The sequence below is a fragment of the Dysidea avara genome, chromosome 4, assembly GCF_963678975.1.
Source record: "Dysidea avara chromosome 4, odDysAvar1.4, whole genome shotgun sequence".
Lineage (NCBI taxonomy): Eukaryota > Metazoa > Porifera > Demospongiae > Dictyoceratida > Dysideidae > Dysidea > Dysidea avara.
Genome location: NC_089275.1, coordinates 7,259,399 through 7,331,487, shown reverse-complemented (window position 1 = coordinate 7,331,487; position 72,089 = coordinate 7,259,399). Strand labels below are relative to the sequence as shown.

Here is a 72,089-nt window from a genome sequence, read left to right as displayed (position 1 = left end):
ACAAATTTAAACACCTACTCAAATAGCAGAGAGTTGTATATAGGAAGTCAAATTGGGTGATGTATGGGTTGAGTTGGCCATCTTGTATAATCTGTTAGGAATGTGCACCACTATTATTTTTAGTGCTGCTGACCAACAACTTCCTTTTGCACAAAAATATTTTTATGTCCTGTGAGTGCCCGCAAATACAGTACCAGGAGCTTATCGAGTCCAGACTTGATAAGCTCCTGCTAGTACAGATGAAGCCTAATCCAAAGTCACTATAGGATAAGTAACTTCAACAGTGAAATTGCCTGGCTTCATGCCACTTTTACCTTTAAAAGAGGAAAATCTACTAACAACCCTCTGAAGGCTATATTAGAGCAGCTTAGAGCATGAGTTCCTTCAAGTAGGTGGGCATAATAATTGTGTAATCTCTATAGCTAGTTTAATTAAAATTTAATTATTTCCAAAGGTTGTCAGCATCTATCAAGCAACTTTCTCATTATAGCCCATCCCTCAATTTTGGAAATTATGTGTACACAATAAGCATAATAATTATTATACATAAAATTTAATGAACTTTCAATCATGGGTAGCTAATTGGCAATAATTTATACAGAATTTGAAGTGTTTACAGTTTCGCTTATTTCACACATAATCTCCCCTAACCAATACCCTAATACATAAGTTGGGAGGTATAGGACACATCAAACTCAGAAATTATTATCCAGCTGTACATAGATCTGGTCAACTGGAGAGCTGCTAATTAAGATGTGGTCTACCATACCATCAGATGTACTGTATACATTCATAACTGTATCACAAGACCTCCTTACCAACAGTGTGTCCTACAGTAGTAGTAAATTAGTAACAAGCCGGCTGGATTTCATTTGGAAAGTAGCCAAAGATACAACAGTCCATGATGCTATCATGAGTTCATGTACATGTCCTCCACAGAAATCACTTCTCTGGACTAAATACTAAATCAGAGGATTAAAGTTTTTAAATGTCAAATCACAAGTTTTTCTTATGTTGTAAAGCAACCAACCATTATACAGAAGCCAATTTAGTACAATAAGAAAGTGATGTAATCATAGCTCATCAACATATTGATGTACACACTCAGAAGCTGGGCAGATGAACACTACAAACTGTAAGGATGGTAAATATGTTATTCACTTCGTGCAATTTTGACTTGTACTGTTACTAGTACTTGTACAATTACTTTTGTAACTACACTTAAATGTGTGATTATCTATACTAGAGTGGAACCTCAATTATCCAAACACCAAATCGATGCTCAATTAAAGTATTCAAGTGTATGCTTTATTAGAGTAGTTGAGCAATACTCTGTATATAAATGTATGGAAGTTCGATTTTACATACTATTCGATTATATGAACATGCTTTTCCCCCAATTAGTTTGGATAATTGAGGTTCGTGTTTAACCAAGGGAAAATGGTAGATGGGCTTGGGAGTTTTTATTCAAACAATTGTACAAGAATGTATTTGACTGCATGATCTGAACCATATTTGATGACTGAAAACCATTGTTATTAAGTCAAAATCTTTTTTATGACAGATATAAATTACACCACTAGCACAGTTTTCAGTTCAAGAAGTTTACAATTCAGTCTGTAGTTAGCACTTTTCCAGCAACAGAGATATTCCTTGTCCCCCACCAATACATGCTGATCCTATAGATCTCTTCATATCCCTTCGACGCATCTCATGAACCAAGTGGGCTGTGATACGTGACCCACTTGCAGCAAGAGGATGACCTGGAAAAAAACAATCACTGAGTGATTTTATAAAACCTACCAAGCAAATGGAAAAATGCAATTTGACAGTATACACAGGAATTTGTTCTTCATGTAAGTATAAGAATACTGGTATAACATGGACACCTTTGGCACCAACAAGTATGTGCCAAGCTGTCTTGATTTCTAGCTCATTGTATAAGGGATACAGAGTTTATTTATTTGCTACTGTGTAGGACTTACAGAAGCAGGTTGTGTCCATGAGAACATGTTGACAGGGGTATGAGGGTAATACAAGTCTTTACAAGACCAAGAAAAATTTTTGCTATATAAATATATTTTAACTGTTCAAGTAAATTATTCTAATTAAAGTGGGTTCATCAAGATAAAATACTGTTTTTGTCACTTAAAACATCTATAGAGAAATGTATGATTTGAGAAGTAAGGTACACATAGAACTATATTTTAATAGAATGCACATCTCTCATCAAATGCTCTATAATTCAACAGTCACCATTGGCACTCGTATCATTACTGACTTTCTGCTGTGGGTTACAAATACAGTGGAACCATTGTACCCACTTTTTTTTTTGCTGTGATGTAGAGGTGGTTTTCCCCTTTTAGAGATAAAATGCAAAGAGCCAGATCTGTTACTAAAATCTTTTGTTCTTATGAGAGGAGGTTTATCCTTTTGTGTTCATATTTTGGAGTTTGTTACGAGAGGTTCCACTCCACTTGCTACACATGTATAACACAATACAGTGGTGTACACACATACCTAAAGCAATGGCACCACCATTGACATTAGTCTTCTCCATGTCTAGTCCCAACTCTTTAGCAACTGACAAAGATTGACCAGCAAAAGCTTCATTGACCTGTACAATCATGTCCATGTTATACTGAATACATATCATTGGACTACTTGCCTCGACTAAATCAATTTGGTCAAGGGACAGTCCTTGTTTCTCCAATAGCTGTTTGATCGCAGGAGCAGGACCAATACCCATAATTGAAGGGTCAACACCCACCACTGTGTAATCAACCAGTCTGGCCAATGGGGTGAGGTTGTGTTTGTTTATTGCCTCCTCATTGGCTAAAACTACAGCACCTGCACCATCACAAATACCCTAAGGAAAAATGTAAGTATAGGTATGTGTGTTATGCAATAAGTTATATAACATTCATTAATAATATTCTTATTTATTATCATAATGTGACATGTATGAGGTACCGTAAGCAGTGAACAAAACTGAGTTTTAGTGATCGCTAGTTTTCCACACAAATCACCTACATACTATATACAGCAGAAGCAGTCTTAAAGGACTCTCCATATAAAATCCATAAAGGACACTTTCCAAAGCCCATAGTACCTCTGAAAAAGGACCTAATAACAGTAAAATTTGTTGAAATCAGCTGGTACCAAATGCTAGCAGAAATTTTGTCCATGAAATTTCATACTGAAAGCATCTGTAGAGTTCCCACCGCGTGCAGCATAGCATAATGCAATCATAATTCAATAATATTTCTAAGGACTGAAAAGTAACCGTAAATTGTAATTACATTCCTTGTAAATAGCTACAGTCCCTTATATGTACATGAACATTTTGCATAAAATGTTAACAGAACAGTTAGATGTATAGTAGTATATATAGCAGAAATGAGCTGCCGTATAGCAGCTTCATACAGCAGGTTCTTGAACACTGCAAGGTTACATGATAGTACTCAAGTCACTCACTGATGCATTCCCAGCAGTCACTACACCATTTTCCTTGAAGACTGGCTTGAGCTGCTGCAGTTTCTCAAACGTTGCTTCACAAGGATGTTCATCAGCAACAAATGGCTCCTTCCCTTTCTTACCCTTCACCTCCATTGGTACCAGTTCCTCTTTAAAGTAGCCATTTTTGTGAGCTAATGGAAAGTAACCAATTCTAATAGGTACAAAATATTTCTAGAATGCAGTACTACTAGTAAGACCTTTTATCGATGTAGTTAAGCAAAATTTGTAAAACATGTAACTGTCTGTGTGATAGCTAAACAAAACGTAATTGCACATATTAAAGCACCACTGGTTCTTATAAACAATTTAAAGGTTGCATATGCTTTCAAAACTGCAGTGTCAATTTTAAATAATTATACAATATGTACTCCTTTAAATTTTTCTATGACAGCTCCATATGCTGAATGGTTTGTTGTTGGTAAGGGAGTGAGGAGTGAACAATGACAGTACTGAAACACAAATGAGTCAATGAATCATCAACACAGCATACAACACTTAATCATGGAATACAATGGTGCTAACCATTTGTCCAGTGTTGTTGGCTGGCTAACGCAAAGCGGTCACAGTCCTCCCGAGTGATACCATACTTGTCAGCAAGTTTTTCAGCAGTCAATGCCATCGGTAGTTTACAGTATGAGTCTGTGAGTGATGACCACAACGTGTCCTCCATCTTGAGTGAAAAAATAATACAATAATGCAGTACTACACTGGAGCCTCATCTTAGAGGACTCTCTGAGATAAAAAATGACAATCCAGGTAATTCTACTCACAATAGTAGGCAATAGCTAAACTGGCTGCTTCACAGTAAAAGTGACCAGTACTCACAATTTTGATTTACTCATTTGTTACAAAACTACTGGAGAGTGTACGTATTAAGGTATAGTTGAATCCTACCAAACTGTAGTACAATCTTAAAGCTTTTTATAAATTTATTTATTTGTGTATTCATAGACTCAATAATACTTATGAGGATTAGAAATGGAAGTCAGTGCATGTGGGATCTGTGTTTCGGTTATTTTTGGTACTTCTTACTACAAAACAGGACAATTCTACTGGATAAATTGTACAGTTGTGGCTACATAGTTAAAATACTCACTGGCAGAAAAGAGTACAATAATTGAGTCAGACCCACATTTTGGCTGACATGGTTAGGAAAATGTTTACAGCCAGTAGAAATGCTTTACCATCATTCAGAATTCCTACAGAACACCCTCAACATGTGTGACCTCTTAAAAGGTACATGTACGTACAAACAGTCTAAATTAGAACTTGAAATCTACACACAATGTGTGTATAACCATTCATAGCATATACAGTAGACCCTTTCCCTTGTTTATCCGAAATTATTTTATTAGAATATTTTGAGTACAAGTGTATGTTCTATTAGAGTATTTCAACAGAGCTCTGTATATAAATGTATGGGATTCAGTTATCCAAACTATTCACTTATCTGAACACTTTTACCGTTGCCTGAGACACATTGGGGTTCAGATAACTGAGGATCTACTGTATACTGTACATGATGTCAAGTCAAGACTTGTGAGGTTTACTGACACGAATGGGAGAAACTGTATAATTGGAAATTATCTCTTAAAGGATGTCTTAATAAACGAATACCAAACTATTTGGTAACATTTTGATTAATGCAAAGTGCTAGAATTCAGCTACATACATGGCCACTTTCTCTCTGAAATATATGCAAAATTAATGGTGGCTGTAATTTTACATGGCTGAACAGTCCATCTTGTAGAAATATAGCTGGTAACCAACACCATTTCCACTGTAAACACTTGTAATTTACTAGTAAACGAATATCCAAATGGTAAATTTGGTATTTAGATAAAATCTTAACAAACAAATATCCAAACGAATCAAATATTTGCTGCAGGCCTAGTTTATACAAATAAAACTTCAGAAAATGAATTTGACAAATTTGCTGAATTGTTTTGTCCTTGCCTCATGTAGTGATTTACTAATACACACACTCAGCATGTACGTAGTGTATAGAGTGCACAATTTAATTACCTTCAGGTCCACTCCCAAGGGGGATCCCCAGCGTGCATTCCTCACAGCATAGGGGGCTTGACTCATACTCTCCGTACCTCCAGTGAGCACTATGTTGGCTTCTCCTAGCTTGATCTCCTACAAATGAAACGGTTGAAAATTACTAACCAGTCAACAACAGCATGCGTCTGTACATATGTACGTATTGGTACATTTATGAACACAGTAAACTATATATTCTTATATATTCAAGCACCCAATATATCAGTCTGTGCTAATGATCAAGTAGTAGGCCCCAAACATACATAGCTAAGACCACCTTGTAATTGAAGCCATATTTTTAATCCCACAGGTGGTCCTATCAATGAGGTTTTGTCAGCACAACCACATGAAATGTGAGGTAGTCCTATTATTGGAAGTCAATATATATATATATATGTACCTTAGATATCTTTGGGGGCCTACTTGATGAGGTCACTACAGTGAGGTAGTCTTATTGTTAAAGTGGTGACCACAATTATTGGGGTTCGGGGATTTTTGTGAAGAGGGGTTTGTACAATATAACCATTGCAATGGAATTCATCGTTATACAGTATGGTAGTACTGTATAATTGTGATCATGAAGATTGGAACTTTCCATGAAAAATATTGACAATACTTTCATGACACCTTTAGTGAAAGTATAGGATGCTCATTTGTCATACAATTATAGCCCCATACTTCTGGTGCCATTTCTTCCTTTGATGTGATGTTATAAAAGTTCACTATTGTTGAATAAAAGTCAAATAAGTTGCAAGGAATTTTAGGGATCTCACAGGGATCCCTAAAAGGGGGATCTCATTACAATAAAAAGTGCTTACACAAGGTAACTTAGCTTGAAGTACAAATTTACTCCCTACTTTAGGGGTAGTTGGAAAAGGCGGATACGGTCAGACACGGACACGGACATTTTCAAAAAGCACTTTTACATTTATATATAACAGTTATTTTTCATACCTAACGCTGTTTTACGGCAGTCTTCATTTCCAGACCCAGGCGTTGATCTTGTCATAGCGCTTATCCATTTATAAGCACATGTGCGAAGGACTAGACCAGCACTCCACAGCATGCCAAAGACCATATAGTGCTGTACACATGCTCTAAAGTCTAATATAGAGTTATATAGTTGTAGAGATTAGCTTGTATGCCCCATGCAACTTAGCAGGCCAAATCCACAATCTTACGCCTTTTAGCATAAGGCGCAGGCGCTTATACCGAGTGTTGCGGGTTTCAAGGACCTGGCCTACGAGATTAGGTTGGGACATGCTAGATTAATCTCTGTGACTCTGAATTAGATTTCTAGAGCATGTATACAACACTACATGGCCTTTAGAGTGCTAGTCTATCCTTCGCACATGCGCCTATATGTGGATAAGCGCTATGACAAGATCAACGCCTGGGTCTGGAAGCGAAGACTGCTGTAAAAACAGTGTTAGGTATGAAAATTAACTGTTATATAAATATGTAAAAGTACTTTTTGAAAATGTCCGTGTCCGTGTCTGACCGTATCCGCCTTTTCCAACTACCCCTACTTTAGCCATACATGTTTATTGTTACAGTACGTATAATTATGAGGATTAACTTTGCACTTCAAGTGATAATCCCCTTGTTTACACACTTTTTATAGCAGTGATGGTAATGAGGTACTGAGCTTGTAAAATTCTTATCTTATATTTGTAAACTTGTGAATTTAAAAAGAGATTAGTTAGCTTGCATGAATACTACAATTCCCCATTGGATGGTTTCTTCAAACTTAATACAGCTACATACATCTGGCTCTACTGTACATCTGTCAGTGCTTGTCAATATTTGATATGTCAGCAAATACCTATATTATCCCAAATAGTGACAAATGACGTAAACTAGCAGTAAACTAGCAGTAAACTTACAGTAACACACTGAAAAGTGCAAAAATTGGAAGTGGGAAATTTTTTGATGATTTGGCAGTTTGATGAGTAAAATTTTGGTCAAATGCCTACTAATTGTAAAATTTTGATAGGAAAATTTTGACAATACTGCAATGCAAATTCATTAAAATTCCCCACCCCTACACTGTACAGTATTATGTATATAGCACCCCACATTACAACTGTATACAAGGAGTTTGTTTATACACACATTCCCAGGTTGTTGTAGTGTCATACTGTTATACATGTATGTTATCCGCACCTCCAGTTGTCCTGTTGGACTGGTATTGTCTACTACACAGCTACAAGTAATTGGAGACTTGGATAGTATACATCGTACTTCATTCCTTTGGCAAACGTGTAGAATTTCAACAAAGTATAATCCTCAATGTCTGTTATCTACATTTTACCGAAGCCAAACTTTTAAAATTCTGTACAGCTAATTAATCAGCTAAGAGGTTTCTCCAATCAAGCCATCCTACTGTGTACACATACCTCATGACAAATTAAATATTTTTATTATGTTGTTTACTGAGTTAGACATTTTATCTGACATTTGTTTGAGTAAGATCACTCTGTGTGTGTAGGATTAGGGTCCTCTTAATAATTTGTGATATTTTCACTACTCTCTGATCTAGTTCAAGTTTAATTTGATAACACACAAAAAGTTGTTGTGATCTGATTCCTGATGATGTGACAACACAGAGAGAATAAAAAAAAGGACTTGCTAACAGTCTGAGCAAAAATGCTGTCATTAATTGAAAGCCATCATGGAAATACAAAAAGCAGAAGAGTGTGAAAATTGGATTTTGGCTATTTTTAAAATTCAGTATTCAGCCTTTTATATGCATTTTCAACACTGGATATAGTGCTAGATATACTCTTTGTTCTGTTTACCTGACCATGGTTGCAAAGCTAGAGGCCACAAGAAACAGCGGACAGCCACTGTTTCATGCCACAATAACAAACTCATCTTTGGCATGTGACTTTTCTGGTTCTGACGAGTGTCTGCTTTTTCTTTTTTACATGGTCCATGCAAGAAAATCATAGCAAGACATTCGTATCGACAATTTCCTTAGAGGAGCATATGTACTTCAGACACCACAACACTATTTGAAGCATTTTACACTATTATAAGAGGGAGTAGATATCTGTAGCTGCATTTAACTGAAATACTAAATATAAAGCAGTCACAGCCACTTGTGTATATCATTCCCATCTGCACTACTGAACCTGAAAAATAAAGTAACAGCACCTCATCAGTGGTATCTCATAGCTGGCTTCTCAGTTTGTTTACAGTACTAAAGTGGCAAATGTGCTATAAGTAGAACATAGAAAGAATGTGTTAGACTATGAAATTTTGACCAAGTTTATTAGTGAGTCTGTTTCTAGCCCATTCTGTGTTTTAATGGTCTCTATGGTGACACACCACAAAATGTTGAATGTTAGACTAAATGCTAAGTTTTTCCCTACAATACCACAAATTTAAACCTCAGAGTCTACTTTCTAACCAACTAAATTGATAATTTATGCTCTTCCTGTAATCCTACATAAGGTAGACTACCCTGTTAACCAGGATGAACAAGTATGGAAATACATGTCATCAGTACTGAGCTTATAAAAAGGCACCAATTAAAATCATTGAAATGAGTTAGGTATTGTAGTTCCTTTTGAGAGATGAAGTTCACAGCATATTATGCCCTTTTAGTGACAGCCTTATTGGACCAAGTTGCCAATGCCAATCACGATCCTACAAAGTATGGAGTAGAACTAGATCATCCTGGAACCTCATGTGCTGATATATATGAGAAGAACCCGGCTAGTCACTACAAGTCTGGATTATATGTAATCAAAACAAACACAATACATGTTGTCCATTGTGATATGAGCTTAGAGTGTGGTAGTCACAAGGGAGGTTGGATGAGGATTGCTAACCTAGACACTAGAAAAGACAACTGTCCACCAGGATGGATCAAAAACAGTGAGTACAATTCTTTATGTACAGGAGGCTCAGCTGCTGACTGCTACTCTGCCCACTTCACAACTGATGGTACAAAGTTCAGCAGAGTGTGTGGGATGATGAAAGGTTACCAAAAGGGAAGCATGGATGCTTTTTACCCATACAGCTATGCTGCATTTGGTCCTCATGCTGATTATAGACCAGCGGTTCCAGTATCAACATCACTTGATGGTGTTTATGTTGAAGGAGTGTCCATCACATATGGTAACCCTCGCAAGCATATATGGACTTACGCTGTAGGATTGAGTGAAGATTATGATTATAGCCAACATAATAACCGATTTAACTGTCCTTGTGCCAAACACCCTGGAACTAGTCTTCCACCATATATTGGCAATGATTATTACTGTGAATCAGGAAATAGTGGGACTTATAATGTTCATACACTTTATTCTGGTGACCCATTGTGGGACGGGAAAAAGTGTCCCAGTGAAAACAACTGCTGCAACCGGCCGGGAATGCCGTGGTTCTTTCAACAGCTACCTGTAAAAGAGAGTGCCTCCAATATTGAAGTGAGGATTTGTAATGATGAAGGTTTCGCTAATGAAGGTGTAGCAATAGAACAGTTGCAGCTTTATATACAGTAACCAGCTAGTGGTTACTGTAACTGCCCATTATACTATTAGGTTGGTACAGTGTATCACGCTTAGAAATGTGAGTGTTATTTGTTTACTGTTGTACAGTGTATTGTTTTCAACATGCCATGTACATATAAATTTACTAATAAAGTGAGATGGATCACTGGACTGGATAATCAGTACTGGTATCAGTTATAACTATATGTGTTTCCAGGGGGGAAGCCAAGGGTGGGCATGGGTGGGAATTTGCCCAACCATCACAGTTTCTTGCCCAACCATCACAGTTTCTTGCCCAACCATCACAGTTTCTTGCCCAACCATCACAAACTTTTGCCCAACTGGACCATCACAAGTAGCTTCACGCGAGGATTCACAGAGCACACAAAATAACCCTACTTTAATACTGTAAAGCGTAAATGTGTACCTTATTTGTTGAACCATGACTTCAAAGAAGGGATCGAGATAGATGGTGTATCACGTGATCCATTACGCAGAAAATCCCTTGGGAAGTCAATATAATTACACTTCATGTAGATGCGCGTGCCATGCTCCTTGGCGCGGTTTAAATTCGAAATTTAAAATGGAGTCGAAGCGTTGTACACTATAGTCGTGGTACTGCATCTCTAAGTCACAGTGAGTGATAATCGTCAGTAGGGTTCAGTGTGGATGGTGCTGGCAGCAAAAGATTTCGTTTCAGTGGACTTGTCAAGTGTATTTTTTTGATAAGGAAAGTACCGTATAGTCTAACTTACTGCTGATGAAAGAAAACGGGAAAACGTACTCTTCTAGATAACAATAATGGTATATGCAAATGGAGCTGGAAATGGAGAAAAGATCAAGTCATTATAAAGTGTCACGTGCACAATTTGTACTGATTAATCAAGTTGTGGTTTACACCAGATTCATGCACAATGTACATTGGCTGCTATAAGTCTGGGACGAAGCATTCTTGGCATGCTGATATTTGTGATAAGACTCATTATAGTTCATAAATTAGCACCCCCGGCCTTCATTTGGGGCCGAGTGGGGTTTACTTGAAAAGGCATTACATATCGCTGTGGTGGTTGGTCTGTAAGCTATACTGCCAGTTGATTGTAGTAAATATGTGATGAGCTGTTTACACTGTTGGTTCTTGTAGGTTCAGCAGTTTGATGTCACGTGATGCTTGGCTACGACGATCGTCGGTGAATGCCTGCCCTACCGTGACAAGTTTAATAGAATAGCATATAGCTAGTAAATGTTTGCATGCATGCAAGCAGCATTTGTTTACACTATAGCATAGGTAGCTGTTGGCCTTGTGCGCATACACTTTTCATATTTTTCTTTGATAATGTCTCACATGAAAGTGAGCGTGTTTTAGTCTCATGTGGCCAGACCCACTCTTCACGTGGCGCTTATCGATTGATAATTATAAGCACCTAGCTGCGAGAGGGTCTTGTATAGTTCGAATAGTAAAGTTGTTCTGACACCCTCAGGGTGATAATGAAACACCTGGTTAACTTTCATCACGCCACGTCACATTGCGGGTTGTTAGTGAATTCCTTTCTCTGTTGACAGTTAAGCCAGCAGTCCGCAATATGACGTGGTGTGATGAAAGTTAACCAGATGTTTCATTACCACCCTGAAAAAGCTCAGGGTGTCAGAACAACTTTACTATTCAAACTATACCAGACCCTCTCGCAGCTAGACGCTTATAATTATCAATCGATAAGTGCCACGCGAAGAGTGGGTCTGGCCACGCGAGACTAAGCGTGTTTCTTGTGTGTGTAAAGTTGATGTTATGCCCAATCATCAAATATTGGCTGGCTACGTACGCCCCTGAGTGTTTCATTTATATTTGAGCTCTTGGCATAGTCTATTCGTACAACCAACTGATAATGATAAAAAAATAAATCGAAGCAGCATTTTATTTCATCTTTACTTTTACAGTCTATGGTCAAGTTGTATACAGGTTAAAACTTGTGGTCAAATCAATTGCTTTATTAGAATGCATCTTCAGATTTTGAGAAAATAACTGTAATACACACTTCAAACTATACGTAGAAACTTAAGTACGCCATCCTGTTTGTTAAAACATTATACCAGTGACTAAAGCAATCAAGTATCCAATAATTGTTTGAACCAAAGAAAAATTGCAATGTTTTTATTGTAGACTGAATCTATGAAACACAACAGGAGACAGGACATTGATAAATTTCTACAGGATTCCTTTGCAAGCCAACAGGAAGCCTGTAACTGCTATATTCACGGAACTCCAACTTGATCACAAATACAATAAGGCTATAGTTATACAAAACCTACAGTAAATAATTGTTTCCTACACCTGTACTCTAATTCATTGTTTTGTTGATGTCTTAGATTGGGTTGACACTTTATATAGACACAAGTAAAAGTCAGTGAAAGTAGTGATGTTTACTATACAATAGCTGATAGTTACAAACAGAGTTTTCAGTAACAACATTTGAAGCGGTCAACTAGTTGTATTGCACAATTGCTTGTTAATTGTAACATCTGCTGTTATAGAATTACAATTAAAGCAAATTACTACCTTCTATATAATTATGGACTAAGTGACACCTGTGAACTTGTTCCCAGGTGTACCTCTGTATACCAGTGTATACCAATGATTTTTTTGATGGGGAATTTTTTTTGCAGATTGCCACAATCTAAAATTTCAATAGAGGTGCACCAACATAAACATCGTCGGTACTGATATCGCAATATTGGTAAAAGTTGACTTTTTAGTAGATATTTCACTTAAAAGTACTATAATTGCTCAGCTTTCTGCATGTTTTACCTTGAGCAATTATTTACACTGCTGCAATGCCATTATTATGTCATACTTTATGGAATAAACTACCACCACAAACTGTCTTAAAGAGCACTCCTTAAAGTACAGCGCTACATAGCAGTTACCAATACTGTCCGATATAAAGTATTCTAATGCACGAATTGATATCGATAAATTACGGTACTTCACAGAACCCTTCTTTCAACTGCCCAACACTTTGTAAGGCTTTTATAATCAAGAAACAACACTACGTTATGCATACTTCATGTGAATATGACAAAGGACTTCATAAGAATGATGATAACTTCAGGCACCATGTTTTATTGGGTAATCACACATGGTAGTACAACATAGGGCTATGATGAGCATGACCAAGGTTCTTTTCATATATATCAGCACATGAGGTTTCAGGATGATCTAATTCAAATCCATACTTAGCAGGATTATGGTTAGTGTAGGCAACTTGATCCAATAAGGCTGTCAGTAAGATGGCATAGTATACTACAGACATCTTCATCTTTCAGAATTAGGCTGTGTACCTATATTGTGTACTGAATTGTATCTGCTTTCTTTTATAGTTGACGTTTACATCCATATTAGGTCATAAAGCTATACATCAATATTGACTTGCACTTAGTCAACATCAAAGGATAAAGTATTTATTAGGATTAATTATAGCAAGAACAAAAAATATAATAAAATTAATGTCAACAGTTTGGTTTATGTGTTTGTCTGAGTTAATGCATAGCCCTGACCCTTCATTGAAATTTCACAAATACCTGGTTAGACTAGTGACTCGCCTGTTTATTGATACATCACCATAGTCTAAAGGTACTTGGTTAAACTGCTGACTTGACTATAATTCATTGAACAACAAATACTTGGTTAGAGATTAGACTCCAGCACTAAATTTGTACACAACATTTTAACATTTTAGCTGCGAGGAAGATTTTATACCAAACTCCTGTGTACACATAATGTGTCGCTACAAATGCTACTATGAATGTGAGCTAACAATTGTGGCATTGTTTTACTAACTCACTTAGAAGGTCAGGTGCCTTTCCCTTAATCCAATAAATTTTTTAGTCTTTCTTTTGGCTAGCACTTCAACATCTAGTGCAAGGGGTGCTGGATACCCTGGGAAAAAACAACAAAGCATTTAGCCTAGCTAAGTCTACAAACTGGCTGTACAATACATTGATTCATAGTTTTTTTTGTAAAATATGTATGCAGCAACACAAATTGTGTACATATATTACTAATAAACAATTAATTCTCTGTAAAATGCATGTGCATAAAGTTCAGTGATAAGTAGCTGAAAGTGGTCTCAGATTCAATCTCAGAGTGATCCTTTTTCAAAAATTTCCTTGGGGGGGGCATGCCCCCAGACCCCCCTAGAAGGCTTGTGCTTCGCACACTAGGATAGTACACCTCTATCTTATGGCCATGCAATTTCAGAAATGGCCGAGATGGCAGGTATGAGGTCTCGCTCCCATGGAAACAATCTCACCCAACACTACTAGACCATTATGACCTTGCACCTAAGAGGTTAGGTGGGTTGTTGAAACATTTGAGACGTATGCCTGACATGCTATGTCAGTATGATGCAGTTATCAAGGATCGGTTAAACAGAGGAATTATTGAACCAGTGGACAAGCTGGAGGCACCTGTTCATCAGGTACACTATCTGCCCCATCATGCTGTCATTAGGAGTGATAAGGACACTACTAAACTTAGAGAGGTGTATGATGCCTCAGTGAGAACTGACGGTCCAGCACTGAACGATTGTCTGTATACAGGCCCTAAGTTTGGGTAGAAGATCATGGACATTATTGTATGGTTTCGGTCTCATCAAGTGGCTTTAGCTGCAGATATTGAAAAGGCGTTATTAATGATTTCAGTCTGCCCTAAGGATAGAGATGCCCTCTGTTTTCTGTGGGTGGATAATATCCATGAGAGAACACCTAAGGTCTTGACTTTCTGTTTTACCTGTGTTGTCTTTGGTGTATCTTCAAGTCCCTTCCTTTTCAATGCCACTATTAGACACTATCTTAAGAGATGCAATAACATCCACCCAGAATTTGTGCAGAAGTTTCTAAGGTCAGTGTATGTTGATGTAAGTTTTGGTGCTGATTGTGAGGATGACGCTTATGAACTATATTTGACATCCAAACGTATAATGGCAGAAGGAGGTTTTAATCTCAGGAAGTTTATCACAAGTTCAGCAGCCCTACAGCAGAAAATATATGAGAGCGAGAGGGATTCTCCAGCCAAGAAGCAAACCGAGGATGGACAAGAAGATAAGACTTACACTAAGCATCTTTTGGGGGGAAGGCTAGAGCAGCGAGATAATGAACAGAAAATCTTAGGAGTGCGATAGAAGTATGTCCAAGATGAGCTAATATTTGGCTTCAATGAACTAGCCATATTGATCAGCTGTTGGTGTGACAGCAAAGTTCTACGACCCACTTGGATTTGTGTCCCCTGTCATTGTTTAAGATTTTATTCCAAGAACACTGCAGTAGCAAGATAGGCTGGGATGAGCCACTGACAGGCCATTTACTGAAAAAATGAAGATCACAAGTGTCAGGGTTCCAAGGAGTTACAACGTCAATTCCCAAATGTTACTTCACACTATTGGATAAGGCCCCAAGTTGCTGCAGTCTTCAGGGGTTTTGTGATGCATCATCAGCAGTGTATGCAGCAGTGGTATATCTAAGTGTAGAGGGAAGTGCTGGCACCACCGTAAACTATATGGCATCAAAACATGTGTTGCTCCTACTAACAAGCTGTTGATCCCAAGACTTGCACTTCTGTCTTCTTTGTTGTTAGAAAATCCCATGTCCAGCATCTCTATGGTGTTGGTGACAGAGTTCCCATTGTAGGATCAGTGCTGCAACACTGACTCGAAAGTAGCACTTCATTGGATTAGAGAGACAACAAAGGAATGGAAGCCATTTGTTGAGAACAGAGCGAACGAAGTTGTACCATCAGTTGTGAAGTGTGCAAAGTAGCATCCAGCAGCTGAGCCTCCTGTACATAAAGAATTGTAACCACTGTTTTTGATCCATCCTGGTGGACATTTATCTCTGCTTGAATTAAGGTCAGCAATCCTCATCCAACCTCCCTGTGTGACTACCACACTCTAAGCTCATATCACAGTAGACAATGTGTTGCAGTTGTTTTTATTATGTATAAACTTGCTGTGACTTGCCATCAGAACAGCCCTATGGCTGGCCGGGCAGCCACTGTGGGAGCGTGCTCCTCTGAATGCTTTGTTACAGGCGGTGTTGAGTCAGCACAGATTGAATTATCAACTAGCTATTGCTAAAGTTTCTCTTGTGAATAGCAATAGATCAAAACTTACTCTCGAACTTTCCGTGTGCAGAACACTTTTATCACGTGACTTTCATTCCACTTTCTCCAGCCACTGCATCTCTACAGATTATAACCACGAAATGGCTATCTTATACTTAATATCGTACCTCCACTTCGCAAACATTACTTTCTTTTCTTCTCTTGGAAGGCGCCACTCGTGTAGTCAGTGTAGTGATCGCTTCTTCACAACATCGACAGTAACCCACAATCGATAATTTGGGTAAATACTAGGTGCAGTGCTCTAGCTTACGCATGCGCATCGAGTCGATGCTTCGACGGGATCGAGACTTCACGTAGTGATTAAATAGCTTCGGTAAGGAAAATTAACGATACGACAATAATAATAACTATAATATTACATGTTATAAAGACTAATAATAAAGAATTACAGTTGTAAAAAATTTGATCGGCACAAATGGCCGACCAACGGCTACATTGATCGGTCTACAGCATCACTTGGTCGGAAAATGGCCGAGGGCCGACCGTTATATTGTACTCTGATAACATTTTTGAGCAAGTTTACTAGTGAATGATGACACACTGAAATGTTGTGCCCATGCACATAACAAAGATCAATACACAAGACTAAATGCTAAAATTTCCCCTACAGTGCCACAAATGTAAACCTTGGAGTCTACTTTCTTCAACCAAATGCAATTAAACTGCATGGATTTATGCTCTTTTTAAAATCCAAATAAGGCAGCCTATCTTGCTTTGTTGACTAAATAAGGACTGATAAACAATTATGAACAAATATGGAAATGCATGTCATTAGAACTGAGCATATAAAAGACAGTCAAATCAATGACATATGGTAGGTATGGTAGGATGAAGAATTTCGCAGCATTTTATGTCCTTTTAGTGACAGCCCTACTGGATCAAGTTGCCAATGCCAATCACAATCCTACAAAGTATGGATTTGAACTAGATCATCCTGGAACCTCATGTGTTGATATATATGAGAAGAACCCAGCTAGTCATGGCAAGTCTAAATCATATGTAATCAAAACAAACGCAATACATGTTGTCTACTGTGATATGAGCTTAGAGTGTGGTAGTCACAAGGGAGGTTGGATGAGGATTGCTGATCTGGACACTAAAAGAGATAATTGTCCACCAGGATGGATCAAAAACAGTGAGTACAATTCTTTATGTACAGGAGGCTCAGCTGCTGACTGCTACTCTGCCCACTTCACAACTGATGGTACAAAGTTCAGCAGAGTGTGTGGGATGATGAAAGGGTACCAAAAGGGAAGCATGGATGGGTTTTACCCGTACGGCCATGCTGCATTTGATTATAAAGGTTACAAACCACCAGTCACTGTATCAACATCACTTGATGGTATCTATGTTGATGGGGTATCTATTACATATGGTCATCCTCGCAAGCATATATGGACTTATGTCATAGGAGTGAGTGAAGATTATGATTATAAAACAGACAACCATTTCAACTGTCCTTGTGCCAAGTATCCTGGAAATGATTACTACTGTGAATCAGGTAACGCTGGGGGGTGGGAGAATACACTCTATTCTGGTGACCCATTGTGGGATGGCAATAAATGTCCCCATGAAAACAACTGCTGCAACCGGCCAGGAATGCCGTGGTTCTTTCAACAGCTACCTGTAAAAGAGAGTGCCTCCAGTATTGAAGTGAGGATTTGTAATGATGAAGGTTTTGCTAATGAAGGTGTAGGAATAGAACAGTTGCAGCTTTATATACAGTAGCTACAGCGGCGGAGGAAGTAGTTGATATGAGGGGGGGCTGGGCTGACCCAGACTTATTTCTACAGTTTGGTAAGGTGAGACCAAAAAAAAAAAAAAAAAAAAAGGTCGCAACCACCTGACAAGAGCTTTCCACCTCACCAGCTACCATTTCTAGCTGATAAACTACATAAAAATCCTTTCATAGCTCGCTACACACTGACTACTTTATTAGAGTGACTGCTCTATTAGAGTATCTCGATCTTTATCACGGTTTTCAGCCCCACTCAAAGAAAGATCATTTCGGTGAGATATCATTCTGAGGGGGGGCTTTAGCCCCCTAGCCCCCCCCCCCCCCCCCCCTTTCCGCCGCCTATGAGTAGCTAGTAGTTAACTGAACAACAAAACCTTTGAGCTGCATGAGAAAATTTTGCATTATCTGACATCTGCTGTACACATTCATTTACACACACTTTTGAAACGTTTGATGGTATCAATTTGCATATCTATTTGTCCACACTTGACACAACATATACTAATACAGAGGTAAACTTTTGTGGATTAGATACTAACAAAGTTTAGCAGATACTGTAAAACCTCAAGGTCAACACTACCATATAGAGACAGTCTTAAAATAAAATGATTACATACTCACTAAAGTGCATGAGCACAAATTGCAATGCTGTGAAAGGTTTTAGAGTAGTCACACATGAATACAAGTCGAATATCATGAGTAATATCAAGAGTGAATCACAATTGGTATTACTGTATGCATGCACATACAGTCCTGTATATACTGTATACTAGCTATAAGATGTGATGTATTTTGGAAATTTCAAAAGTTACTATATATGACATACTAAAGCATGGTAATGCTATTGACCTTATTCCAAACACCATCTCATCAACTGTATTCATCATTTTAAAAATGGAACTTTCCTTAATTCATCTGGCAACTGCAGGGCATATAGCCAATCTCTCACAAGGAGGCTTAGATAACATATGCTCTTGTGTTTACAGGGAATGTACAAATGACTGAAACTATATTGACAAGTACACTTTACTACAGACCATCATACAATACAATAAGGAATCACCAAGGTTTGGGCTTTTCTGACAAAAATTAATACTACCGAAATACCAGCCTTACAATGCCTTCATGATGTCTTGGCAGTATTGGTGAGGTATAAACAAGCCCAAAAGTGTCTTCAGAACAGCCAAAAATGCTTCAGATAAGCTGCTACAGAATTTTTAATTTCTTTTTATTAAGCAGAATTTTCTACTGACTGACTAACTGCCTGATGCCTTTAGATAAGCGTAACTCATAAGGCTACAGGTTTGATTTCTTTGCTGTTAGATGTCGCTTCAGCCTGACTGGGTGCCTTTTGGAGTATCGCAGTACATACAATGTATGGATCATGAACCTACCTTTGTCCTCCTTTGTGCCTCACTTCTAGAGAAAGGTGTTGATTCGTTGTAGCACATATGGATTCCTGTCTGCTGACTATCACGTCTGTAAAGAAAATCATCTGTGTTTTCCGTAGTGATTAAAGAGGTGCTTCTCATACTCTTCTTTATGTGTAATGCTACGTAACTGGCTGAAAATGAAACATAATGGCACTTCACTTTTTAGTAATAATAATTGATGGTTGGAGCACATGTTCAGATGCAAAATTAATTGTATGGTATGTCAGGCATCATTCTTCCTTTTGATGTGGTATGCGTGGGTTCACCAGCCATAATTATGTGTAAACAGACAAGTAGAAAGAAAAATTAAGAATTTTAAGTTGGATTAGGGATCAAAGAGAAAAAGTAGTGAAACAAGGAAGGTTGCCTATACACTAGTAATTCCTAATTCAGTCATGGTTACAGACTGAAATATAGAGATTAAATATCCACTAGTTTATCTACAGGTGTAGGCAACTTCTCTTGTTTCTCTACTTTATCTACGTAGCTATATAGTCCCTTGCTTCATTACTTTTTTCTTTAATTTACTTGTTAATATTGAATTCACATGCATGGTGGATTACGTGTTTATCTTCAAGCTAATTACTTAAGGTAAGGCCTACACATTACTTGGTAAATAATAAACACTTCTGCAACTGTTTATACAGCAGCAAGTGCTGATCTTCAGGTTTTGAAAAATTTGTAGATAGCCTAGCCTGCTTTGTAGCTACATGTGTATAACTGACCGTGCATCTTGTGTTATTGAAAAACATAGTTTTGTGGTTAAAATAAAGTACCCCACAGAAGCCATAAACTGAAGGCCTTGGTGGTTTGTCGACAAGGGTGTGCCATTAAACACAAAATGCACCAAAGTACTTTAACAGCCATGAACAGGGTCTATCATCAATCCTAATGAACATCTTCTCTTTACTGTACCTAAGAATGTGTCAAATTAGCACAATTATAGTTTTTCTAATTTGTTTTATTTCTCCATGGTAACACATTTGCTTGTTTCGTGAGGGCAAAGGGAATTACATATCATGTGTGTAACTTATACATACAATGGTCACAGATGTTAAGTATCAAGTGTTTGGTGTTTATGGGACCTGTAAAGTCATAAGATTAAGAAGTAATGATAGTAAGAAGTGAAGTGAGTTAGGAAAATACTGACACAATTGTTAGCTCACTTTCCAAGAAATCATGTAGTATTTGTAGTAACATACTACATAGACTGTAATAGGAATTGGCATAAAATTCTTCCACATAGATAAAATGTTAAAATGTTGTGTACAAATTTAGAGCTATAGCCTAATCTCTAACCAGGTATTCGTTGCTTCAGTGAACAGTCAAGTCAATAGTTTAACCAAGTACCTTTAGACTATGGTGATGTATCAATAAACAGGCGAGTCAATAGTCTAACCAGGTATTTGTGAAATTTCAATGAAGGGTCAGGTCCATTAACTCAGTACACATACCAACCTGTTGATGGTAATTTTAATTCCTGCTATAATTAAACCTCACAAATATTTTATTCTATGATGTTGACTAGGTGCAAGTCAAAAAGTCAATATTGATGGACGTAAATGTCACCTATAAAAGAAAGCAGATACAATTCAATACACAATATAGGTACACAGCTTAATTCTGAAAGATCATCAGTGAAGATGTCCACAGTACACTATGCCATATCTTAATGACAGCTCTATTGGATCAAGTTGCCTATGCTAACCATAATCCTGCTAAGTATGGATTTGAATTAGATCATCCTGGAACCTCATGTGCTGATATATATGAGAAGAACCCAGCTAGTCATGGCAAGTCTAAGTCATATGTAATCAAAACAAACAAGGTACAGCTTGTCTACTGTGATATGAGCTTAGAGTGTGGTAGTCACAAGGGAGGTTGGATGAGGATTGCTGATCTGGACACTACAAGAGATAAATGTCCACCAGGATGGATCAAAAACAGTGGTTACAATTCTTTATGTACAGAAGGCTCAGCTGCTGACTGCTACTCTACACACTTCACAACTGATGGCACAAGTTTTAGTAGAGTATGTAGTATGATGAAAGGGTACCAAAAGGGAAGCATGGATGGACTTTACCCATATGGCCATGCTGCATTTGGCTACACAGATTACATACCACCAGTTCCTGTGTCAACATCACTTGATGGTATCTATGTTGATGGAGTGTCCATCACATATGGTCATCCTCGCAAGCATATATGGACTTATGCTGTAGGGTTCAGTGAAGATTATGATTATAGCATACAGAAAAACCGATTTAGCTGTCCTTGTGCCAAATTCCCTGGAACAACTCCTCCTCCATATATTGGTAATGATTATTACTGTGAATCAGGCAATACTGGGTACCATGATACCACCACACTTCATTCCAATGATCCATTGTGGGATGGCAAAAAATGTCCCAGTGAAAACAACTGCTGCAACCGACTGGGAATGCCGTGGTTCTTTCAACAGCTACCTGTAAAAGAGAGTGCCTCCAGTATTGAAGTGAGGATTTGCCATGATGAAGTTTTTGCTAATGAGGGTGTAGGAATAGAACAGTTACAGCTTTATATACAGTAGCTAGTAGTTAACTGAACACCAACACACTTGTACTACACATGCTTGCATTATTAGTCAACTGTTGTACACTACACACACACTTTTGACATGTTCACTGGTATCAACTTGTTTTCAAATTTTTGTTCCACTGTCTTCCAATTCTATCAAATCTTAGGGCTTTCAATTTGCATGACATCACTCAACATCAATTCTGTTGGGCATTAATCAACGTGAGACAATGTAAATAATCGTTTATTGTCACCGCCGATCATGCATTATCGGTTCCTGTGCATTTTTCAACATCAATTATTGGTACCTCAGCTGCATTTAGGCTTGCCAATCCTATCACGTATGCATGGTCACTGTGGTGGTACCCAAATAGGGTCTTAGCCATATGGTACGTACCAAGGAATCTAACAATATATACGTAATTACCAGCAATTACATGCAGCACACTTGCACAGTAAAGAACTTAATCACATAATGTAAACTAAAATTACAGAAGAAAAAAGGAAGCTATTAATACACAAAGTTAAAACACGTGGTTAGTAAGCAAATGTACAAGCAGGGTAGATAAAAACTGAATTGTTACACAATACCAAATGAGCAAAAATGTTGTTTTGCCACTTTGTAAATGCTGTGTACTTATCTTACGAACTCATTCTCCTCCATAATTACCATTTCAAGCATCATCTTAGTAGGATGAATTACACTCACAACAGACCCCATATCTGTCTCCCACAACTCCTTTGCTTCTTTAGAGTTTGAAGGCTACATCAATTTATTGAACTCTGACACATATTAATTTCTGTGCCATCAATGTTTTGAGAGTTGGTGTTTTTATATTTGCTCTTCTTTATATTGTCATTCTGTTGTGGTCTTTTAGCAGCAGGAATGGATATGAATTGGACAGAAGGGAGTGAGGTGGGAGATTTCTGTGACCTAAGTGACTGAGGATAAGCACAAGATGGGCTACTTAAAGCTCATAGCATCAAATATGATGCAAGGTAACATGCACTTCCAGCAATATTAATGCATGACAACAGTGTCATAGAAACTTGCTCCTGTTACATGATGAATGGTAACACACCTTTTTGACAACAATGTGTGGCAGTCTGTGTTGCCTACAAAGTAGCAGTTTCCATAAATGTAGAGCCTGTCTTTCTATCAGGTCGTAATTCTCCTTATCACTTTCAACACAGCAAAATGTTGCTCAGTGGGATGTCTGTTGTCCATCAAATTGATAAGTGTCTGAGAAATACAATCTCCTTTCCATAATAACAATTCTGGACAGCTTCCTGTAAACCAGCTGTTGGTTTTCTTATCTGTCTAAAAGATTTCCTTCCCTACTGTAACTACCCATCTTCTATGTGATATACTCACTTAGCTCCTATTTTTCAACTTGGTTTAAATGATTTAGAACCAGGTTAGCTCTATGGACTATACATTCTACACTGGCAGGTCTAGACCAAGTGACCAACATTATTTGAACTCACATGATGGACTACTTGTTTATCCTCAAGTGTAGAGGTATTTTTTTACAGCATTTGAAGTGGTCAACTAGTTACATCTGCTCTTACAGAATAATAACCAACTATACTTATTCACACATGTGATAATCTTATTCACATGTTTTCGCAATAGTCTAAATATATTCATCTGTTTTGGTGTGAGACTGTACCTCATTTGCAATAAACCAAAATGTTTATTACTTCTATATTATTCTTTTGTTCTTAGTGTGTGGTTGAATGGTTTAGTGTGTGTCTATAAATACAGTGTGTTTGTTGTACTTGTTCAGTATTTATGTTGCTGGTATTTCAAACTACGTCAACATCCTCTTGAAAGATGAAGATGCTTGCATTCATCATAGTAACAGTCCTACTGGATCAAGTTGTTAGTGATGACCCTACTACTAAGTATGGACTAGAACTAGATCATCCTGGAACCTCATGTGCTGATATATATGAGAAGAACCCAGTTAGTCACTGGATTATATGTAATCAAAACAAACAAGGTACAGCTTGTCTACTGTGATATGAGCTTAGAGTGTGGTAGTCACAAGGGAGGTTGGATGAGGATTGCTGACCTCAATTCAAGCAGAGATAGTTGTCCTACAGGATGGATCAAAATAGGTTACAATATTTTATGTACAGGAGGCTTAGCTGCCGGCTGCTACTCTGCACACTTCACAACTCTTGGTACAAGTTTTAGTAGAATATGTGGGATGATGAAAGGATATCAAAAGGGAAGCATGGATGGGTTTTACCCATACGACTATGCTGCATTTGGTCCTTATAGCACTTATAAACCAGCGGTCAATGTATCAACATCACTTGATGGCATTTATGTTGATGGAGTGTCCATCACATATGGCAACCCTCGCAAGCATATATGGACTTACGCAGTAGGACTGAGTGAAGATTACAATTACAGCGATCATAACTGTCCTTGTGCCAAGTACCCTGGACTAAATCATCCTCCATATATGGGCAACGACTATTACTGTGAATCAGGCAATGATGGGATACATGACAGTAATAATTTTCTTTATTCTAAGGATCCACTGTGGGACGGCAACAATTGTCCCAGTGAAAACAACTGCTGCAACCGGCCAGGAATGCCGTGGTTCTTTCAGCAGTTACCTGTAAAAGAGAGTGCCTCTAGTATTGAAGTGAGGATTTGCCATGATGAACATTTCGCTAATGAAGGTGTTATGATAGAACAGTTACAGCTTTATATACAGTAACCAGCTAGTGGTTACTGTGTACTAACCCATTATACCGTTCGTATGTAGGTTTATGCAGTGTATCTTGCTTAAGAATATCATTTGTTTACTGTTGTACAGTGTATTACTGTACACACTGCTTTCAATTTATCATGTACCTATAAATTATCAACCTACAGAGTGAGATGGATCAATGGACTGGATGGATTACCAGTACTGGTATCAGGACTTTTTCCCCTTTAAACTCACTTATGGCTGCAAATAATCAAGCTACTCGGTGGTGGGGGTGGGGGGGTATTGAGTACGTTGAACAAGTAATAAAACAAACATGTCATATCACAGGAACCTCTCTTAAAGGACCCTCTGAGTAAAGGACACTAACCTCTTGACCTCTCAAGATGCTATCCCACTATGGACCTGTGAGAAGGTTAAGTCTGTTAATACAGGTAGTCAGAAGTGTGTAACTAGAAAAAACATCCAAGACTAAGAGATAAAAGGAAAAAGTAGCGAAACAAGGGAATAGCAAAAAGTGGTAAAACAAGGAAGGTTTCCTATACCTGCAGATATACTAGCGGACATTTTTATCCCTAATTCAGTCATGGGTACAGACTAAAGTTTAGGGATTAAATGTCCACTAGTATATCTGCAAGTATAGGAAACTTTCCTTATTTCACCACTTTTTAGCTGTTCCCTTGTTTCACTACCTTTTTTTTATCCCTAATCCAACTTGACATTCCTAATTGTGACTTGCTGAGCGAAAGCCACTTGTTTGCATTTTTTGTCTGTCTAAAAACCAAATGGGCTGTTAAAGCTTCAGGTAAGTGCTTTAAAGAGTCTTTGAGATAGACAAGAAGAAGACCAAAAACAATCGATTTGTATAGTGCCTGTGTGAAAAAAAATTACAGGTGCTTATTTATCTGATCATAAATCTCAAGTGCAACAGGCTACAGAGTTGGGACTTGTGTCATTCTATTCACCATGAGCTGGGGAATTCATCAAAAGCATAGCCATGATATACACATGTGACTGTGACTGCTTTATTTGAGTATCTTGACTTGTCTTGAGTGAGCTACACAATATAATAAGGGTACGGTTTGCCATGTCTAAGTTTCCGCAGCAAAATCTCAGCTGATTGCTAAGGGTCATGATCACGGAATGATCAGATTGTTTAGGGGAATGTATGGACCATACAAAAGTTACATAAAAAGTGCAGCTACATACTACTCCACTTACAGTACCTTAAATGCTTCAAATAGTTTTATGGCATCTAAATACACTCTTCTGAGGAAAGTGTTGCTGAAGAAAATTAATGCTCAGGTATGATTTCTTGCATGAAGAAAAACTAAGATAAAAGCAAAGGCAAAGCAAAACACTCATCAGAACCATGTCACCATTGTTGAACCATGTCACCATTGTTGTTATGACGTGAAGTGATGGCCTAGTGCTGCTTCGTTTGGCCTCTAGTCTTGCGAATGTGGTCAGGAAGGTAGGCAAGACCAAAAATGGGGTCTTGGTGATTGGCTGTTAGCTATGACTATTTATTTTGTAGAAGTGATTTTTGTCACGTATGTATGTTTCCATGATGGCTTGTAATGGCAGCATTTTCGGCAGTGTCCATCCAAACAGTACTACTGTATCGTTTAATTTCTTTTTTACAAGTTGGCCTATACTCCTTGCAAAGAATCACCAAAGTTGTTTTGAGATAAAGGATAACTTCTACAGTGGTTTTTGTTTGTGTTCTATTAGAATTTTTGCAAAAAAAACCATGGGTGCTCCCTGTATGTTATAATTGTGGTTCATGATAATAATACACAAATACAAATAAGGTAAACATATTACAAAGCCAAATCCTGTCATGTGACAGCCACTTCAGCACAACACAAGTTATACATATGTCAATGTCCTCTTGAAAGATGACCAAAAAAGAAGCATGGATGGGTTTTACCCATACAGCTATGCTGCACTTGGTTACAAAGATTATACACCACCAGTTCCTGTATCAACATCACTTGATGGTATCTATATTGATGGAGTGTCCATTACATACGGTCATCCTCACAAGCATATATGGACTTATGCTGTAGGACTGAGTGAAGATTATGATTATAGTCGATATAAAAACCGATTTAACTGTCCTTGTGCCAAATTCCCTGGAACAACTCCTCCTCCATATATTGGTAATGACTACTACTGCAAGTCAAGGTACCATGATACTACTTCATTCCATTCCAATGACCCATTGTGGGACGGCAAAAAATGTCCCTGTGAAAACAACTGCTGCAACCGGCTGGGAATGCTGTGGTTCCTTCAACAGCTACCTTTAAAAGAGAGTGCCTCCAGTAATGAAGTGAGGATTTATAGCAATGAAGGTTTTGCTAATGAAGGAGTAACAATAGAACAGCAACAGCTTTATATACAGTAGCAAGTAGTTAACTGATCACCAACACACTTGTACTGCACACTTTCTTCTTACAACCCTGACTAGTTACCAAAAAAGAACAATGGATGCGTTTTACTTATATGGCCATGCTTCAACTATGTTCAACCCATTACACAGCATTACAAATGAAGAACAGTAAGAGAAGTGCCTCTGCAATCAATCCAGTCTCTATAAAAACTATGGACATTTCCCTGTTTACAAATTTAGGGAAGCATTCGAACTATCGTGAATCGACACCTTGGGCTGTCAATGGGACACAAAGGAGGACAAAGGTAAGCCCATGATGCATGCATTGTACATACTGTGGTATGCCAAAAGGTACCTGTTGCACTGAAGCGACATCAAACAGTGAAAAAATCAAGCCCGTATCCTCAGCCGTTATTGAGTTATACTTGTCTGAAGGCATCGGTCAGTCAGGCAGTCAGTCAGTAGAAAATTCCACTAATAAAAAATTTAATAGCAACTCTTTGGAAGCATTTTTGAATGCACTTTTGGGCTTGGTTATACCTAACCAATACTGCGAAGGTGCCATGAAGATATTGTGAAGTTGGTTTTGGGTGATATTTTTGGCCAGAAAAGTCCAAACCTTCATAATTCCTAATATACAGTACTACCGTTATTGTGTCATTGAAACAATGTTGGATATTGATGACAGCTAGACTAAGACCTCCTAATCATTTTGTTCTTTGATCTGCAACTAATCAAGCTTTGTATTGACTAGCAAAATAAATAACAGTAAACCATTTACATATGTTATCGTACTAGGGTGCTGACAGCATATCTGCCTATATATGTACATCAAAACACTACCACATGACAATTTTGACATAACCAACTGTCACTCCTCAGGTTCATACCACGATGCTGTTAGTACCTGTCTAGTAACACTGATATCACAAGCAAGTCACATGAGGACCCACATCTTACAAGTTTGCACACTGTTAATCTTATTCACATGATTTTGCATCACTCAACGATATTCATGTGTCTTTGTGTAAGACTTCATATACATATTTGTGCCTCCTTTGGGTTTTGTAATGAATACAAATGTGTTATTCTTGTACAATACCCTTTGTTCTAAGTCTGTGGTTTTATGTGTGTCTTTAAATACTACATGCTTGTTGTATCTGCTCAGACTGCTTTATGCTGTGCAAAAGTCCTCTTGAATGATGAAGATGCTTGCAGTATATTATGCTGTCTTAGTGACGGCCACCCTCTTGGTAAATACTATATAAACAAGGAATAAACAAACAGCGTATTCTACGTTCATAGAAAAGCACTGTAGTATTGTGTACAGAAGAAAGAAACATACTGAAAAAGCAAAACATGGCAAAGGAAAATCATGAATTAGACATGGTGAGTAAATTAGAAGACAATCAGTTAAGTCCAGCAACAGAAAATCAACAAGCAACTAAAGAACCATTAAAAGCAAAATTCACCAACTACTTGCATGACTCATCAACAGAAATAGCAAAAAGTGGTAAGACACTCATAGAGATAATGGTTTCTACTAATACATTTCCTTTTGGAAAGAGATGGAAGCGTCATTACAACATCCTCTTGATTATTTTTTACCTGTCCAACTTTGCGTATTCAACAGTAATGTACGCAATCAAACGTCAACATGTTACTTATAATGTGATGTGCATACTAATATCTTCTACTGGTCTCTTCATGAAAACAGTAGTACCAATTGTGTGCTACTCCATTACATACAGGAGGTATGTTAAGCAATACCAAAGTAAAGACACGCCCCTTCTGCCAATATCTAGTGATCATATAAAGCAGTACATTAACATTGAACAAGGCCACAACATGGAAGGATATCAAAATCAAAATATTTCATGAAGAAACATAGAAATATAGTTACTAAGTTTATAATTGGCTTAATTGGAGAAATCTTGATTCACTCATCCATGATTTGTGCTTTGTATGGATTTATTGATGAGAGAGGATGGAAGTTTAATAGAGCATTTGCTGAACTTGACTTTACATTGTTAATATACAACATAGTGACCGACATGATCTACACAAAGTTGATTTACATAGGGATGTTGTTGAAAACTGTTATACTTTTGTATAAAACCAGGATCAAAATGCTAATACTGATGATCAGAATTAAAATACCAACCAACGCAAATATATTACCCCATTGTCACTTGGAATAGTGTATGCTATTATATTGGTAGTAATGCACTGGATAACATTAGCCATCATTGGAGTTCGGATATACGCTGACAACTTTGCTATAAAAAGGAATGAATCTGGATATTTTAGGAATGAACTAGAGATCGGTAATTACAGATCTTCTTCTTTCACACGTTATATGATATTCTGTGGATTTTTCCTTCCTGTCGCTTCAACAATTCAGTACATGTTAAGCAATATGGGCTGGTTTACTCCTTTGTACAAAACAAAAAGGATTAACAAATCACAACCATCCATAAGCCCAGGTTCTTCAGTTAAAGACCGCTGTAAATATTATTGTTGTGGGTTAATTGTAAAGGAACCACTGGCTTACCTCTGGGCACCATTTCTAATATCGACATTCATTGGGTTTATGATTGGAGCTTTTTTGCCTGATTATAGTACAGAGGAATATGAGCTGATGACTTCTGTGAGAACCACAGCAACCTGTCTAGCAGCTGTCTGCATAGCTTTTTTTGTTCTAAGCAACTTTCAAACTATCATAGTGTCTATAGCAATAGTAGTGGGCTTGCTATTTACATTAGGGATCTTAATACCATTCTACTGTTTCTGGTTGATATACACCCTGTACAAATACCACATCAACCGACATTATGAAAAGATTGTGTAGATAGCACCGAGGTAAAGCATAAATAGTTGTGTATGTATTGTTGTATGGACTGAACTTGTTGACATACACATGCATAGTAGTTGCATCATGCTGACACACCATAGCTATGTACCTACTAGAGTAATTGTATTGTGTATTAAACATACAGTATATATCGCTTTTATGTGGGAATTTAAAGGTACTGCAAAGGGTTTAACTCACATCTTGATATAGCTATAATACAATGATACGTTATATCATGGGAACACGGTTTTGCTAATGGCTTTGATGCCCAACCAGTTCAAAGATATGGTACACTTTGACCAAGAGTTCACAACATTTGTATGTAGGATCTTGCTTTGGCTCATTATATCGACTGACATGTAGCATTACATTGTGGGATTCCATCTTCTTAGTCAAGCTGAGTGTAATCACAAAATTGCAAGGAGTTGATTGTTAATAAACTGTTTTCTATGGTGAATGATCACTAAATAATCATTTGGGCAATACATGAATGCATATACTTCTATGCATCACTTGTTAGCCATTGAACAGACCACGAAACACATGGAGCTTCAAATTTGGTGACTGCGGTCAGGTAGGTAGGCAGACCAAACATGGGACTATGAAAATAAATTCAATATCCAGTTGACTGTGAGTATTATCATGTTTTCATCTCTGAATTTGAACTGAAGCTAGATGCACAAAGACCATTCCATTTAATGATTTTCATCATGTATGATGTTTGTTTCTAATGGCAACATTTCAGTACTACCTGTTTGATACAGTTTCTTTTTCCACATACTCCTCACAAAGAAACACCAGAGTTGTTTTGAGATAAGGATACCTTCTGTGGTAGTTATATGTGTGTTCTATTATTGTGATTTTCCAAGTTCCTACAATGCAAAGTGTCACGCACTAATATTGTTTAATATGCATAGTTCATTAACCACACCTGTAACGTTCTGTGGCTGTTAAGTTGTATGCGTAGGTATGCTTAAAGTCTTGTGAGTCAGTAGTCATGACTAAAGAACAACTGCGCACACACATGCTTGTAAAGCGCATGATGCTTTGCATTGCAAGAACTTGGAAAACCACCACTGAATTTTTACAAAAAAAAACATGGGTGTTCACTGTTATGCCATTGTGGTTCATGATAGTAATACACAAATACAAATAAGGTAAACATATTACAAAACCACATCCTGTCATGTGACAGTCACTTCAGCACAACACAAGTTATACATATGTCAACGTCCTCTTGTAAGATGAAGATGTTGATAGTATTTTACACCATCATAGTAACAGTCCTACTGGATCAAGTTGTTAGTGATGACCCTACAACTTGTACTAAGTATGGACTAGAACTAGATCATCCTGGAACCTCATGTGATGATATATATGAGAAGAACCCAGCTAGTCACTACAAGTCTGGATTATATGTAATCAAAACAAACAATGTACAGCTTGTCTACTGTGATATGAGCTTAGAGTGTGGTAGTCACAAGGGAGGTTGGATGAGGATTGCTGACCTTAATTCAACCAGGGATAATTGTCCACCAGGATGGACTAAAAATCTCAACCACAATTCTTTATGTACAGGAGGCTCAGCTGCTGGCTGCTACTCTGCACACTTCACAACTCTTGGCAGCACAAGTTTTAGTAGAATATGTGGGATGATGAAAGGGTACCAAAAGGGAACCATGGATGCTTTTCAACCATACAGCTATGCTGCATTTGGTCCTTATAGCACTTATAAACCAGCAGTCAGTGTATCAACATCACTTGATGGTGTTTATGTTGAAGGAGTGTCCATCACATATGGTAAACCTTGCAAGCACATATGGACTTATGCTATAGGACTGAGTGAAGATTATAAATACAGCCATCATAACTGTCCTTGTGCCAAGTGTCCTGGACTAAATTCTCCTCCATATATTGGCAACAACTATTACTGCGAATCAAGCAATAGTAGGACATACAACAATAATAATTTTCTTTATTCTCAAAATCCATTGTGGGACGGCAACAATTGTCCCAGTGAAAACAACTGCTGTAACCGGCCAGGAATGCCGTGGTTCTTTCAGCAGCTACCTGTAAAAGAGAGTGCCTCCAGTATTGAAGTGAGGATTTGCCATGATGAAGGTTTTGCTAATGAAGGTAACATGATAGAACAGTTACAGTTTTATATACAGTAGCCAGCTGGTGGTTACTCAGTACTAACCCATTATACTGTTTGTATGTAGGTTTGTACAGTGTATATTTTTATTGTCATCACAGTGGAACATGCGGCCGAACTCAGGTTTGGCAGCCCCGAATTGAGAGGAGAACAACTTCACAACACTTTTAATGCTGATATTTTAAGGTGATTTTTCTCAGTCCATTCCGGTGTATTTTATCTAATCCAAAACAGCCAAGCTGTAAAAACAGTGTGCGGCCCTCAGAAAGGCTATGGTGAAAAAAGATGTGAAATCCAAGGTGGCGGCCAAGAAATGGCTGTGATGGTAGGTTAATGGTAAAAATTTTAATAATGACAATTCAGGTAAATTTTGTGAAGCGGCACAAAAATTCACCTGAATTGTCGTTATTAAAATTTTTACCATTAACCTACCATCACAGCCATTTCTTGGCCGCCACCTTGGATTTCACATCTTTTTTCACCATAGCCTTTCTGAGGGCCGCACACTGTTTTTACAGCTTGGCTGTTTTGGATTAGATTTCATTTCTTTTTGTATTTGTATACCCCAAAGCCGGCCTATGGCCAGCTTTGGGACTTTTTTAACCTATGTTTTTTTTCTTTACTACAGGAAGAAGAAAAGATGAAGTAGATGTACTTTAAATATTTTATCAGTAAATGTACAAATTATATATATAATACATATGGGACCGGATTTGCGAAAAGGGGCCTTCCATACACATCCAATTTGCCAACTTTGACAATTGATAACTTCAGAATGGAAAGAGCTATTGCCTTGAAATTTGGGCAGTGGTGATTTCTTTGCAGCTGAACTCTCCACATGATGATTTCTTTGTAGCTGAACTCTCTACAAGATAATTTCTTCTAGCTGATCTCTCTACAGGGAGATTTGTTTGTAGCTGAACTATCTACAAGGTAACTTCTTCTAGCTGATCTCTCTACAGGGTGATTTGTTCGTAGCTGAATTCTGTACAGGTGATTTGTTTGCAGCTGAGCTCTTTACAAAATGGTTTCTTTGTAGCTGAACTCTCTACAAAGTAACTTCTTCTAACTGATCTTTCTACAGCGTGATTTGTTTGTAGCTGAACTATCTACAATGTAATTTCTTCTAGCTGATCTCTCTACAGGGTGATTTGTTTGTAGCTGAATTCTGTACAGGTGATTTGTTTGCAGCTGAGCTCTTTACAGAATGGTTTCTTTGTAGCTGAACTCTCTACAAAGTAACTTCTTCTAACTGATCTTTCTACAGCGTGATTTGTTTGTAGCTGAACTATCTACAATGTAATTTCTTCTAGCTGATCTCTCTACAGGGTGATTTGTTTGTAGCTGAATTCTGTACAGGTGATTTGTTTGCAGCTGAGCTCTTTACAGAATGGTTTCTTTGTAGCTGAACTCTCTACAAAGTAACTTCTTCTAACTGATCTTTCTACAGCGTGATTTGTTTGTAGCTGAACTATCTACAAGGTAATTTCTTCTAGCTGATCTCTCTACAGGGTGATTTGTTTGTAGCTGAATTCTGTACAGGTGATTTGTTTGCAGCTGAGCTCTTTACAGAATGGTTTCTTTGTAGCTGAACTCTCTAAAAGGTAACTTCTTCTAACTGATCTCTCTATACAGGGCAATTTGTTTGTGGCAGAATTTTCTACAGGGTGATTTCTTTGCAGCTGAACTCTCTACATGGTGGTTTCTTTGTAGCTGAACTCTCTACAAGGTAACTTCTTCTAGCTGATCTCTCTACAGGGTGATTTGTTTGTAGCTGAACGATCTACAAGGTAACTTCTTCTAGCTGATCTCTCTACAGGGTGGTTTCTTTGTAGCTGAACTCTCTACAAGGTAACTTTTCTAGCTGATGTCTCTACAAGGTGGCTAGTTTGTAGCTGAACTCTCTACATGGTGGTTTCTTTGTAACTGAACTTTCTACAAGGTGACTTCTTCTAGCTGATTTTTCAATAGGGTGATTTGTTTGTAGCTTCACTCTCTACAAGGTAACTTCTTCTAGCTGATCTCTCTACAGGGAGATTTGTTTGTAGCTGAACTCTCTACAGGTGATTTGTTTGAAGCTGAACTTTCTAAATGATGGTTTCTTTGTAGCTGAACTCTCTACAAGTTAACTTCTTCTAGCTGATCTCTCTACAGGGTGATTTGTTTGTAGCTGAATTCTGTACAGGTGATTTGTTTGCAGCTGAGCTCTTTACAGAATGGTTTCTTTGTAGCTGAACTCTCTACAAGGTAACTTTTCTAGCTGATGTCTCTACAAGGTGGCTTGTTTGTAGCTGAACTCTCTACATGGTGGTTTCTTTGTAACTGAACTTTCTACAAGGTGACTTCTTCTAGCTGATTTTTCAATAGGGTGATTTGTTTGTAGCTTCACTCTCTACAAGGTAACTTCTTCTAGCTGATCTCTCTACAGGGAGATTTGTTTGTAGCTGAACTCTCTACAGGTGATTTGTTTGAAGCTGAACTTTCTAAATGATAGTTTCTTTGTAGCTGAACTCTCTACAAGTTAACTTCTTCTAGCTGATCTCTCATACAGGGTGATTTGTTTGCAGCTGAGCTCTTTACAGAATGGTTTCTTTGTAACTGAACTTTCTACAAGGTGACTTCTACAAGCTGATTTTTCAATAGGGTGATTTGTTTGTAGCTTCACTCTCTACAAGGTAATTTCTTCTAGCTGATCTCTCTACAGGGTGATTTGTTTGTAGCTGAATTCTGTACAGGTGATTTGTTTGCAGCTGAGCTCTTTACAGAATGGTTTCTTTGTAGCTGAACTCTCTACAAGGTAACTTCTTCTAACTGATCTTTCTACAGGGCAATTTGTTCGTGGCAGAATTTTATACAGGGTGATTTCTTTGCAGCTGAACTCTCTACATGGTGGTTTCTTTGTAGCTGAACTCTCTACAAGGTAACTTCTTCTAGCTGATCTCTATACAGGGTGATTTGTTTGTAGCTGAACTCTCTACAAGTTAACTTCTTCTAGCTGATCTCTCTACATGGTGATTTGTTTGTAGCTGAATTCTATATAGGTGATTTGTTTGCAGCTGAGCTCTTTAAATAATGGTTTCTTTGTAGCTGAACTCTCTCAAGGTAACTTCTTCTAGCTGATGTCTTTACAGGGTCACTAGTTTGTAGCTGAATTCTCTACATGGTGGTTTCTTTGTAACTGAACTCTCTACAAGGTAACTTTTTCTAGCTCATCTTTCTACAGGGTGATTTATTTGTAGCTGAATTCTTTACAGGTGATTTGTTTGCAGCTGAGCTCTTTAAAGAATGGTTTCTTTGTAGCTGAACTATCTACAAGGTAACTTCTTCTAGCTGAAGTCTCTACAAGGTCACTGGTTTGTAGCTGAGCTCTCTACATGGTGGTTTTTTTGTAACTGAACTCTCTACAAGGTGACCTCTTCTAGCTGATCTTTCTACAGGGTGATTTGTTTGAAGCTGAACTCTCTACAAGGTAACTTCTTCTAGCTGATCTCTCTACAGGGAGATTTGTTTGTAGCTGAACTCTCTACATGATGGTTTCTTTGTAGCTGAACTCTCTACAAGATAACTTCTAGCTAATCTCTCTACAGGGAGATTTGTTTGTAGCTGATCTTTCTACAGGGTGATTTGTTTGAAGCTGAACTCTCTACAAGGTAACTTCTTCTAGCTGATCTCTCTACAGGGAGATTTGTTTGTAGCTGAACTCTCTACATGATGGTTTCTTTGTAGCTGAACTATCAACAAGGTAACTTCTTCTAGCTGATCTCTCTACAGGGTGATTTGTTTGTAGCTGAGCTCTTTACAGAATGGTTTCTATGTAGCTGAACTCTTTACAAGGTAACTTCTTCTAGCTGATGTCTCTACAGGGTCACTAGTTTGTAAATGATTTCTCTACATGGTGGTTTCTTTGTAACTGAACTCTCTACGAGGTAACTTCTTCTAGCTGATCTTTCTATAGGGTGACTTGTTTGTAAACGAATTCTCTACATGGTGGTTTCTTTGTATCTGAACTCTCTACATTGTGGTTTCTTTGTAGCTGAACTCTACAAGGTGATTTCTTCTAGCTGAATTATCTCTTTCTATAGTTGCATGAATTCCCTACAAGGTAACTTCTTCTAGCTGATCTCTCTACAGGGTGAATTGTTTGTGGCTGATCTCTCTACAGGGTGGCTTGTTTGTAGCTGATCTCTATACAGGTTACTTGTTTCTAGCTGATCTCTTGAATTCTCTTCGGGTGACTGCTCTATTAGGATGACTGCTCTATTAGGATGACTGCTCTATTAGAGTATCTCGATCTCACACTTGCTACACTAAGTTGGATTTCGTGTTATAACTCCGTGGTTTTAAGTCTGATTCTTCTACACCATTGAAGAGCCTTTCTAAGATGATAACTCCATCTGTACAGCGATTTTCAAAGCATTACCCCAAGCGGTTTACCTGGTAGGCGTGGCAAGCAGTCGTTTTTTATTAGCTAATCTCGATTGCGTAATTGTTACACACTGTTGGTTTTTTCGTTGTATCTTCCTGGTTTTTAGCTCGATTTCTTTCAAACCACAAAAGGTTTGAGGTTCAATAGTTAACCTATTCACCCACCGATTTTCAGCTTCTTCCCATACGCGGTTTACCCTGTAGGCGTGACAACATATTGGTGTTAATTTTCGTGAATAATCGCTCATAACTCTTTGCCTGTTTATCGTATTCCAGCCAAAGTTGGTACCGAGATGCGCCTTTATATCCCCCTTCTGTGTGCCAAATTTCAAGGCAATCGGATATGGCGTGCGAGTTTTATAGCAGTTTTTGTAAGTGTGCGACAAGAAAAAGAAAAATAAGAAGAAGAAGAAGAAAAAAAAAACGAAGAAACTGAGCCAATTTTTGAAGTCGCATATCTCGGGAACGCGCGAAGCGATTTCGCTCAAATTTGGAATGTGGAGTGCTGCAGTTGGGGGGCATGTCCACAGCAAAAATCGTCTTGTTTCATCAAGGAAGCACAGAGCTACGGAGGTGCGAAAATTGCGTTTTCTTTCTTCCTGTCAATATACTCACGGGTGTTACGCGCCGGCTTCTTGGGCCGCACGACACACTACCGTGTGTCTTGATTCATGCCTGTGCATTGACGATCTGAGGCTAAGAATTGTCAACTCAGTTATCTCACTGTGACGAGTTTAATTAAATGCATTATACTGCATACAGTTGATGCATTATCTGTCTTTGAGCGAAAAGTCTTGCCCAATCTTGTGCACTCATAGATCCTACACACACAATGTCTATCTAGCTACTGGTATGATGTGCTAGACTCCTTATGGAGTCTCATACGCATGTTACATACTTATATTTATTATTTATTTTATTAATGTTTTACAGCACAAGTGCTGAAGGCCTGTAGGACACCTGGTCCATACTTTGATCTGTCCCACAACATGAATCAGTATTGCACCTTTGTATACATATATATCACTGAGAGATGCACTCAAGCAGCCTTTATAGCTACATCCTCCACCGGTATTCACCTGAGCTGCCCCACTTTATCCAAGCACTGTTTAGTAGCATCACGGCAACCAAATGAACTGAGATACCAAGTCACCCGTACTTCTTGTCCTGTATACTTTACATTTCTGGTTCCCTGCTTCACAGGCTTACTGTATAGCCTCTTTACAGGTCCCTAGAGGGATAGTTGACTAATTAGCTGTCTTTTCTGCTGAAAACTTTCTATTAGTGGTGGACCCCATCACTCGTGATTATTACTCTAATATAATGTTCAAGTGTTATAAAATCCTTTGCAGTTTGTTATTTTTACTAGTGCAAAAATAATTTTAAAATATGGGATAGATCACAGAAAACAAGAGCCAAACAAGCCATCATGTTAAACACACACAGATCTCTATTCAGACTCCATGGATGTGATAGAAACTATAAGGGGAAAATAATACCATTATCTGTAATTGAAGTTACTTTTTTATATTTCTGTTAGACTATTTCTTGGAGTTATCTGACCTATTGGATTCTGTTAAAGCATGTCCATACACCTACATACAATTGGCAGTATATAGTTGGAGAAACATTTGGAAATATTACAAATCTTACTATTAGAACAGTCACCCCATTTTGAATAACGAGTTTTATTGTAGATAGCAGTATACTCTTCAAATATACAGTGGTAGCAGCACCCTGGAAATTTCTGTATGCGAAGCATAACCAACACTCTTATTAACATGATAGCTATCAGTGTTATTGTTTCATTTCAGTTAAGTGTACTTTTAGTCCAGCGCCTAAGCCACAAAACTGTTCACTTTTTGATAAAAGCACCAAATTTCTTATGGGGTTTGTAGCATGTGTACTAAGTGATTTTAGAAGGAGAAGCATGTAAAAAGTCCTTTGGAACCCTATTTTTTGGACCTTGACAACTGCACTATTTGTTTACATGGAAAACAATCAAGTTTAAAGGCTGGATCTAGTATTAGACCAGTACAAAGCCTGCAGCTGTGACATGATGGCCCATTAAAATGCCACATGAAAAAAAATTGTTTTCTCAACCTGGCAGTAAACAAAATGACTGAAAATGCTATTTTCCAGGGGTTTTATTAAAGTTTTGCGTTTTCAATGCACGTAGTTCTGCAGTATCATGTACAAGGATCATCCTGATGTGTATTGTTTCTTTATCGAAGGTGTATAACAAAAGTTATTGAATGATGAAGCTTTAATTGGTTACAGGTGGGCATTAAATTATTGAAATCCCTCTGTATAAGCATAAATCAAGCAATTATCTCTGCAATGTTGATCAAATCTAATTAGTATTGTAGAGATACCTTGTTGTTTAGTATATACTTTGATATTCCAATGATTTTATGTTCATACACTTAGTAGCTTCAGAACGTATATGCACTTATAATTAGTCATCAATCAACACTCTGAATCACCGAATCATTTTAACAAAGCCATAGAACCTTACGGGTTCATTTTTCACTGGTGCAATTTTGACACTCTCCCTACCCCCATTGTACTCTGGTACTACAATGGGATGGAACACCCACACATATTTACATACATAACATCAATGGCTGTTTGAGGTGACAACTGATTCCTTGCAAGTTCTGCTGGCTGTGCATGAGAAAATTCTCTCCAATCATATCATTTGATGATAAGTTAAATTATTAGATCTTGTGGCTCAATTATGTTTATTCTGTTCTGAAGCAGTATAATGCTGCCTCTGAGGCTAAAAAGTATGCATCAAATTAGCTCTCAATAATGAGGTGTTCTTATTGATGAGATGTTGGAAAGTACGCCTGTAATATGGCCACTATGATGGAGTAGTCTTATAAAGTGATAGTCACTAAACAATATTTTTACTGTATTTAAGAAGAGCTAAACATTAATAATGTTATGACTTGTGAGATTGTTTTCTGTATGTTTCCCATAATAGGAATGTGTCAGATTCCCTGTGACCGTATGGTTTCTTATTAGTGATAGCCATTGAAAGTCACTAAACCTTGAACAACCAAGTTGGTCCCTTGTACTGGCTGAAGAGCTCCATGTCTGACCTGTCTCAATGGCATATCAGAGACGGGAACACTGATGAATTTTTAGACATAATGGAAGCTGGTAGGTTTTAAAAGATAACAAAGTCTGTAAAATACTCTGTATATTATAATTCAAGGATTTGACATTAACTTTACTGATGATGTGGGGCAAACACTCCTCAATTGAGTGTCAGCATTTGGCACAACTGAAATGGTTGAGTATCTTCTTGAGCAAGGAGCACACGTCAATAAGGACCAGTGATCATCTTTACACTATTTATTCTGCTTGCTTTGGCTAACCAAACATTGTGAAGGTACCGCTGAGTTAGCTATATATGAATGTGTGTGCATGATTTGCTGTTGTTTTAAGTTGTTGCTTCACTACAATGCCAATCCAAATTTGCGTGATGAAGATGGACCAACTGCTCTACAGAAGGCACAAGAGAGGGACAGCCAATGGCACCAACAAGTGGCTCATAATCCTTGGAAGAACTGCATTGTTTTCCCCTAAGTGCTAGGATGTAAACATGTTTTGTTTACCACCATATAGCGTATGCTACAGGCATACACACTACATTTAGCCCTTTATAATACTCTATGGATAATCATATTGTAGTGACTACTTTAGTGTACAGTGAACCTGTTAATGTAGGATATTCAGAATAGTTCTCTATGATCACCATTCTGAATATCCTGTATCAGAGACGTGTCGTGAATTTGGGAAATCTAAAATGTACTGGGATCACAAACAAGCAGATATTTGATAACCAAGAGGCATCCACACTTTGAGAATTATGTTGCACACTTTGTAATGCACCTACAAGACCCTTAAAAATTTAAACACCTAGTCAAATTGGGTGATGTATGGGTTGAGTTGGCCATCTTGTATAATCTGTTAGGAATGTGCGCCGCTATTATTATTAGTGCTGCTGACCAACAACTTCCTTTTGCAGAAAATATTTTTAATGTCCTGTTGAACCCATGTTGTGGAGTGGAAATTTGTTAATATACTTCCTGTGAGTGCCCACAAAATTAATATGTTACTAGCTAGTACAGTGAAGCCTAATCCAAAGTCACTATAGGATAAGTAACTTCAACAGTGAAATTGCCTGGCTTCATGCCACTTTTACCTCTAAAAGAGGGAAATCTGCAAACAACCCTCTGAAGGCTATAGAGCAGCTTAGAGCATGCAGTTCCTTGAAGTGGGTGGACATAATAATTGTGTAATCTCTATAGCTAGTTTAATTAAATTATTTCCAAAAGTTGTCAGCAACTATCAACTTTCTCATTATAGCCCATCCCTCAACCTTATCAATTTTGGAATTAATGTGTACACAATAAGCATATACATAAAATTTAATGAACTTTCAATCATGGGTAGCTTGGCAATAATTTGTACAGACTTTGAAGTGTTTTCAGTTTCTGGCTTATTTCACACATAATCTCCCCTAACCAATACCCTGCTATACAAGTTGGGAGGTATAGGACACATCAACCTCAGAAATTATTATCCAGCTGTACATAGATCTGGTCAACTGGAGAGCTGCTAATTAAGATGTGGTCTACCATACCATCAGATGTACTATATACATTCATAACTGAATCACAAGACCTCCTTACCAACAGTGTGTCCTACGGTAGTAGTAAATTAGTAACAAGCTAGCTGGATTTCATTTGGAAAGTAGCCAAAAATACAACAGTCCATGATGCTATCATGAGTTCATGTACATGTCCTCCACAGAAATCACTTCTCTGGACTAAATCAGAGGATTAAAGTTTTTAAATGTCAAATCACAGGTTTTTCTTATGTTGTAAAGCAGCCAACTATTATACAGAAACCAATTTAGTACAATAAGAAAGTGATGTAATCAATAGCTCATCAACATATTGATGTACACACTCAGAAGCTGGGCAGATGAACACTACAAACTGTAAGGATGGTAAATATGTTATTCACTTCACTTGTACTGTTACTAGTACTTGTACAATTACTTTTGTAATTACACTTAAATGTGTGATTATCTGTACTAGAGTGGAACCTCAATTATCCAAACACCAAATCGATGCTCAATTAAAGTATTCAAGTGTATGCTTTATTAGAGTAGTTGAGCAATGCTCTGTATATAAATGTATGGAAGTTTGATTTTACGTACTGTTCGATTATATGAACACGTTTTCCCCCAATTAGTTCAGATAATTGAGGTTCGTGTTTAACCAAGGGAAATGGTAGATGGGCTTGGGAGTTTTTATTCAAACAGTTGTACAAGAATGTGTTTAGCTGTATGATCTGAACCATATTAATTTTGATGACTGAAAACCATTTTTATTATTAATCAAAATCTTTTTTATGACAGATATAAATTACACCACTAGCACAGTTTTCAGTTCAAGAAGTTTACAATTCAGTTTGTAGTTAGCACTTCTCCAGTAACAGAGATATTCCTTGTCCTCCACCAATACATGCTGATCCTATAGATCTCTTCATATCCCTTCGACGCATCTCATGAACCAAGTGGGCTGTGATACGTGACCCACTTGCAGCAAGAGGATGACCTGGAAAAAACAAACGCTGTGAGTGATTTTATAAAACCTACCATGCAAATGGAAAAATGCAATTTGACAGTATACATAGGAATTTGTTCTTCATGTAAGCATAAGAATACTGGTATAACATGGACACCTTTGGCACCAACAAGTATGTGCCAAGCTGTCTTGATTTCTAGCTCATTGTATAAGGGATACAGAGTTTACTTATTTGCTACTGTGTAGGACTTACAGAAGCAGGTTGTGTCCACGAGAACATGTTGACAGGGGTATGAGGGTAATACAAGTCTTTACAAGACCAAAAAAAAATTTGCTATATAAATATATTTTAACTGTTCAAGTAAATTATTCTAATTAAAGTGGGTTCATCAAGATAAAACACTGTTTTTGTCACATAAAGTATCGAGAGAAATATATGATTTGAGAAGTAAGGTACACATAGAACTATTTTAATAGAATGCACATCTCTCATCAAATGCTCTATAATTCAACAGTAACCATTGGCACTCGTATCATTACTGACTTTCTGCCGTGGGTTACAAATACAGTGGAACCATTGTACCCACTTTTTTTTTTGCTGTGATGTAGAGGTGGTTTTCCCCTTTTAGAGATAAAATGCAAAGAGCCAGATCTGTTACTAAAATCTTTTATTCTTATGAGAGGAGGTTTATCCTTTTGTATTCATATTTTGGAGTTTGTTACGAGAGGTTCCACTCCACTTGCTACACATGTACAACACAATACAGTGGTGTACACACATACCTAAAGCAATGGCACCACCATTGACATTAGTCTTCTCCATGTCTAGTCCCAACTCTTTAGCAACTGACAAAGATTGACCAGCAAAAGCTTCATTGACCTGTACAATCATGTCCATGTTATACTGAATACATATCATTGGACTACTTGCCTCGACTAAATCAATTTGGTCAAGGGACAGTCCTTGTTTCTCCAATAGCTGTTTGATCGCAGGAGCAGGACCAATACCCATAATTGAAGGGTCAACACCCACCACTGTGTAATCAACCAGTCTGGCCAATGGGGTGAGGTTGTGTTTGTTTATTGCCTCCTCATTGGCTAAAACTACAGCACCTGCACCATCACAAATACCCTAAGGAAAAATGTAAGTATAGGTATGTGTGTTATGCAATAAGTTATATAACATTCATTAATAATATTCTTATTTATTATCATAATGTGACATGTATGAGGTACCGTAAGCAGTGAACAAAACTGAGTTTTAGTGATCGCTAGTTTTCCACACAAATCACCTACATACTATATACAGCAGAAGCAGTCTTAAAGGACTCTCCATATAAAATCCATAAAGGACACTTTCCAAAGCCCATAGTACCTCTGAAAAAGGACCTAATAACAGTAAAATTTGTTGAAATCAGCTGGTACCAAATGCTAGCAGAAATTTTGTCCATGAAATTTCATACTGAAAGCATCTGTAGAGTTCCCACCGCGTGCAGCATAGCATAATGCAATCATAATTCAATAATATTTCTAAGGACTGAAAAGTAACCGTAAATTGTAATTACATTCCTTGTAAATACAAATAGCTACAGTCCCTTATATGTACATGAACATTTTGCATAAAATGTTAACAGAACAGTTAGATGTACAGTAGTGTATATAGCAGAAATGAGCTGCCGTATAGCAGCTTCATACAGCAGGTTCTTGAACACTGCAAGGTTACATGAAAGTACTCAAGTCACTCACTGATGCATTCCCAGCAGTCACTACACCATTTTCCTTGAAGACTGGTTTGAGCTGCTGCAGTTTCTCAAACGATGCTTCACGAGGATGTTCATCAGCAACAAATGGCTCCTTCCCTTTCTTACCCTTCACCTCCATTGGTACCAGTTCCTCTTTAAAGTAGCCATTTTTGTGAGCTAATGGGAAGTAACCAATTCTAATAGGTCCAAAATATTTCTAGAATGCAGTACTATTAGTAAGACTTTTTACTGATGTAGTTAAGCAAAATTTGTAAAACATGTAACTGTCTGTGTGATAGCTAAACAAAACGTAATTGCACATATTAAAGCACTGGTTCTTATAAACAATTTAAAGGTTGCATATGCTTTCAAAACTGCAGTGTCAATTTTAAATAATTATACAATATGTACTCCTTTAAATTTTTCTATGACAGCTCCATATGCTGAATGGTTTGTTGTTGGTAAGGGAGTGAGGAGTGAGCAATGACAGTATTGAAACACAAATGAGTCAATGAATCATCAACGCAGTATACAACACTTAATCCTGTTAAATAAACTAATACAATGGTGCTGACCATTTGTCCAGCGTTGTTGACTGGCTAACGCAAAGCGGTCACAGTCCTCCCGAGTGATACCATACTTGTCAGCAAGTTTTTCAGCAGTCAATGCCATCGGTAGTTTACAGTATGAGTCTGTGAGTGATGACCACAACGTGTCCTCCATCTTGAGTGAAAAAATAATACAATAATGCAGTACTACACTGGAGCCTCATCTTAGAGGACTCTCTGAGATAAAAAATGACAATCCAGGTAATTCTGCTCACAATAGTAGGCAATAGCTAAACTGGCTGCTTCACAGTAAAATAAAGTGACCAGTACTCACAATTTTGACAAAACTACTGGAGAGTGTACCTTAATGGTATAGTTGAATCCTACCAAACTGTAGTGTAATCTTAAGGCTTTTTATAAATTTATTTATTTGTGTATTCATAGACTAAATAATACTTATGAGGATTAGAAATGGAAGTCAGTGCATGTGGTATCTGTGTTTCGGTTATTTTTGGTACTTCTTACTACAAAGCAAGACAATTCTACAGGATAAATTGTACAGTTGTGGCTACATAGTTAAAATACTCACTGGCAGAAAAGAGTACAATAATTGAGTTAGACCCACATTTTGGCTGACATGGTTATGAAAATGTTTACAGCCAGTAGAAATGCTTTACCATCATTCAGAATTCCTAGCCAGGAATACAGAACACCCTCAACATGTGTGACCTCTTAAAAGGTACATGTACGTACAACCAGTCTAAATTAGAACTTGAATTCTACACACAATGTGTGTATAACCATTCATAGCATATACAGTAGACCCTTCCCTTGTTTATCCTAAATTATTTTATTAGAATATTTTGAGTACAAGTGTATGTTTTATTAGAGTATTTCAACAGAGCTCTGTGTAAAAATGTATGGACTTCAGTTATCCAAACTATTCACTTATCTGAACACTTTTACCATTGCCTGAGACACAATGGGGTTCAGATAACCGAGGATCTACTATATACTGTACATGATGTCAAGTCAAGACTTGGGAGGTTTACTGACATGAATGGGAGAAATTGTAAAATTGGAAATTATCTCTTAAAAGATGTCTTAACAAATGAATACTGAACTATTTGGTAACATTTTGATTAGTGCAAAGTGTTAGAATTCAGCTACATACATGGCCACTTTCCCTCTGAAATATACACAAAATTAATGGTGGTTGTAATTTTACATGGCTAAACAGTCCATCTTGTAGAAATATAGCTGGTAACCAACACCATTTCCACTGTAAACACTTGTAATTTACTAGTAAACAAATATCCAAATGGTAAATTTGGTATCCAGATAAAATCTTAACAAACAAATATCCAAACGAATCAAATATTTGCTGTAGGCCTAGTTTACACAAATAAAACTTCAGAAAATGAATTTGACAAATTTGCTAAATAGTCTTGCCCATGAATACACACACAGCATATACGTAGTGTATAGTACTGCGATGTAATTACCTTCAGGTCCACTCTCAAGGGGGATCCCCAGCGTGCATTCCTCACAGCATAGGGGGCTTGACTCATACTCTCCGTACCTCCAGTGAGCACTATGTTAGCTTCTCCTAGCTTGATCTCCTACAAATGAAACAGTTGAAAATTACTAAACAACAGCACGTGTGTGTACATACGTACGTATTGGTACATTTATGAACACAGTGAACTATATAATTCTTATATATTCAAGCACCAAATATATCAGTGCTAATGATCAAGTAGTAGACCCCAAACATACATAGCTAAGACTACCTTGTAATTGAAGCCATATTTTTAATCCCACAGGTGGTCCTATCAATGAGGTTTTGTCAGCACAACTACATGAAATGTGAGGTGGTCCTATTAGTGGAAGTCAAGAAATATATACCTTAGACATCTTTGAGGGTCTACTTGACAAGGTCACTACAGTGAGGTAGTCTTATTATTAAAGTGGTAACCACAATTGTGACCCAATTTTGGAAAACCATCCTTTTTGGCACATTGGTCAATTTTCTCTTTTGTAGCTAAAATGAGGCACTGGGTGTTTATCTATCTTGTGTCAAAATTTCAACTTGATATTTTGAAGGGTTCCAGAGATATGGTCAATTTACTGTCTAATACATTACAAGTAACTTTTCATATTAATGCATTGAATTCTGTGAGTGATTAAGTGTGACAAATTGTGACAAATGACTTTGTTTACAAATAATTCTATTCCTACTGTATAAAGAGACTTCTGATAGTTAAATCAAGTGTTCCTGGTCCTTTTCTTCAATTAAATGCCATGTATCATTGTAGTTTTAACCATTCTAACACCTGAACAAATCACCCCATTTGTAAGTTAATTGTTGTCCCACGCATGGTGAAATCACTACATGGTCTGATAAAATCATCCATATCTCCTAGCAGAAGGAAGCTGTGGGTGTGAAATTTCACAGGAAGAAGGCTTAATAGTTGCCTTATCCAAATATGTAAAAAAATCTATTTAAAAAGTATTGCTGAAATTTTTTAATGAGTTTTCCTGCAAATTTTGCATGTGCCCAAAAGGATGTTTTTCCAAAATTGGGTCACAATTATTGACACATAAATTTTTATCAAATTAAAGAGGGGTTTGTACAATATAACCATGACAATGGAATTCATCATCTATGGTAGTACTGTATAAATGGGATCATGAAGATTTGAACTTTCCATGAAAAAATATTTACAATACCTTCATGGCACCTTGGCAGTATTGGTGAGGTATAACCAAGCCCCAAAAATGCCTTCAGTGCAACCTGAAATGCTTTGAATAAGTTGCTATGAAATTTAAATTTGTAGTGAAATATTCTGACTAGCTGACTGACTGATATCTGCATAACTTGATAACAACTATAATGCTACAGCCTTGACTTTTCACTTAACTTTTTACTGTTAGAGTTGTCACGTCACTGCCAAACAGGTGCCTTTGGCATGCTACTGTGTGCATACTACAAGTATCATGGAGTTATCATTGTTCTCCTCTGTGTCTCATTTCTTTTCACTGACAGTGCAAGGTATCAGTTCGCGGCTTTGCAGTAGCTACGCACCCATAACTTTGTGTTGAAAATCATTTGTAATGTTTACACCATGGTTTCATCTGTCCAAGAAAGCAGATTGGTTGTAGGTTAGCTTCATGTATCGTTCTCTGTGAGTAGGGTTGTAGAACATAGTCAAAAACTATGTAAAATATTTACATTGCTTGTTAGTAAATAGTATAGGGGTGCTCATTTATCATAATGATTATAGCCCCATAACTTTTATATTTTTATTTATTAAAAGGCTTTACTGAAAGCCTGTAGGACACCTGGTCCTACAGCCTGTACTTCTGGTACCATTCCTTCCTTTGATGCGATATTATAAAAGTTCACTATTTTTACAAAAAGTTAAACAAGTGTAAGGAATTTTAGGGATCTCATAGGGATCCCTAAAAGGGGATCTCATTACAATAAAAATGGCATAAACAAGCTTGAAGTACAAATTTAAATGTTTATTGCTACAGTAATTATCTACATACCTATGCCATAGTATAATTATGATGATTAAATTGGCACTTCAGGTGATAATCCCCTTGTTTAAGCACTTTTTAATGGTCCTACTAGCTTGTAAAATTATACTTGTAAACTTGTGAATTTAAAAGGAGATTAGTTAGCTAAGCAAATTTTATCTCTAGATCATTAAAGTGACATACCACAGTGGTAACTATGAATACTACAATTCCCCCATTGAGTGACTTCTTCAAACTTACATACATCTGACTCTACTGTACATCTGTCAGTGCTTGTCAATATTTAATATGTCAGCAAATACCTATATTACCCAAATAGTGACAAACTAGCAGTTAACTTACAGTAACACACTGAAAAACTGAAAAGTGCAAAAATTGGAAGTGGGAAATTTTTTGATGGTTTGGCAGTTTGATGAGTAAAATTTGCCTGCTAATTGAAAATTTTTGATAGGAAATGTTGACAACACTGCAATGCAAATTCATTAAAATTCTCCACCCCTACACTATACAGTATTACGTATGTAGCACCCCACATTACAACTGTATACAAGGTGTTTGTATATACACACATTCCCAGGTTGTTGTAGTGTCATATATATGTTGTCCACTACCTCCAACTGTCCTGTTGGACTGGTATTATCTACTACATAGCTACAAGTAATAAGGGACTTGGAGTACACCGTACTTCATTCCTTTGGCAAACGTGCAGCATTCAACAAACTATAATCCTCAATGTCTGTTATCTACATTTTAGTGAAGCCAAACTTTTAAAAGTCTAGTTAGGTACAGCTAATTAATTAGCTAAAATGTTTCTCCAATCAAGCCATCCTGCTGTGTACACATACCTCACGACAAATTAAATATTTTTATCATGTTGTTTGGTGAGTTGTTGCACTGTTCAAGGATGTGTCACAATGCACATAGCTATAAGATTTACTCAATATGGACGTGTTACTGCAGTACATTTATTTTTATTCATATAGATTGTTACATGCATTTTCCCACCTTAGAGGGTAACCTCCCTCATGTGCTTTCACGATAGATACTATAATTACATGTGCATGGAAATGGTAATACACAACAATACTGCAACTAATGCTAACTTTAGCATAATTACTAGCAAATTGTCTGTAGCTAAATTGCTTACATTGACCATAGAAATCTGCCAAAAATAGATTCCAAACAAGAATTAAGTTCAACATCAAGTTCCAAATCCTTTCATAACTTACTGAAAGACTCAAGTGGTACATTTCGAAACCAATTTCTTTGATCTAGTTTGTGTATGTATTTTAAGCCCTATAGATACAGAGGCAAAGGTGGCTCAAATTTTCTGGAGTGATAATGTGAACCTTTGGATTGTTTTTTGCAGTTAAAATTATGGTATATGAAATGGTTACTATAGGCAGTTTTGCGAGTCTTGGTCTTCAGTGGTGCATCCATTTAATAGCATTGGCACAAAATACTTGACATTCATTGGAACTGATTGTTGCTGGCAGTCTGCACCAAAGGAGCCATTAAATTCTGTAACATTAGAATTCAATATAAGCAAACATTACAATAATGCATATAATTATTATGCATAATAATTGGTGTATAATATTATGCAGACATAATAGCTACTGTTGCCATATCACTATTGCACATATAACTCCAGTTTTTCAATGGCAAGGTCTTCATTACTGTGATTTTCATTTTTACAGATACGAACTTCAAAATTCTCAGCTATACACACTGGTAGTTTCCTATAGAACCACGGCATCCCGATTTGAGCACAGCAGCCATTACGAATAGTGCAACCAGTGCCATCCCACAAAGGGTCTGATAGGTAGTATGGAACACCAGTAATTGCTCCCACAGCTCCGGACTCACAGTAGTAGTCGTTCCCGACAAAGGCAGGGGGTGAAGGGCCACGATGAAGTGCACATGGACAGTTACAACACCCATAGGCATAATCATCACTTGAACCAACAGCATAGGTCCACACATGTTTACGTGGTGATCCTAAAGTGATGGAAACTCCATCAACATACACACCATCAATGGATTGTATGTTTTTGTATCCATCTAGAGTTCCTTTTTGGTAACCCTTCGCTTGCCCACAGATGTGTTGATAGCCAACTCCCTTCACATAGAAATGTGCAGAAGCACACCCAACAACGTATCCTAAACATAGTCTCCTAGGAGTGGTGAACATGCGCCAAGTTCCTGGACAGCTATCATCTCTGTTCATGTCTACATCAACAACTTGCATCCATCCTCCTTCAATACCACCACACTTTAGCTTCATGTTACAAGTGACTTCAAACAGTCCTTCACTAGTCTTTATCCAGTATTGCCCAATGCTTCCCTTGCTAGTGGGATTACGCTGATATATCTCTTGACAAGAGGTAGCAGGCCAATCTTTGCTCTTACCGAACAAGTTGTATTCACTAGCTACAGCAGAAGTGAACAACAACAGGGACAGGGCAAGGTACTTCATGATCGCTTATAGAGGCTAGCAGTTTTGAATAGTCTACTTTGTTTGAATGTTAGGCAACATAGGCCACAAGTATATATAATTACCTCACTGTGTTTCCGCTTGAGGGTGTGGCTGGTTATACGGCGAGAGTTATAGAGGTTTGCGGAATGATTGGAACGAAATCGTAAAGCGACAACTCCATTTACTGTAGCTATACTTTGAAATGTGGCGCATTAGTTACGGTAGACTACGTCACCACAACATTGATAGGTCACGCGCTTCTGATGACTTCCTGTATTGCATACATAGATTTCGCAATCTCCTATGTAGTCTACAGAGGATTGGAGAAATAAATCAGGTTGTAAAGACCTAATTGCAACCACAACTATAAAAATGAATTACTAAATTTGGGGTAAACCGGCATACAGTAGCTAGCCAGTGTTGGTGGTAACGCGTTATATAAGTGTTGTAACGTTCAGTCTTGCAGTAGGTAAGCAGCACTCAAATACTTTAACAATAGCAATTACAACCATAACCAAAACTTATACAATACACCTGTCTCCAGTGTCTATCACCAGCCTATTTACACTTAGCTATATCTGCTGTCCAAGCTATATTACGCTATAATACATGTACTACACTATCCCCCTCTTTCAAGAAGACGTCTCGGCTTGAACTTAACTATGTGGTACAAAATCACTATAACGTGCAGGGGGTTGTCGGAGTCTCTCAGGATACCTTCTAGGTGGGGGTAAAGGTGACACAGCAGTCGATCGTTGTGTGTTCACTGTTTGTCCGTTATCATCATCATCATCATAATCAATGAGCTGCAAGTTAGTCCCAATACTTGGCATCCGTACTTGTTCATCATCTACTGACCCAGATGACTGCTCCACATTCTTCTGCTTTGTGTTAGTTACCTCGTTGGTATTGTCCTGCACACGGATGTTGCTAGGGCAAGGCTTCAGTCTGTCAAAGAGAACAACTTTGCGTTGCCTTTTCCCATCAACTTGCTTGATTCTGTATGTAGCCTCTGAGATCTGCTTGAGCACTTGGTAGGGTCCTGTCCAGGGATGGTGGAGTTTGCGATGTTGGCCTCTCTTCACAACTGATGAATGTAGCCACACAAGGTCCCCTCTCTGGTATGGGTCTCCATGTAACTTCTTATCATAATACTCCTTTTGGCGCATATGTTGTCTACCCATCTGTTCACGAGCCAAATCAAATGCTGAGGTCAGCTGTTTCTTCAACATGGCTGCATACTCATTAGGAGATTGAGATTCTGGTTTGCTGGTTCCAAACATTATGTCAACTGGCAAGCGTGCCTGCCTCCCAAGCATCAGGTAGAAAGGTGTAAATCCGGTAGAGGGGTGTATACTGGTATTATACGCCATGCATGCCTTGCGTATATGCTGCTCCCAGTTGAATGGGTGTTCCTTAGAGCATGTTGCCAACATGTCTAAAAGAGTTCGGTTGAACCTTTCAACAAGGCCATCACACTGCGGATGGTATGGGGTCGTCCTGGTTTTACGTATGTTCAACAGTTTGCAGACCTCGGTAAGCAGTTCTGATTCAAATTGACGGCCTTGGTCTGAATGTAACTGTTCAGGTACTGAGTATCTCAGAAATACTTCATCCACTAGTCTAATTGACACTGTCTGTGCCTCCTGGTTGGGGATAGGTAGAGCCTCCATCCACCCTGTAAAGTAGTCACCGACCACCATGACATATGAATTTCCACTGTTACTCTCAGGAAGAGGACCAAGAAGGTCTACTGTGTTGGATAACCAGCAGTTATGGTACCCAGTGGAGCACGTCGTCTTGGGGCTTGTGACTTTCTAGTAGCACACTCTGGACATGTTTGGCACCAGTCTCGCACAGCATTAAAGTGTCCTGGCCAATAGTATCTCTCTTTCAATTTATTAAGGGTCTTATCTTGGCCTAAGTGGCCTCCTCCTGTACCTTCATGTAATTCCTTCAAAATTACTTGTTGCAAGGACTGAAGAACAATCAATTGAAGCCAACTGTGGCTCTCTGATGGGGTGTGGTAGTGATGCCATAGTACTCCTTCTTGAACAACAAGTTGGTCCCACTGTTGGTGAAGCCTTCAGTAAGAGGGACATTGACTTCGAGCAAACTCAGCACTAGGCTTTTTGTCTGTTTCCTTTGCCTGTAGTATTCCACCAATACTTCCATCCAACAATTGTGCTTGACGTAGATCCTCAGCTGTGTGGTTATCTGTAAGATTGGCAGCTGACACTTGAAGCTCTTCGGGATTACCTTGCACAGGTGGTATCACAGGGTCTGTGGTGACATGTGATGATCTTCCACATTGACGACATGGAATTCTGGATAATGCGTCAGCATTATTGTGTCTCCTCCCTGGACGATGGATGATGGTAAACTGAAACTCCTGAAGTTTCTCTAGCCACCGAGCCAACTGTCCATCAGGCTCCTTGAAGTTTTGGATCCAGGTCAAAGCTCCATGGTCTGTACGGATCATAAAAGTATGTCCCAGTAAGTATTGCTTAAATTGCTGCAGAAAGGTCACAACTGACAGTAACTCCCTTCGTGTAACACAATAGTTTCTCTCAGCCTTACTGAGACATCTGCTGGCATACACAATCACTTGTTCATCACCATTCTCGTTGACCTGAGAGAGTACTGCCCCAATAGCTTGGTCACTAGCATCAGTGTCCACAATAAAAGGTCTGGACCAGTCAGGTAGAGCCAGGATGGGTGCTGATGTTAAAAGAGATTTTAAAGTATTAAAGCAACTCTGGCATTGGTCTGTCCATAAAAATGGTACCCCTTTCTCAGCAAGCTTGTGTAAGGGCTTAGCAACCGCAGCAAAGTCCTTGACAAATCTTCTATAATAATTAGCAAGCCCTAAGAACTGCTGGACTTCTTTCACTGATCTTGGAGTAGGCCATTCAGTTACTTTCGAAGTCTTGTCAGGATCAGGATAAATCGAGGGGTCCGACACATGCTGAAATCACGTACACCCACGGCTGAAATCAACTGAAATCACTGCATGAAATCAGAAATCATTGAACGAAATCAGAAATCACCGAACGAAACCAGAAATCACTGAAATCACACAATTGTCTTGAAATCACGGTGAAATCTCGACATGTCACCGAAATCTAACATGAAATCTTTATGAAAATAAAGTTCAGAGTTACTCAAGCATGGTTTTGCTACAGTAGCTGTCGCAATAGGCATCTAAACTACTTACTCTCGTTTTATCTGACGTAGCTACTCATGTAGTTCGATACTTGCTAATTTTGTTTTGTTGTGACGCTATGAGGTGATCTCCAGCTCATGAAACAGTGTTTCCGAGATTCAGCTCGCAATTCAGTCTTTGTGTGCAGGGCTAACTACTGCACCTGCTGCATGCATCCTGACTACATGAATTACTACTATCTCAGCTATACTATACCATGCAGGTGTGGCTGTCACCTTTACCATTATAATATAATATATAATTATCATGCCCGGTTGTTACTATCTAATTCAGCCCATGCATACATGAGTGGGTGTTATTATTATTAACACTTTACAGTGACTAGCACTGAAGGTTCTGACAGCAACTTGTTAGCTACTATTATGCTGGAAGTATACTGAGCTACAATATTTTTCCCTTAGCTTTCATACAACCTCGACTCATGTGATTTAGTTACTTTGAGAAATTCATAGCTAGCTCTGTATATGTAGCTACTGAACTGGCTACTCCATTTAATCTCACCTCATTGTTCATGTGTACATACTATGTGTGTGCATGTTGCTCCATTCTACCCAGCTGTTAAATGGGGACCTGGTGTCAACTGGAGAAGCGGCCCACCCAGCTGTATAACATCAAAGAGACTGATAGCTGCTTATTACCAGATTACTTGTGACATACTCATATAATAAGTATACATCTACTTGTACTGAATTCAGATAATTTACACATGCATGCTAAATATATATTTACACATGCATGCTAAATATACATTTACACATGTATGCTAAATATATATATACACATGTTAATATGGTATATATGAACTCTTGATACAGGTGTATGTGAATGACACAATTTCAAAAAAAAACAAAAAAAAAAATAATCAGCATTTTCTAGTTTTTGTTTCACAATCATTACAATACCACTTATCACCAACTAAAGAAACACTAATGTTTAAACATGTAGAATGGAACCAAGTTATCACAACAGATCATATCCTCGCCACCACTATCTGGTAATCTACATATACAATAAACATTACATTTCTCAACACAAGCAATCCTTGTGGCATACTTTCGGGTTTTTCTTGTTGGAAACAAACTTATATTTTTTTCTTTTAAGACTTTCTTAAATGTAGGCGTAGCTCTCCTTGATTATATACTATCGTCGTTGGGTCTTGCCCTAACAGCAAACTGGCAAGCATAGCTGTAGCATAAAGACCACAATACACAGAATTTGTCTGCCTTTGTACATTCATAACTGTGATGTTAAAATATTTGTCTTTTGACTGCACTAGTTGTGCAATAATTCTTTGAGTATCCTCACTAGGTGATGTAAACATTGAGTCATATAGGTAAACATCACATTTCACCACTTGTAACACTACCCAGTGTGATCTATCAGGAATGAACAGCATTTGCAAAGATTGCTCATAATCTTCCAAGTTCTTATTGAGTAACAAACTATTGTGAAACCCTCCAATGAGACGAAATTGCACCTTTAATTTGCTATGTTGTGAAATGCATTAATGTGGTTATCCTTTAGTTTACTTCCATTGAGTATCATGCAACCGCTTGTCTTTGCTAGTCGATATAATTCTACCACATTTTGTCCACTGGAGTTGTGTTTCAGCCTCCAATCTGTTGTCATCATTAACAAGTATTGGATTGTTTCTACTGTTAGTACATGTATCCTTTACTTCATCCCGGAAAATATTTTGGATGGTTAAAAGGGTGCTTGAATTAAAAGAGAACTCTTCTGATGTTATTAGTTTGATATTATCTGTATTTATTTGACTTATGGTATTCATTGTTGATCTAGGAGGATACTGGATAAAGGACTACAACTGGTCGCTTTTGTTTGTGTAGAATTAGCTTTAGTGATAGCCTTTGGTGGAAAAAAGTTATGTACTGTAATTTACTATCTCTGGACATCAATTTGTTTTTTCAGTACATTTTGGAACATGTTGACTGTAATTGGATAAAATTACACTTCCATCCAAATGTATGATTTTTTTACATAGCTTGCAGTAAATATACACACAGAGCAGGGGCGGATCTAGGATTTATAAAAGGGGGGGGGCTAACTCAAGGTACTAATCTCTTGGATAGAGGTAGCGAAGCACAAAATTTTGAAAAATAGATGCTAAAACACTGCAATTTGGAGACATTTCCACATAAAATTCATAACATTTTCTGCCTGTAGATATTTTATATACTGCCTTTAGATTATAGGTATGGCTCTCTGAAGCATTTTGCTAATGGAAAAGTTTGGGTAGGTACAGACAACCAAGTACATGATGCACCCCTCTCACAATTGCACAACACTGAATAGGTGCATGTTAGAATAATAATGTTGAAAGTGGAAAATTTTGAAATTTGAACAATACAAGACTGAATCTGAGAGCATTTTCAATGGAAATTGTGAACCTGAATTAAGTATTGTCATACATATTGACTACACAAGTAGATGAATGAAGCCCTTTAAACAGACCAATTCATTTCATTGCATGTATAGGTGCTGGCAGATTTGGAAAAATTCCATAACAGAACCAACTACATGTTTCCAGTGAATGTTCTATTAGAGTAGTTAGCTGACTGCTCTATTAGAGTATCTCGATCTTGTAAACCTCCAATGCTGATTCGGGTCCTTGTTGTATAAATTTTAGCATAAATCCACTGATAATACCTTGGAAAGACGTTTATAAGGTGGTTTTATGAGTATTTGTATTATTAGTGATCATATAATTATGCTAAGACAAAATTTCATTATAATACTCAGCATATTGATCAAGTAAAGCCTAAATATCAAAGGGGGGGCTTCAGCCCCCAAAGCCTCCCCCTGGATCCGCCCCTGCAGAATTGATGACTGGAACTAGTACTACCTTCCAAAGCCTCAGATTTGACCTCAAAATCTTTATTTTCTTTTAAATCCTTTTTTATTGAATGATGAGGATTTTTTTTGCCACTTGCAAATCTGCTGCTGTACCACTGCCACTGCTTTGGCCTCAGTTAGGAGATCATCAGGTTTTGTACTGCTATCCATCAAATTCATACTGAGTTTAGTCTTCTTCTGTTTAAAGAAGATTTATTACTCACCGACTGTTTGAGACTTAACCGCTTAGCCTTTTCCTCTTGATCTAGGCTCTTTCTAACTTAGTCCACAAAGTCAATAATCCTTTGTCGGTGACCTGGCAAAAACTTGAAGTGCCACGGTGTGTAACACCACATCGAAAGCGAGGGTCTTCAATGAATTCTGTTGAAAATGTATTGTTCAACTTCCTCCAAGGCATTTCCAGGGTTTCTACTAGTATCCATTCTGGAAATTACTTGCAATGTCATATCCAGTAGTCATAAAACTATCAGCAACATAATTGGGCAACTCCTTCAATGCAAGATGAGCTTCTTCTTTCGATACCACTACTAGCTCTTCAGTGTTAAGTTCGGTGTTACATTCACTTGAATTATCATCCATAGCTCTTTACTTCAAAGAACTGTATTAATAAATGGAAATTAAAAATGTAGTTAGTCATTAAGGCATTACTTAAGAAGAAACTGCATGTCAACATGTCATCAAACAATTTTGCATTGAGTGGATTTATGGCTCACAATAAGGTACCGTATCACACAACTTTCAGAGAACTTATAAAGCCATAGAATGATAATTAGATAATAAGTTAATCACTGTATACCTTCTGCATGCATACTTTGTCACTACAAGTAGTTGCTGTAATAGTATATGGTCTATATACCACTGGTAATTTATTTTGCCATGAATTTACAGTGATTGTACCTATGAAGCATTTATATAGGTTTGTTTCATAGGGATCATTATGAATTGACAATGAAATGAAGGATAAATGCCCCCATAAATTACCAATGGTACTTCTATGGTATATCAGTGAAAATAAAATTAATAAACTTCATAGATCACATGAATACACAATTGATTCATATTAGTAGAGAAACCATGGGTACTTTATAGGGTAAATTAGCTACTAGTGTAGTGGCATGGTCTGTAAAATAGAGCCTTGTTGTTTGATTGATCGAACCTAGCTCCCCTTCATGTTTCAACAGACAGTGCAAAAATGACTATCCCTTTGCTCATGGAGATTTTGCATTCAACAGAGTTAAGGTCAAGTTTCTGATATTTCTCTGTTTCATAGGCTTTTAGTAACCTTCTTTGCGAGTCCCCAGTGGGATGGTAGCTACATAGTAGCCAGCCACGAGAAGTCAGAATGTTTAAGTACTGCTTCAATCCAGGGTCCCAAGCTGTGTGGGTCCATAGGCATTTGCCTAGACTGCAAGCTGCTCATGGATCCTGGTCTAGCCTGCTTTGAATCAAGTTCGTGTCACGTTTCTGACTCCCTGCTACACATAATTTCAGTAGCTTTCTTTGTATGCAGGCTTCAATAGGGCACTTCTTTGTAAGCAGGTTTTAATAGGGTAGTGACTAATCAAGAAATTCAACACATTTACTGGTGCTAAAAACTATCGAAGTGTATATTTAGCCGGTACCGGTTTGCAAACACTAACGGCTATTGTGCCGGCACTAGTAGGTTGCCCCGAGCATTCAACTTTAGGGCACGCGTCTAGTAGGTAGCCCCGAGCATTCAACTTTAGGGGATGCAAAAAGTAGTTCCTTAGCGTTAGGGGTAGGCTAGGGTTCAGCTTTGGTTTCTTCTTCACTTCAGTCGGATGTTTATAACGTAGAAACTAAATAATATGACTAGCTGCAGCACCGGTGGTATAATCGTTACAAACATTGCTTATGAGTACGGATGCCCGGGTTCGAACCCTCGCTTAGACAACTTTTTTTTTCGCTTTCTTAGGTTTTTTGTACAAGTTTTTTTTAATACACGTAACATTCTAAGTATTATACCCTCCACTGCCGGAAAAACAGTGTAACCGGTACCGGCTCAGTATATAACCTCCCAAAAACTATTGTAAAGGTCAACCCTTTTTCATTTGTCTCTTGTTGAATTTCGAGACATTTATTTTCCCAATGTATTCCTCTCCGCACTCTTAATTACAGAAATTAATTGCTATTACAGTAGCTATAATGCATGCACAACGCGAGGCACAACATCTTCACACTTACCATTGGCACGGGGGCTGACCACTCCAAGAACTCCAACTCTATCAATGCCCTTACGGATACTAAAATCTCCTTTCTGGTAACTTCCCCAGCTTCTTTACATGCCAAGCTACCCGCGGATATCAACACTCACGTGACTGATTTAACAGAAAACGGTCGCGAAATCACGGAAATCAACTGTGAAATCAATTCCATACGTGAAATCACGAAGAAATCAGAAATCAACTTAGAAATCAGAAATCAACTTAGAAATCAGAAATAACTTGAAATCGTCCTTCGAAATCAGAAATCATATCGATCGTACGAAATCTCGTACGCTATTTTAGTAAGTGTCGGACCCCTCGGGATAAATTCACTTGGGAAGACTGGATTGTAGTCAGTAGTAATGGGACCTCTGTCTGTTGCCGGGTAGGCAGTTGTTTAGGCAAACATGATTCCAATTGCATGGTGATTTCCACTGCTTCAGCTACGGTCGTAGGGTGTGTTTGTTTTACTCCCACTGCTATTATAAATTTTCTTTTTTCCCCTCTGCAATCAATATTTGGAATTCCTTACCCCAACACGTGATTGATTTAACAGAGATTGACCAATTCAAGCGCAGCCTAGCTGGACTAGTAACTGTTTAATAATTTATCAATGTGTATATATGGTCTTGTGTATAGTAAATATTGTATAAGTATATAAGTTTGTTTTTCTTTTGTAATTGACAGTAGCAATTGTACCCTTTTTTGTGCACCATACTCTTTTGAGGTCTGCACAACAATCAATAATAATAATAATAACGGTGATTTCAGCTGGTCCAAGTAGTGACGGAGTGCAAGATGCTCCTGCGCATTCGCTTGAAAGTCAGGATAAGCTCTTTGTACTAGCAATCGAATATCATCGCCATAACCAGCCCAACTTTCCGTGCCACTTTTTAGTCGACCGACAAATTCTCGTTTGTACAATTCCCTTTTGCTGGGGTGTTCGAAGCGATTACGAAGTGCCGCTTTTGTCAGTTCATAGGATGCCTTGGTCACGTGCGATAATTGCCTGAATGTGACTGCAGCTCTGTCAACCAATTTAACGCGCATCCACATTAGTTTTTCATTATCGCTCCACCCATGTATCGCTGAAATACTTTCAAAATGGCTCACCCAGCTGTCCCAGTCTTCCATTCCAGTAAAGTTCTGTGGCAGTACTGTGACTCCATCGTCCAATGCTAGGTTCCGTGAGGTGTACATTTCTGTTCCTTCCGATTGTAGTCCCAACTCTCCTCCGGTCCTCTGTCCGGTCTCGGTCAACTCAAGCGTTAGAGATATCGTCAATCCTGCAAGAAGGGGACAGAGAACAACGCGTCCAATACATTCAGGCGGATGACCTTATCGGGTACCGTTAATATATCCACGATACCACGGTTTGTTGGTTCAGACGAGTAGTAATCCTGCCGACTACGCCAGTGTTGTAACGTTCAGTCTTGCAGTAGGTAAGCAGCACTCAAATACTTTAACAACAGCAATTACAACCATAACCAAAACTTATACAATACACGTGTCTCCAGTTCTATCACCAGCCTATTTACACTTAGCTATATCTGCTGTCCAAGCTATATTACGCTATAATTCATGTACTACATAAGTACATTTTTTTTAAATTTAATTTTAAATTTTTTTATATACGTATATAGCTAGGTTATTAAAAATATAAATAATTATACAACCAAGTAGTAAGAATAATACGAAATGCGGTTAAAATTACGTCATTAATAATGAATGAATAAATAAATAAATAATAAATAACGTTTGAGAAAACTACGAGGCCTAGAGACATGAACTAAGCGGGGATAGATTCGCCTGTGAATGAAGGTACAACCATATAATAAGTACGCCTGTTCGTGCTGATGACTTTACTGTACGTGTAATTCTATATAACGCCCGGCACCACGCCCTTGTTTAATTGCAGATAAGAGATTGCTCGAACGAGAAGATTAGTAAACGTTCGCGGAGAGGCCAGACGCCACTTTACTGGTAAGCAACAACATTACAAGTATGTTTAAATGTTTGTAACTGTGTATTTTGTGTGCAGGATATGCGCTCCAGGCGTCATGCAGTGAACGACCAGCTGATGACCAGTTGGGGTACCAGTAGTCTCGCGTGGCCAGACCGCTTTTTTCCGTATATTGGGTGGCCGGACCGCTTTTTTCCGAATATTGGGTGGGGAAAAAAAGGGTCTGGTGCAACTCCAATAACAGTTTACTTCTGAGCCGTCCCCAGGCGCTGGGGACGCTAATTGGATAACTTTGGCCGCAAAAGAGGAGCGAAAGACGTATAGCATTGCCAATGGTGACGTTGCGACATTCTAGCCGGCTTGTTTGTTTGTCTTCGACAGAGCTAGTTGGCTTCTCCAAACTGGAAGTGATGAACTTTAACGACGCTTTAAAACAGACATCGAACCAAATTAAGATACATTTAAAAGAGAAACAAATCGAAGCCATCTCAAGTTTTTGTTCCGGTCACAACGTATTCGTTTCACTGCCAACTGGATACGGCAAATCCCTTACTATACGTAGGGACCCGCCGATTATGCTCATAATTTTACCTATTATGCTATGCTGCACTGCTCAAAAATTTGCCTATTATGCTTAAATATATGCTCAATACTTACCTATTGTGCTCAAATTATGCTCAATTATTTATGCTTCAGTTCCCACGCTCTAGTAATAATTTCCAATTTATGGATAAATAATAAGTGGCTGAAGCACAAACTTACTTGTCAAAATGTATATCACAGAAAAGATCGATATACTCTAATAGAACAGTCAGTTATATGATTGTTCTATTAGAGTTACTGACTGTTCTATTAGAGTATATCGATCTTTTTTGTGATGATAAGCTAATCTGGCGTAGCCGACACGCGCGCGTAGCGCGAGGGTCGGCTACGCCAGACTAATGATAAGCAAGAATTCATACTATTACACAAATATTCTACCTATTATGCTAGCATTATGCTCAATGCTTTCAGACACCTATTATGCTCATAATTATGTCAGCATAATCGGCGGGTCCCTAAGTCTATACGCCATGCTGCCTTCGATATTTGATAAGATGAGAGGTACAGTGGTTACTATCGGATTTCGGCTATATCCCTGATCATAGGAAAAACTGGCAACATAATTGTATGCATAAGCCCATTGAATGCTATCATGACAGAGCAGCAGGCCAAGTTTACGGCAGCTGGTATACGAGCTGAGTATGTTGGTGAGAGTCAGAAGGATACAACAGCATGGAGAAGGGTGGTTAATGGAGAAATGCAACTACTGTACATAAGCCCAGAAAACATTATTTGTAATCCGCACTATCGACATATGTTGAGAACAACAAAGTACAAAGAGAATTTGGTAGGAATAGTTGTCGATGAGGCACATTGCATTAAAACATGGTATGCATGGTCATAATTGTCAAATCGTTTCATATTTACTCGGGGGAGATGACTTCAGAACAGCATATGCTTCTCTTGGTGAACTTCGCAGTATTATACCTGGCAATGTGAATATAATGGCACTCACAGCCACTGCCACACTTAGTACCTTTGAAATTGTTAAAGAGAGATTGTCCCTGCAGGAACCAATTGTCATTGGAGTGTCTCCAAACAGGCCTAACATAAATCTTTCAGTGTTACCAACCAAGACACTTGACTCTGTAGTCGACATCATTAGTGAAGGATTAGAAAAGGACAGGCTTTCTTATCCCAAAACTGTGGTGTTTTGTCGGAGTTGTCAAGACTGTCCTAAGCTGTATGATGCTATCATTAAAAAGCTGGGAAGGGCTAAGACTGAACCACCAGGGTATCCCAATCTCTGAGAGTATCGATTGGTTACTATGTATACCAGAGCATCTAAGTCATCAATGAAAGAATTGGTCATGCAGATATTCAGAAGTGATAAATCAATTCTTCATGTGCTGATTGCTACAACAGCATTCAGCATGGGAATAGATATTCCTGATATACATCAAATATACCATTGGGGAGTTCCAAGTGATGTGGAACAATATCTTCAAGAGATTGGAAGAGCTGGCAGGGATGGGAAGAGTTCTTATACAGTTTTAATTACAAGCAAAGGTTATAATGTTCAACAGAAGATGAAATCTCACAGTGAGAACAAAGATAGTAGTAGACAAAAAAACTATTTGAATCTTTTATTATGTATGAACATGAAGAGGCTAAAAAATGTGCATGCTGTGACATATGTGCTTTGTCTTGTGACTGTGAAAAATGTCCTGGATTGATGTAACAATAATTCATATTTTCTGTGTGCATATTTAATTGTTTACATTTGGTATGTTTTAATCCTGTCTTGTATCCATATCTTCAAGTGATTTGAAGGACATTGCTGTAAAATTACATTGAAATTTGGGAATGACCGATGTTTGCGTTTGGCTTTAACATCGAAAACTTCCATTTCTATTAATACCTCTTCCACGATCTCAACATCTTTCATGAAGTTAGGTGGGTTGTGCTTATTGGCCTCTCCTTCAATGTCATTTTGCTCCTCAAAGTTATCACAAATATAATGTAGCACACCAATTGACTGAGCTGCACGACTGATAGCATTACTTGGATATAGAGAGTTGCCCAGTTTGGTGATTGCATTGGAATGTAAACCACGGATGAGTCCCTTTAGCCGCTTATTCAAATGTTCTAAATGTAGATCACAAGATATATTAGTACCACTTCTACCTTTAGTGTTTATAAATCTACTCCACTAAAGCTGTGTTGCTTTGCGTTCAGATAGAAGGCAGTGATATTGTGATAACATTGTTATTACTTCTTTGCAATAATTCCGGTGGCCTTTGACTCGAAATATGACTAACAAAAACTTCCAGTAGTCAATCACACGGTCACCATCACCTTCACTGACTGCATCATTAAATGCATGCCAGAACAGCAGAAGTGTGATCAGTTGGGTAGCATATAGGTGTATCTTGTCATCCCTGGGAATTATTTTGATGGGTCATAGAAAGTGTAATTTTCTAATATGGCTTTAGCCAAATCCATCACATCATCATACTTCTGTTTAGCCAATATCATTTTTGCAGCAGAAGTAACATGAGCATGTAGTATAATGGTCAGGAAGTCCTCACACCCTTTCATATTGGCTTCAGGGTCAAGCGATGCTCCACAATTTAACAATACCTTCAACTGGGCTAAAGTTCCCTTTTCAGCTGATGAAGTTTTCTTGTAGAAGTGCTTCCAAATGGCCTATGAAAACCAAGGTACAAATGTAATACAGTGTATGATAATCAGAGACAATTATAATTTTTTTCAAATCCCAGTGAAAATGTCAGGCAACCTAAAGCATTTACCTGACATTGATATGCTACTGTTTTACACAATTTGTCATAATAGGGAAATCTTTACAATACATTGACAGAATAGAATGACTCAACCTAAAATAATACTACAATCATTGTTGTCAAATTGTGTTTGCTATTATTGACAATACTTCACTATAAAAACTCTACAACTTTCTTCTATTTTGATCTGACATTTTGTCAGGCAGGTTCCATTATGGTCGGCCATACATGATATTTGCCTGATAAATGGCCTATGTCAGGCAGTAATAATTGACTCTGATGATAATTGAATTAATACACATAAAACATCATTACCTTAAGAATGCATTGTTTTGCATGCCAATCTTCACACACTGGCAAAAGTCCCTCTAAACGATCTCTCCTTGAGCATATATTGGAATGATGATCTGATCGTATGGCTACACTTCCTCTGGCTCATGCTACTGTTAGCTGATCACCCCCAAACAATATCTGATGGAACATTTCCTCATCTATCTCAATAGCATGGCCATCCTCAAACAAATCGTACCACTATTTCACATCTCTAGCTGGAACATAATCATGCAGTTTTCCCATGATGTCGCACATTTCATCAAGCTTATTCTCATTCCATTGCAGTACTCCAAGGGGCACCTATTACAGAAATAAAAATCTGTGCTAGCTACAAAATTGCATACCACTTCTGACTCTTGAGACATTTCCCTTGAGTATTTGCTGTGTATGTGCCATTCCAGATCTTTAGCTTGACTTGAGTAAATCTTGAAATGTTTGACTAAGATTCTATATACAGGGGATGTATAAATATTAAGTTTTCTATCCAGTGGAGCCTGTCTAAGCAGCCAACAGCATAGAAAGGCCACCTCTCTACCAACTTGAATTTATAATGAAGTGAGTACTGTATTTACTTGGTTAAACACTGCAGCATTTATTACCTTAGTTCCAAAAATTGATGCAGTGAGTATTAAATTTTGAATTTGACCACTGCTTGATGCTAAAAAAATTATGTTATTTTCAAAATCAATCTGTGCACTACTCAAGTGCGGCTACAGTACTATTAAAGGTGCTGTGTTTAACCAAGCAAATATGGTAATCGATCTGCCTAAGGCAACCATTTACTTATTATGGAATAAAATTAGTTCTAGTGACTAGTTTTCTTGTGTTCACGTAACCTACCTAGACAAAAGCACGATGACTTCTTTATTCAATTGATTTACATCAGCTTTATTGATCAACAGTTTGGATACATCAACAGTAGCAGGAGTAGGTTTAAAGTCTGATAATGATGACAGATCTACACGATCCTTTACCGCATAGAAATGAAACGCATGCATGGAAATGGTCTTCTTATCATGGCGATGGAAAGATCTACGGAAATTCTTATCAATATTATCTCCAACTAGTTTAAAACCACACCAATTAGTGGTTTCTGATGAAGATGTGGGCTGAGCAAATTCAGGTTGAGCATCAACCATGGAAGATTGAATGACTTGTGTTACAGGAACATCAGAAGTAGATAAGTTGCTAGTTGACATTTGTAGGACTGTAGAGGATAACTCTTGTATTGTAGTGGACAACTCACTCATAGTTGGCAATTCATTAGCACTTGGTTCAAAAGGGGCATTAGCAGAAATGTTAACTAGTGTGTCAGATAATTCCTTGATTGCAGCAGAGAGTTCTTCCACAGTAGGTAGTTGAGACGGATCAGTATGTACAGTGTCAGATACCATATCATTTTGCTCATCCGAACTCTCTTCTTCATTAAAACTTTCTTCATTCCTGTCTTCATCAAACAATAGACTAATTTGACTTGTACTTGGTGTGGATATACCAGTAGTACTGAATGGACTAAAAGATGGTGAATCAGGACTGTCACTTTCTGAAGAATAACCAACTAAATGATTATACTGATTCGGATCCTACATGAGATAATATTTACAGTACTACAAATTTGATAGGTATTTGTGTTATACAGACCTGTGATTCTTCTATCTGTATACAATCTATTAAATTGTTCCTCCACAACTTTGGTAGACTATCAAAATCCTTCACAAGACTATCAATCATATAAAGAGTACCTCTGTGTGACTGACACAGCATCAAAGGATGTAAGCAGTTATATATCTACAACAAGAGGGCAGGAATTGAAGTGTATGATACTGTAACAATATTATTAAAATACACCAAGTTTTTAATTTTCACCGCTTCAGCCAGTTTTCATTATTATTCACTACAGAGAAACCAGGGTGGTGTCTATTCACTAGACTGACTGAATTTTACTTTTTCTAAGACTAATTTAGCATGTAAAATGTGTACGAGTTTCTTTAATCAAGCATTTTCAAATTCCATTAAAATATATATAGCTAATAGTGATTAGGACTGAACCCACGAAAACTGGACATGTGAACACGAATTATACATGTAATAGTTATACCATGGCTGCGAGGGATTTTGCTGATATATACACCCAAAGCCCGAGGGCCGCAGGCCCGAGGGCTGCGGGTGTATATGTCAGCAAAATCCCAAGCAGCCATGGTACAAGTGATATATATCACTTGGGGCGTACTCACCTAATAGGTGAAAGAACTAATGAGAACTCATCCCATTTGTTTTATACAGTAGCATCTGAAGATCGATTGTGGTTTTAATAGCGTGGACTAATAGCCATCAAAACGTTGTCCATACGTTAAAACGTCATTAATACGTTACTATGCTTCAACACACAATGTTAGAAAACTTGCGATTGTGGGATGGAGTTTATATTGTTATCATTTTTGTACTAAGTTAAGCCAACTAACTTCACTATTGGGACAGTAAGTAAGTTATTATATTAAGTTAAGTACTTAGAACTGTAAGTTACTAACCTATTTCAACGTAGCAGTAGTAGCTTTGCTGTTCCATGGTCTGTTCAAAGACTGATATGCGGTGCATGGGTAGAAATACGCATCCACAATCGCCCAAACAATTATTTTGTGCCTTCATTATCCTTTAGTAACAACCAACTACTCTATCTTAGCCTATGTACTAAGCTTAGCAACCTCTACAAAACCGAGTCCCACAATACAAAGCTCTATGTCGTTCAATATAACGAGTCAAAGCGCATCGATTCTTTGAACTGGCTGGGTATCAAAGTCATTGGCAAACCGCTTTCCCATGATATTGCCCGGGACATATGCGAGTTAAACACCGAGCGGCGCCTTTGAACGCCCACGCTAAAGTGGTATATAACAGGTCATACTTTATTACTTGAATACATTATCTGCATTATGTAACTTGCATTAAAATTCCATTTAGCTAGCCATTTAATAAGAACGGAAACTTGTATGATCATAACATAAGTTATGAATCATGTAGGTTTGTAAAGTAGGCAAAGTTGAGTGCCCACATGCATGCCCTGTTTTCATATCCCCAATCACATATTATGGATTTCCGTGACTATACAATAGTCACCATATAGAAATTAAGTTGTACAAGTTTAACTGAAGTTTAACTTGGGTATTTGTAGTTATAGGGTGATGGTTGTTAACTAGTTGCTAGGGGTACAAATATGCATGCTATGCATTAGACCCATGGGAAGGTGTCAACAAACAACAAATAATGCAATAACTGAGTAGGGCATAGAACCAGTTAGGCAGGCCTGCACAATAGTGAAAGCAGCTCAGTTGTGTTTACCCACCCAATCCAACCTCCACTAGCATAGTGCTTAGTAGGAGAAAGCAAGTTAAGAGATTCAGTTTATGGTATGTAGGTTAGTAAAACCCTGATCTCTACTTTGAGAATAACTCATACAAGCTTGAAGTCACATGGTCCTATGGATTACCAAAGGTCTATTGTTAACATTCCACAGTCTACTTTCCCACTTCCAGTACATACTCCACAGAAACTTGACAGTAAAAACTCTTGTCAAAATTAATGCTGAAAATTGCATACATGATTCTGAAACTAACCAAAATTTAAAGCATGCTTATGTTGTATATTACCTGCTTGTGTACTCCATTTGCATAGAACAAAGAAGACGTAACCTTTTGCAGTAACCCCATTCTTTGATGCCTCTTTTTCAAGAGCATGGAAATAATGGTACAGACTAGATGCTGGTTGTTCCCTGGAGTGATGGCAGTTAAAAGTGATACGAATGTTGGTAAATGTTGCTGCATCTCATCCCACATTTTACTCCATGAAAATGTTTTGATAGCTTCAGGAGTACCTCTTAGAATTGATTCGTGCTGGTCAGAGCATATACTATTGAATTCACTTTTTATGATACAACTCAATGACTTTATGATTTTTCCACTATGTAACTTCACAATTGTTTTGCTAAAAGCAGTGTAATTCCTCCAAGTAATACGTTTCACTGCAGTAATTCTGTTAGGAGTCAAATTATAACGTTTGTCTCCAATGATTACCTATAAAACATATGAACATACTTACCCCCTATACTAGCATAACAAATGTGTGTCTCACAAGCATATTAAATACATGTATATACTTGCATTGAAAATCAGTTGATTAAAGCACTTAGCTATACTGTGGTGTGCTAAGAAATGCACGTACCAAATAGTAAACTTCATGTGATTCTATATTTAAGTATGTCTAGTCTGACACTGATTGATGATTGGTCAATAGAATGCATCAAGCAACCAGAAACTATACCATTGTAAGATACATTTATTACATACCGAAACTGATGGTGAATGAAGTACTCTTTTTGGTTGAGGTTTACGTCTTTTAGCCAGCTGAGGAGTGTGTGGTTCTGATGGTTGTGGACGTTTACAAGAGATGTTGTCATTAGTAAATCTTTGTAAGTATCTCAACACTATCTGTTTAAAATGCATGACTTCTTTATCAGCCTGAACTAGTTTATTCAATGTCTGCATGTATGCACTCATAACAAAGAATTGAATCGTCATTAAACTCTGAATGTCACGGTTGCAGAATTGTAGAAGGCATTCCTGGAGCTTCTTTACTAGCTCATTTTCACAAGACCCCAGTCGTTTACGATGATTCTTCCCTTTGCACGTAGCTAGGTCACAGCAACAAAGACAACAGTGTCTTCCAGACGACGATGACGGGCCCTGGAAAACAATGAAATGAAATATACACATTTTACTTGTATCCGAACCTCTAGCGAACTCATCCTCCCGTATCCTCAGCGCAACCATAGCGTTCAGCCAACTCGTATTCAGTAAAAGAAGCTGCTGGAGAGAAACTAGGCGCGCGCAAATAACTATTGTAACGTCACCATTGGCAATAGGCTACACGTCATTCGCACCTCCTTTGCGGCCAAAGTTATCCAATTAGCGTCCCCAGCGTCTGGGGACGAGCCGGCTCAGAAGTAAACTGCTATTGGAGTTGCACCAGACCCTTTTTCCCCACCCAATATACGGAAAAAAGCGGTCTGGCCACGCGAGACTACTGGCTTGCTGGCAGCTGGAATTATTTTCCACTTGGCTTAACTACTAGTCTGCTGTGAGTCTGTAATAGCTAAACAAGAAGCCGATGCAGTGCTGCATATACAACAATGTGTAACTATCTCCTGTATGTTGTGCATGGCTGTATGCATAATATTATAGACTGTGATCACTGTGCCAATGACACACCGCTGATATACAGGTACATTACCAGTGGCCTCTAGTTACAACAGTCTGTTGTGCCATATTGGCTTGATTGGGATCAATTGCTAATTGTGCCTTCACCATATCCCTTATTCTGTATAGCCTCACTTCACTGCTGAGTCATCTTCAGAGACACATCACACCTACAATATATAGTTACTTTCAATATAGCTAACTTAACTTGGTTTTTTGTGTAGGTTGTGGTTTTCTGATGCCAGTTAAACTCCCTTGCCTGTGTACGTATGCATATGTATCATTTCCACAGGTACACGCACACTGTTCTGAGTGTTTCCTATGGCACTGTTTATACTTGCCCAATGGGTAGGTTGCAACGTTGGTGTATGTACTTGGTTGTATGTGACGTGGTCCTAGGATAAAACCAAGTAATATGAAATGCGGTTAAAATTACGTCATAACTAATAAAATAAATGTTTGATGAAACTACGACGCCTAGAGACATAAACTAATCGGGGATAGATCCGCCTGTGAACGAAGGCACAACCGTATAATCAGTGCGCCTGTTCGTGAGGACTTTAACGTACGTGTAATTCTATATAACGCCCAGTACCACACCCATGCTTTTCAGATTGTGCAAAGGAGATTAGCTAACAGCAGGGGCGTAGCCAGGATTTTTTTTGAAGAATGTCTTAAGGGGAATACCTGGGTGCTTCCCCTAGACATGTTTGGACGAAAATGATGCATAGTTGCATACACAAAATGTGCCCTTAGGCAGTAACATTAAAAGGTGCTGTTTGTGCATCTAACTAGCTAAAACTTACACACTGCTGTTTATGCAGCTTATAGAAACTATAAACCTATTGTAAAACTAACTAATTCTTTATTCTTTATTATTAATTACTAGGCAGGCAGCACAGCTGGTTTGCCTAGGATGTAAATCACAGAACACGTTACAATCAATAAGTTAAAGTATGTATGCTACAATGTGTATGTTACAGTTACTAATAATAAACAGTGCATGTGTTGATTACAATTACTATTCATAAATAATAAGTTACAGCATACAGTACATACATATAATTGCTAGTTGTAATCAATCAGTGAGTTATAGTGCATATATTACAATAAAAAAAGAAAAAAAAAAGTTACAATAATATAATTATACAATTAATAACTTACGTAGTTGATTAGTAAAATTATCTAGAGTAGCAGCTTCGATAGCAGAAATGGGTAGTAAGTTCCAATCACGAAAGGATTTTAGAAAGTAACTATTATGATAATCTTCACTTCCAGACAGCATACTGACAGCCAACTTCAATTTCCTAGCACACGGAAGCTCTCCACACTCGAGTCCCTTAGTTGGCAATACTTCTTTCCAATACATTATTCTCGGCCGGTCCTCCTGTTGATGGTCAGCAACTTCAGACTTAGCTTGTACTCCAATATGTTCGAGACGTCACGTGCCCACAACATGTAACAAGTAAACAAACCATTCATCAAGTAAATATACATCAACAATTCACAGTTTGTGCTAACCTGACACATGTATAACATGACCACTCAAATTCCTTGTAATATGTCTCAACCGACCATTGAACAGTCCTTCACCATTTCACTCGCGCCATTTCAACCATGCATCACGTGCGCAATTGATCGCGTGATTTAATAGATATGCTTTTCAATGGTTCAGCAGTAATGTGATGTGACCCTCAGGAGTAGTACAAAGGAGCGCCAGTGGGCAAGTAGCTACCGGAGAGCTCCAGGGCTGTAAGATTTGGTGTGATTTTTAATTTTAAAAAATTCTGCCTCTGAAAGGGGGGTTCGTCCGAACCATCCGAACCTCCCCTAAGCTTGTACTTTTGTTTTTTTAGTTGCAAAATAACACAAGCATGAATTTGTGCTGACTTGATAGCACACTGCTGACACATGAGCTGGGACTGTTACAAAATGGCTTTTACTGAACCTGTGTAGAATGCAAGAATAACCAGAGAATATGGAATAATGGAATGTTTAAAGCTGACAGTAACTATAGATGCAGGTGGTGGACAGGAAACAGAGAATTTATTTGGAGTGGCTTAATAGTATCCGTTAAGTGTATAGTAACTTTAGTGGTCTTTTTAGTGTGAGAGAAATGTGCTCTGCTAGTGATAATGTAGACAAGAAACATTTTACATGATGTATGGGTGATGTTTGCAAGTATGGCATATGATAAAAAAGATTGTGCAGTGTATATACATAGCTATGGTGGTTCTGTGAGAAGTATTACATATGTAACTTATTCTAGCTATAGTGTACAGTGTAGGAATGTACATGTAGTGATGGTTTATTGGGCACAGTTTGGAAATTTAAACACTAAAAAAGTTGTTATCTCTCTTGGGGGCATACTACATGGTATACAGTGGAACCTCTATTCAATGGACCATGCACTTTTTGGACCAACCG

The 72,089-nt window shown here is 37.9% G+C and overlaps 4 protein-coding genes and 1 long non-coding RNA gene across 5 annotated transcripts; 2 read left to right on the top strand and 3 right to left on the bottom strand.

Annotated features, from left to right (window-relative positions):
• Positions 1 to 1,514: 1,514 nt before the first annotated feature.
• On the bottom strand, positions 1,515 to 8,442 carry LOC136253492 (3-ketoacyl-CoA thiolase, mitochondrial-like). The gene is made up of 8 exons (XM_066046167.1): positions 8,367 to 8,442; positions 7,732 to 7,853; positions 5,545 to 5,661; positions 4,042 to 4,189; positions 3,478 to 3,650; positions 2,669 to 2,869; positions 2,521 to 2,617; positions 1,515 to 1,763 (listed from the first exon to the last, which is right to left on the bottom strand). The coding sequence occupies exons 1-8, from the start codon at positions 8,440 to 8,442 to the stop codon at positions 1,624 to 1,626; spliced, it is 1,074 nt and encodes a 357-aa protein (XP_065902239.1). The 3' UTR covers positions 1,515 to 1,623.
• Positions 8,443 to 16,773: 8,331 nt separating this feature from the next.
• Positions 16,774 to 22,114, top strand: LOC136254042 (uncharacterized). The gene is made up of 2 exons (XM_066046696.1): positions 16,774 to 17,737; positions 20,936 to 22,114. The coding sequence occupies exons 1-2, from the start codon at positions 17,041 to 17,043 to the stop codon at positions 20,980 to 20,982; spliced, it is 744 nt and encodes a 247-aa protein (XP_065902768.1). The 5' UTR covers positions 16,774 to 17,040; the 3' UTR covers positions 20,983 to 22,114.
• A 17,028-nt stretch (positions 22,115 to 39,142) lies between these two features.
• LOC136254614 (uncharacterized) lies at positions 39,143 to 40,625 on the top strand. Its single transcript, XR_010700578.1, has 3 exons — positions 39,143 to 39,689; positions 39,745 to 39,921; positions 39,978 to 40,625. It is a non-coding gene; the product is annotated as an uncharacterized lncRNA (long non-coding RNA).
• A 1,271-nt stretch (positions 40,626 to 41,896) lies between these two features.
• On the bottom strand, positions 41,897 to 46,042 carry LOC136254041 (3-ketoacyl-CoA thiolase, mitochondrial-like). The gene is made up of 6 exons (XM_066046695.1): positions 45,926 to 46,042; positions 44,448 to 44,595; positions 43,877 to 44,049; positions 43,062 to 43,262; positions 42,914 to 43,010; positions 41,897 to 42,160 (listed from the first exon to the last, which is right to left on the bottom strand). The coding sequence occupies exons 1-6, from the start codon at positions 45,989 to 45,991 to the stop codon at positions 42,021 to 42,023; spliced, it is 825 nt and encodes a 274-aa protein (XP_065902767.1). The 5' UTR covers positions 45,992 to 46,042; the 3' UTR covers positions 41,897 to 42,020.
• A 17,622-nt stretch (positions 46,043 to 63,664) lies between these two features.
• On the bottom strand, positions 63,665 to 69,070 carry LOC136253347 (uncharacterized). Its single transcript, XM_066046002.1, has 7 exons — positions 68,754 to 69,070; positions 68,058 to 68,480; positions 66,055 to 66,201; positions 65,254 to 65,996; positions 64,758 to 64,860; positions 64,396 to 64,713; positions 63,665 to 63,985 (listed from the first exon to the last, which is right to left on the bottom strand). The coding sequence occupies exons 1-6, from the start codon at positions 68,982 to 68,984 to the stop codon at positions 64,612 to 64,614; spliced, it is 1,749 nt and encodes a 582-aa protein (XP_065902074.1). The 5' UTR covers positions 68,985 to 69,070; the 3' UTR covers positions 63,665 to 63,985; positions 64,396 to 64,611.
• Positions 69,071 to 72,089: the final 3,019 nt, after the last annotated feature.

Coding starts and splice junctions, on each gene's coding strand:
- LOC136254041 (XM_066046695.1), bottom strand. CDS start 45,991: ATGAGTCAAGCCCCCTATGCTGTGAGGAATGCACGCTGGGGATCCCCC. Junction 44,050..44,447: donor TCAACAACGCTGGACAAATG/GTCAGCACCATT, acceptor ACTTCCCATTAG/CTCACAAAAATGGCTACTTT. Junction 42,161..42,913: donor TGGTGGTGCCATTGCTTTAG/GTATGTGTGTAC, acceptor TGTTTTTTCCAG/GTCATCCTCTTGCTGCAAGT.
- LOC136254042 (XM_066046696.1), top strand. CDS start 17,041: ATGACATATGGTAGGTATGGTAGGATGAAGAATTTCGCAGCATTTTAT. Junction 17,738..20,935: donor TGATTACTACTGTGAATCAG/GTAACGCTGGGG, acceptor GATGTTGACTAG/GTGCAAGTCAAAAAGTCAAT.
- LOC136253347 (XM_066046002.1), bottom strand. CDS start 68,984: ATGACGATTCAATTCTTTGTTATGAGTGCATACATGCAGACATTGAAT. Junction 64,861..65,253: donor GTCATCGTGCTTTTGTCTAG/GTAGGTTACGTG, acceptor CCCTGTATATAG/AATCTTAGTCAAACATTTCA. Junction 64,714..64,757: donor TGTCTCAAGAGTCAGAAGTG/GTATGCAATTTT, acceptor TTTCTGTAATAG/GTGCCCCTTGGAGTACTGCA.
- LOC136253492 (XM_066046167.1), bottom strand. CDS start 8,442: ATGAGTTTGTTATTGTGGCATGAAACAGTGGCTGTCCGCTGTTTCTTG. Junction 7,854..8,366: donor AGCTTTGCAACCATGGTCAG/GTAAACAGAACA, acceptor ACAGACATTGAG/GATTATACTTTGTTGAAATT. Junction 2,618..2,668: donor ACCAAATTGATTTAGTCGAG/GCAAGTAGTCCA, acceptor ATGATTGTACAG/GTCAATGAAGCTTTTGCTGG.